The sequence below is a fragment of the Nothobranchius furzeri genome, chromosome 2, assembly GCF_043380555.1.
Source record: "Nothobranchius furzeri strain GRZ-AD chromosome 2, NfurGRZ-RIMD1, whole genome shotgun sequence".
NCBI classification, from domain to species: Eukaryota; Metazoa; Chordata; class Actinopteri; order Cyprinodontiformes; family Nothobranchiidae; genus Nothobranchius; species Nothobranchius furzeri.
In genome coordinates this window covers 15,299,297-15,370,015 of record NC_091742.1, presented here as the reverse complement: position 1 = coordinate 15,370,015, position 70,719 = coordinate 15,299,297, and the positions used below count along the sequence as shown (strand labels likewise).

The 70,719-nt window shown below is 46.2% G+C and overlaps 3 protein-coding genes across 10 annotated transcripts in view; 1 reads left to right on the top strand and 2 right to left on the bottom strand.

Moving 5' to 3' along the window:
• Positions 1-6,636, bottom strand: part of LOC139066340 (photoreceptor outer segment membrane glycoprotein 2-like) — a 7,544-nt gene extending 908 nt beyond the window's left edge. Inside the window, exons 1-2 of the mRNA XM_070548813.1 lie at positions 5,575-6,636; positions 821-1,067 (exon numbers count right to left, since the gene is read on the bottom strand). Coding sequence (XP_070404914.1) covers positions 821-1,067; positions 5,575-6,155 — 828 coding nt within the window. The 5' untranslated portion in view covers positions 6,156-6,636. The remainder of the gene's footprint in view (positions 1-820; positions 1,068-5,574) is intronic.
• Positions 6,637-26,839: 20,203 nt separating this feature from the next.
• cdc42bpb (CDC42 binding protein kinase beta (DMPK-like)) lies at positions 26,840-57,605 on the top strand. 8 transcript variants are annotated; one of them, XM_070548806.1, is made up of 40 exons: positions 26,840-27,221; positions 29,061-29,152; positions 35,793-35,876; positions 35,946-36,041; positions 36,131-36,279; positions 36,637-36,730; positions 37,536-37,736; positions 37,978-38,226; positions 38,306-38,534; positions 38,613-38,720; positions 41,759-41,892; positions 41,982-42,224; positions 44,078-44,188; positions 44,295-44,533; positions 44,610-44,715; positions 44,790-44,872; positions 44,957-45,062; positions 45,340-45,399; positions 47,903-48,051; positions 48,120-48,217; positions 48,292-48,371; positions 48,476-48,520; positions 48,815-48,889; positions 48,970-49,041; positions 49,187-49,292; positions 49,727-49,863; positions 50,029-50,168; positions 50,239-50,320; positions 50,399-50,615; positions 50,775-50,837; positions 51,269-51,513; positions 51,594-51,948; positions 52,123-52,220; positions 52,343-52,427; positions 52,495-52,612; positions 52,986-53,103; positions 53,242-53,472; positions 56,943-57,048; positions 57,130-57,191; positions 57,275-57,605. In XM_070548806.1, exons 1-40 carry the CDS (start codon positions 27,053-27,055, stop codon positions 57,395-57,397), a joined length of 5,358 nt encoding a protein of 1,785 aa, XP_070404907.1. In that variant the 5' UTR covers positions 26,840-27,052; the 3' UTR covers positions 57,398-57,605. The 8 variants fall into 8 exon arrangements, with proteins under 8 accessions (XP_070404907.1, XP_070404906.1, XP_070404911.1 ...); XM_070548805.1 differs by having other exon boundaries at positions 48,289-48,371; XM_070548810.1 differs by lacking the exon at positions 45,340-45,399.
• A 9,661-nt stretch (positions 57,606-67,266) lies between these two features.
• Positions 67,267-70,719, bottom strand: part of gpr132b (G protein-coupled receptor 132b) — a 7,927-nt gene continuing 4,474 nt past the window's right edge. Inside the window, exon 3 of the mRNA XM_070548804.1 lies at positions 67,267-68,581. Coding sequence (XP_070404905.1) covers positions 67,439-68,512 — 1,074 coding nt within the window. The 5' untranslated portion in view covers positions 68,513-68,581 and the 3' untranslated portion in view covers positions 67,267-67,438. The remainder of the gene's footprint in view (positions 68,582-70,719) is intronic.

The window sequence follows — 70,719 nt, the reverse complement described above, 5'->3', positions numbered from 1 at the left end:
TCGTTATGTCTTTAATTTTGATTTAAAAAAAATTCTGCACATCCTAACATTTTCCAAACCCAGTTGTGAGACCCCCAGGTGCATTGTGGGTAGAGCAAACATCAGGAGGGAGAATACATTTATAGCTCTGTTATATTTAAAGGTGTGGGACACTGAAACCCCCTTTTTAATGATTATTTCTGATTCTAATGGGTCACTCTGAGTTTAACATCCAGGCTGAGCATGAAATAGTCTCCTACACCTATCTCCTGCAGTAGCTTCTGATAGAAAACAGACGGTGAAACTCTAGGATTAGAAAATCCTGACAGATCTACATCACACTGTCACTAACATTCATGGACTCACCCATCTGACTCATGACAGGGAAGGCTGTTGTTGGTTTAGCGTCCAGGGAACAACAGAGAACGTCTCAGCTAGTAGAAGCTAACCATTAGCATTAGCAACTCCACCACACAGCAGAACTCCTCCAGGCTTGTGTTATTTGTGGAGGTAAAATGTCAACGTTGCAGAGCAACCAGTCAGTGGTAGGGTTGTGCTGCTGTTAGCCAATCAGAGGAGAGATGTCCAGATATCAGGAAATGAGACTCCAGATCCTGTCGTCCTCCCGCTGAAACAGGCGCATCTGAACCTCCCCACACCCATTCCTACTGAAGACCACTGCAAATGTATCCATTAAAAAAGTGAACCACACCTTTAAAGGCTAGAGAACAGAGGATGTGCTTCCTGAAACCATCTGATGCTGAGATGTCTTAGGTTAACCAGCCTCTGGTCCCATTAGCTGAATCTCACTGGCAGCGGCTGAAGCGATGACTGTTCCTACCTCAAAGAGCCAGATGAGCAGAACCGTGAGGCCGATGGACTGCATGACGCCTGTGTAGTGGTCCAGCAGGGCCTGTCCGCAGCCTCTCCTCCACAGGTTCAGCGGCTGTCTCTGATGGTCGTAGCTGAAGTCGGACGAGGCGCTGCTGAGCCGGTGCTGGACGCAGGGCCGAGGGGAGATTGTGCTGCAGCAGCTGAAGGGAACGCTGTCCATCAGATACTTTCCCTCCACGTTACTCCTCAGGCGGCTGCAGGAAGGAGCAGGCCAGGACTCAGCAAATCTCTGAAACTGTGATGGTTTGGGATCTATGACTGGAAATGTTCGTTTTTGTTTAACCGAGTCGTTTCCCTCCTCAGTGACAGACTGGTTACTGTGGGACGATCTGAACCTAAGTCCCTGCTTTTAAATCCTTTGATCCTACCGTTTTTCCAGACTTACTTGTTGTGAACCGGTTACCTCGATCCGAGAATCGTCTGTTTACCATCTTCAGAAACATCCTCGCTAAACTCAGAGTGTTAAGATCTGTGAGGTACGACGGTTTAGTCATAAACAACAAAACTGCCTTTAGATTTTCCACCATCAACCTAAAACCACTCGATTCTGAAGGAATCTGCTGCAGGTTGGACCAAGAATCTTCACTAAAGAGTCCCAAATCTAGTCAAGTCTCAAAACAAGTCTCCAGTCTTTTTACTTAACAAGCAACTGACCCTGATCAGAAAATGACCTCCGGTGTTAAATTTCTCAATAAGTATAATTGTATTTATGTATTTTCTTCTTGTGTAAGATATCAAGTCAGCAGGCTCAGGTCTAGTCTAGTCACGAGTCACTAGAGTTACCATCTTGGTCCAGTCAAGTCTTTTGTGATTCTTTTATATTACTATGCTTAGTATGAGGATTGCTGTAAAGACTCTGACACTAGTCAGTGACTCGATGCGACCTGCTGGGTTCCTTACATAGGAAACTTTTTACCGATTGGCTTCATGAACAGGGGTCTCATTCATCAAACATTGCATAGAATCCTTACTAAAACCGTACTCAAGCTCAGCAAACAAAAAAGTACTTACGCCAAGTAGGTTTGTGATCTATAATAATAATAATAATAATAATGCATTGAACTTGTATAGCGCTTTTCTAGTCACTCAAAGACGCTTTCACACACTCACATTCACACACTGCCAGTGATGGTAAGCTACTTGTAGCCACAGCCGCCCTGGGGAGGTCTGACAGAGGCGAGGCTGCCATTTGGCGCCGTTGGCCCCTCTGACCACCACTAACACAGGCAAGTTGGGGGAAGTGTCTTGCCCAAGGACTCAACAGCAGGATACCCCTGGCGGGAGCTGGAATCAAACCCATGACCCTCCGATCATGAGGCAACCCGCTCTACCACCTGAGCTACTGCTGTCCCATCTATCACACATGGAGTACGCACAGCTGCACGTAATCTCCGCTTCGTAAATCACACTCTCACTACAAATGTTCTCAGGTGTTTCTGGATCATATCCCGCCCTCGCCACACCCACTTTCTGCCATAAATGGTCAGTGCAAAGCGCCTTGTGGATCTCATGCATGTACATGAGCCGGCTCGTTGCAGCGCTCCACCGTTAACGATGACGGAGAAATGAAAGGAAGTGCTTTTGCAAAACAAATAAGAGAAAATCCACGGGGTGGCACAGCGCTGCTGAAGCCGTCAATGCTGTGAGTTCTTCGGAGAGGTCTGTGGCGGATATTAAAATATGGTCCGATCTGAAGGTGGAGGCAAAAAATAAAGATGTTTTCCGACCACCAGTGTCTGCCACTGGCGGAGGCCCTGGCACCTGTGATCTCCCACCGCTCGCCGTTAGGACCTCAGCAGTACTCGGACCGGCGAGCGCGTGGCATCGTACCGGAGAAGGAGGGAGACACTGACCATGCAGAGGAGACTGGTAACGTTTAAGCCTTTTAGTAATGTAGATCAATGTGTCCGTCAGTAAAATATAAAACAAAACCAAATCTCATTTCCCCCTGTGACTCTGGACGAATCGTCCAACGAGGCATCCCGGGCGGCAATCAGGGCCAGATTAAGACTTTGTTGTACCCTGGGCAACAATATTCAAGGGCTCCATCATCACGACCCAAGGATCACCATAATGTGGTCACATACAGAATATTTTACTGTAATATGCAGTAAATATACTCAATACTTGAATGCCCAACGTCACGTAACCCGCTCAGGGTAACCTTTGACCCACCTTGTGTGGACTGACCAATGAGGAGAGGGTCTTAACTTGAGGCCCTCTCTTCATTGGTCAGTCTGCATGAGACTGACTCTGATCTGACGTTCAAAGTCATAGGCAGCGAAGCGTCTCTGTGCAGCGCAAAAGCCCGGGTGGACAGTTTGTTTAATATAGGGTGACCATATTTCCATTTCCAAACAAGAGGACAGGGGATCTGTGCCTATGACGTCACACTATGGCAACGCCACACAAACCATGTTGGGACCCATTTTTTGTAAGAACTAAATTAATATCAGATTCTGCCAATAAAAGGGCTCCAAAACAATTCATATGTGAATATTTAGCATATTTATTGCAAAATCTCATTTTTCTGCTTTAGTGCTGCAACAAGATTGTTTTAGTAATAAATTATTATACCTTTTGTTTTACTACAGCATCGGTACGCTTCCTGTGCACAGATTATTAAGGATGCTTGTTTCAGCTGTGAGATTAGACGATAGGGTCAATGAAAAAATAAGTTGTCACACACTCCATGGAAACTTCCAGAGAATCCACAAATAGTGGCTTTCAAATGATTTTGTTACTTTTTGCAAGTTTAGAAAAGCAGCAGATGAGACAGCATGTCTGATAATTTAGTTTTTCATCTGATAATATTAGAACATGTCAGTAATGTCTGAGGGGCTTTTATAAACACTGTATAACTAACACTACTGGAGAGGGTATGAATTACACAGAGGCTTCTGGGGAGCCCAGTTGGGGGGGGGGGGGGGGGGTCTGTTTTGCCTTGCCCCCAAAATGCCTTGAAACGGCCCTGGGTGCATGACTGAGCTTTGAAGGTGATCTGAACTGTATCAGATGTATAAATATTACATGTGTATAACTTATTGTTTTATACAGGTAAAAATGTGTAGTGGAGATAAATCTACCTACATTTTACTTTTCAACACTTTGTTTTGTTTTCTTGTTTTTATTTAACTATTTCCTGTCCTGTCTGTCTCTCATCTTCCTGCATCTCCTCTAAACTCTCCAGAAAATCTGCTGCCTGGATTCTTACTTCTTCACCTCATCAGTTACTTATGAGCAGATCAAAGGGATCTCCTGACCGCAAAGCGGAGAGCGCGTTTCGATGTGTCAGTGAGGTGAAATCACCGCAGCACAGGTGATGAGCTCCGCAGTAGCAGAGCGCTTCAGGCACAAATAAGACAGAAAGTAGAGAACATGTGCGGACATGAACGATCGTGTGTTAATGATAGTTTTTTTGGTTGCGCCACTTTGAGAATGGACCGTGCGCTGGACGCAGCAGCCTGGAGCTCACTAACGATCGGTGCTCTGCCGCTCTCTGTGCTCTCGGCTCAAAAGAACCCCGGTACGCTGAGAGTTCATAAATGATGTAAAATAGGTAGAAACGTTTTTCCGGCTCTCCCTGGATGTGTAGGATATCCAGCTGCCCTATAATTCGATCACTGCTCCTGGATGAAAAACCGGACATTTTCATCAATACAAGAACCCCCCGGACACCCCGGACAGAGAGTGAAACGTGGACATGTCCAGGAAAAAGAGGACATATGGTCACCCTAGATAAAGCAGGAGATTACAGGTACAGATTTTGCTCATGCCCTTGCTACCCTGGGCCTGGGCCCTTTAGAGTTCTTGGACCCCTGGGCAATTGCCCAGTTGCCCATATGGTTAATCCGGCCTTGGCGGCGACCAAAGATGTGGCTGCAGGGTCGGCTTGTCCCACCAGCGTGCCTCGGGCGCACCTGGAAGTGGCCGGGTGCTAACTGACGCTGTCCTGCAGGCACAGAGGGACGTGATTGGTGCGGTGAACAAAGTGCGAGAAGAACTGCACAGAATATGTGACGTCCTGCTGAAATTTCAGGAACGCGTAAAGATTTGGCAAGAAAATAAAAGATGAAAATCATGCCTTCTGTGTTGGTTCTACAAATGATGTGTGGCAGGGTGGAGCGACGAGTGCCCGGGCGGGATTCAATCCCCAGACTCCCGGGTGAGAGTCACACTCGCTAGTCAGTTAGCCAAAGAGACGTCCCCTTTGACCAAGTAGCCGGGGCGCATGATCAATCGTGTCGCAGTGACAGGACGCTCAGACTGTCACAGACACATGACGTTCTGTTTCATTCCTATTCTGCGCTTCAGGCTGTGTGTGTGTGTGTGTGTGCGTGTTCGCGTGCGTGCGCTGGAATTCTTAATTTTATCCCTCTCAGCAGCAGTGCTGCAGGTGCTCTCCATGTCCAGAAAGTGTGTAAGCCAGGTCCTTAGTCCACTTAAAGTTACGTACATTTTTCTGCTAAGTTTTCTTTTATAAATCCCAAAGTTTTCATGGAAAGTTGCTTATGCAGTTTTCCGACCCCGTTTTGTGCGTAAGCAGGCTTGATAAATGAGGCCCCTGGACTTTACTGGGATGTTTACTGTGTGAAGAGCCTTGAGACGACTCTTGTGGTGAAACTACATTAGGTCTAAAGTCACCAGAACTGAGCGTAGTCGGTAACTCTGGACCAAAGCGTCCAACAGGGTTCCACTTACTCCACCACAGCACCGTCGGTCATGTCCAGGTAGCGGCCGCTGATCCACTGGACCTGGAACCAGTCCCGATAGCCGCTGATCCCACAGCACTGGAACTGGATCTGCAGCAGGTCCAGAGTTCTCTTCAGGTAGCAGCGGCCCGGCGTGTCCGTGTCCTTGTAGAAGCGCATGGCGTTCCTCAGGCCCTGGTACAGGGACTCCTCCAGCTGACCGCGTATGCTGTAGCACAGGAGCGCCCCTGCCAGGACGCAGGCGGTGAAGAAGAAGGTACAGACGATGTACGGCATCATCACCAGCTTCCAGCGTAGGAACTTGTTGGTGTCAGCGCAGTCCAGGCAGATCTTACTGCCGAGGTAGTTGATGCCACAGGCGGCCAGTCCCGTGGTGATGAGCATGTGCGGCACATAGAGGATCCCCTGCTCTGACATCACTTCTTGCCATTTCTGAATCTCCACTTTGAGGAAAATGCCGAGGCCAAAGAGAATCGCCCCCGTCACTACGGAGATCCAGTTGAGCAGCCAGAGGACCTCTGCCAGCTTCTCCCTCTCGGCCTTGGTGAAGGTGACCTTACCGACGGCCATGTCGGCACTTTGGTCTTTGAGCTTCTTACGTCCAGGAGGAGGTGGACATGGTCAAAAACTAGAAGGCTTCATGCGATAACACAGAGTACTGCCAGCAGGTCCTGCACCGAGAACGTCTTCGGTGTGGAAAACATGACGTGCACTTGGAGACTAAAGTCTGAATCTCTTTGTTCCAGGAAGCGACCTCAGGAGCTCATTTCACCCGTTTCTCTAATCTTGCTGTTTTATTGTGAAGCGACCGTGGATGAGCTGAAAGGCGCTTTTAAATCAAATCTTATTCCTGTTGAAAGCATCAGCTCCTCTCGTCAGCTTGACCTTAGCTCAGAGTGGTTTGCTGCCTCTTTAAAAGCACTTTGGCTTCTGCTCAGCTCGAAAGTTCATTTTTAAGGCTGCAGCTTATTCTCTGTTACAAACCAGGTACTCGTATGAAGGCACTAATAAAACAAAGTGTTTACTTTCCCGTTTGTGTTCCAGGTCCGTTTTAGCTACAGATCTGTGCCGAGGCCCTTCGTTCTGCACCCACAGGAACATCCTTCACCTTCAGACCCTCCAACATTGCCACTCTGAAATCCAGTGTCTGACTTTGCCTTATAAAAAGGCTCCGGGACTAAAAACTTAAGGCAGATCTCCTGCATCAGGTCCACGGTGATCCCAGACACTTGGTATAAACGAAAGCTGCAGGTCAGAGGAGGAAGAGGAGCATCGGACGGTGCCAGCAGGGTGTTATAAGGAGCTTAATGAGGTATTTCAGTTGCTCCACAACTCCAAAGACAGAATCATCATGTGTTCACTGCTGAGAAGGGAAAAAAAAATCTAGTTTTACTTAACCGGAGCTGATGTCATGAAACAAACAAATGTGTGAAAGAATCATGGCCTCAGAAACTTTCTAACAAAAACAGACAGGTTAGTTTGGACAGACGTCTGTAAGACGAGCTGCAGAACACCTGAAACTTCCTGCTACACCCGTGTCTCTAACATCCGTCTTCAACTGAAACAGAACATGGTTCTAAACCAGACTAAAGAGCCTCACCTCAGGTTTCCTCTCCGTGTTCCTTCCAGTGGGTCATCCTCAGTCAGGACGAGCTCCGCCACAGTTTCAGTCATAAAGCAAACGCTGCATTTCTGAAGCACCGTCCTGTGCTGGTAATCTCCTTACTGCTAAGCAGTTTGCTGTAAGCTTTAAAACCTCCAGCTCAGACTGGAGGGGAGGCAGGGGGTTACTGGGAGAAACCGGCCGTTTTATACCTGGGCATCAGTTCAGGTGGTCCTATGAGACAGTGCTGAAAACGGATTAGTCTATAAATTTGACTCAGCTAGCTCCACCTGAGTTAGAAATCATGAGAAAAATAAAGGCATTGAATTTTAAAGCATAAATAAATTAAATTACATTTCTTGGTGTGATCTTGATCTACAAATGCATTAACCACATGAAATATCTAATTTTGCTTAGCTCAAATTCAAAACCTGTTCAGAATAATAAGCGTCATATAAATATTACATTGTTCATATTTGAGTTGGTATGTATTAATGTAAGTAGATATATAAAATGATGTTTGCAAAGGTAAGTTACGGGTAGATAGGAAACAAACAGGATATGATTCTTTCTATTAAATTAGGAAGAGAGTTGTACTTATTGAAAAATAAAATATAAACGATGTAAATATTAAAATTATTGAAATATGAAATAAATGCAGTACATTTCATTTGATAATGCTTTTATTGTTTTTCAGCATTAAAGTGTATTACGTTATAAAAATACTTTGTTTAAATTGCTCTTCCATGTCTTCTTCTGTGACATTATTGTATTTTTCCCTTTTAAAACTAATCTGGTGTTCAAGATTAAGTTAATGATGAATGTTGATGACGTAAAAAATTTCCAACGCAAATGCGGTCGGCCTGAATCTGAGGGATTGTCTGCAGCGATGCCCTTGAAATTTCAGAGGGCATGATTTGTGACACTCTGGGCTTTCCGTACAAGTGATGGGAATTCCGGCTCATTTTAGAGAGCCGGCTCTTTCGGCTCCCAAGTGGCTCCTCAGATTTTCTGTTGTGTAGAGTACATTTATAACCAAAATAATGCAACGCTACATGTAAAATGATTTGCTAATGTAAAAAATGCAATATATCAAATATCAATAATTTCTATGGATTTAATTGTTGAACACTTTAAGAAATCTCCACTTTCTGACTGCTGGCGCTCATTTTCTCACCGTCTTCATCGCACTCTCCTCTCTCTCGCCTTTTTCCTCCTCCTCATTCCCTCTCGTGCTACTTACCACATGGCCAGATTTATGGTGTTTTTTCCTCCTGAAGGAAGGATTTTAAGCTCCATGAACTTACAGACATTTTCCCTCTGTTATTCTCCGTGTCTGTTTCGATGACGTCACTTCCGTGAAGCGCATTTGTAGTCCCGGCCATACCTTCACACAAAACCTAAAATAGCGTTTCTCCCTGTCTGTAAATAAGCACTTTCTTGGTATCAAGATGCATCTTTAAAATTCACGGACATCATATGTGAAATCCATGGTGGAATTAGAAGATAGCATTTTTAGCTCCGTTGACTTGCATTCATTTTTTTGTTCTTCCGGGGACCCATGGTCCGGAAGTAGATGGGCGTGACTTAGGCTCCCTATAGTGAAAATTGTCTCCTCCCTTTCCGGTTGGCTCATGGGCTCTTTTAGCCCTGCTAAAAGCTATTTTTGAATCTGTTTTGCCTTACGTCTGCATTCCTTCGTGGGGGTTTGTTGCTAGCTGCTCAAGGCTACCAGGGTGTCAGATTCAGATAACAAGAATTTGTTTGGGTCAGGCTGAGATAATTTTCTTCTCTGCCTTCAGTCTTTAAACTGACCATTCCAGTCCTTCAGTGAAGCCAATTTTGGGTTTTTAAACCTGTCCATACCGTCCGGTGACTCTCTCCGAGATGACATCCATTCTGCGCACTAATACCGGTATCGCAGCTAGAACATTGTCCAGCTTACGATTCACCTCGAGTAACGTCCCAGTCTGAGAAGTCTCCACACGGACGGTGCTTTCCGTGGGTGCGGGGTCGCCCTCCAATCGCTCCCGTCTTCCCAAATTTCCAGAAAACCAGATATCCTCCCCCTCCAATCAGGAAAAATCCAGTGATCATCAGGCCAAATATCCACACGTCTTCAACATCCTCAATGGACAGCTGGCTGAGGCATATGATCTTCCACTCCTTCCAGGAATCCAGCATATACCCCACCGGGTGTGTCCCCTGTGGACATGTGGGAGCCCCCTGCTCCGTTCTCATCGTTGAAAAAATCGTATCAATCGCGTTGAATGACCAATTTATCAAATCCATGTTAGTAAAAAATAGAGTTTTCCAGAAGAAATGCAGAGAAGCCCTCTGTGGGCAGACAGGACAAAGAGCCTTGGGAAAAAAAGATAAGGGAGCGAAAAGAGAAGCGTCTGTACTCCTCGAGTGCCTGGAAGAAAAAAAGAAAAAAAAGAAAAAATCACGTGGACATCAGGGGCAGAGGAGCAATGTGGTTTTCATTCTGGCCGTGGAACACTGGACCAGCTCTATACCCTAAGGGGGGTCCTGTATGGTGCGTGGGAGTTCACCCAACCAATCTACATGTGTTTTGTGGATTGGGAGAAGGTGTTCAACCGCATCCCACGGGGGGCTACTCTGGGAGTATTGGACACCAGGCCCTTTAATACGGGCTGTTAGCTCGCTGTATGACCGGTGCCAGAGCTTGGTCCTCATTTCCAGCAGTAAGTCGGGCTCATTCCCAGTGAGAGTTGGACTCCGCCAAGGCTGCCCTTTGTCACTGATTCTGTTCATAACCTTTATGGACAGGATTTCTAGGCACAGCCCAGGTGTGGAGGGCATCCGTTTTGGTGGCCTGAGATTGAGTCTGCTTTTTGCAGATGATGTGGTCCTGTTGGCTTCATCAGAACGTGATCTCCAGTTTTCACTGGAGTGGTTCACAGCTGAGTGTGAAACAGCTGGGATGAGAATCAGCTCCTCTAAAATCGAGACCATGGTCTTGAGTCAGAAAAGGGTAGAATACCTTCTCTGGGTCAGGGATGAGTTCTTGCTGCAAGTGTAAGAGTTTAAGTATCTTGGGGTCTTGTTCATGAATGAGGGAAAGAGAACGCAAGATCAACTGGCAGATTGGTGCTGCGTCTGCACTGTGGGCATTGTACCAATCTGTCGTGGTGAAGAGAGAGCTGAAACGGAAGCCAAAACTTTCGATTTACTGGTCAGTCTACGTTCCAACCCTCACCCATGGTCACAAGCTTTGGGTAGTGACCAAAAGAATGAGATTGCAGATTCAAGTGGCCCTGAAAGATAGGGTGAGAAGCTTGGTCATCCGGGAGGGGCTTAGAGTAGACCTGCTGCTCCTCCACATCGAGAGGAGCCAGTTGAAATTACTCGGGCATCTAGTTAGGATGCCTCCTGGAAGCCTCCCTGGTGAGGTTTTCCGGTCACGTCCAACCGTGAGAGTACCTAAAGGAAGACCCAGGACAAGCTGGAGGGACAATGCCTCACAGCTGGCCATGTTACGCCTTAGGATTTCCCCGGAGGAGTTGGCCCAAGCGAGGTTAGGATAAGGAAATTTGGGCCTCCCTGCTTAGGCTACTGCCCCTGCGACTCGAACCCGGATAAGCAGCCAAAAATAGATGGATCAATGGATGTTTTGTCTTCCACATGTGGTTAAAACAAATCTGTAATAGGTTGCATATTTTATTCTTGCTGTGTGTGCTCGTGGAAGATGTGCCAATCTTTCTGTTTTCCTTCAGGCTGTTTGTAACTGAGCCAAAAGATTGTATTTCAGTGGAACTACAAATCCGTTACCCCAGAGCTGTTAAGCCGCAAGTTCATCAGAAGCGGAAAGACAAGCTTGTAAAGGTATTTTTTGTTTGACTGCAGAGTGTTTTTTTCTTTCTAACACAACAGTCATTCAACCATTATTGCTAAAAAAAATTATTTTTTCTGCAGAAAGTAATGTTTATTGATGCTATCTGTTTAGCTGCAGCATCTAGGGATCCTTGCCCAGTGATCGCCAACACCAGGACGACGATGCTGGTGCAGTACTGTCCCTCCTGATGCCACCTCATCCTCTCTGGTGGGTCAAAGGGGTTCTACTTCACAGCCCCTGGTGGTCCCGGCAGAGCCGCCGCAGCACAGGGTGACCAGAGCAATGCTGCCTATCACAAAGGCCCCTGCTCTGCCACCCTGCCTGAAGCTGCAGCTTTCATCTGAGGTTCGGCCCGTAGTCCAGCCGTCTCCAGTTGCTCCGCCCAAGGTCCAGTCTCCTGTGGACTTTCTTCCTCCTGAGTTCCAGTCTCTTGTGTCCCTGTCTCTTGGCTTCCTGTCCAAGGTGTCCCTGCCTCCTCCTGAGTTTCAGTCTCTGGTAGTCCCGCCACTTCCTTTGTTCCAGTCTCCTGGTTCTCCACCTCTTGTGTTCCTGTCTCATGTGTTCTCGCCTCCTGAGTTCCAGTTTCCTGTATCTTCTCCTCCTGATTTCCAGTCTCCTGTGTCTCTACCTTTTGTGTTCCAGTTTCTTATGTTTCCTGCTCCTGGGTTCCATTCTCCTGTGTCTCTTCCACCTACGTTCCAGTGTCCTGTATCTCTGCCTTATAGGATCTTGTCCTCTATGTTCCTGCCTCCCCCGGAGTTCCTGTCTCCGCCTCCTGTCATCCGTGCCTCATCCTCCTGTGATCCCACTTCTGCCAGGGGCCTTTCGTCCACTGCTTCTGTGCTGCAATCCCCCACGGGCCCTCTGTCTACTGGCTCTTTAGCGCCAGCATCCACAGGCCTGCCTTCTCCCGAGTTCCTTGCCGCAGGCCTCCGAGGGTCTGCCGTCTCTTGTGCCCCAGTTGCAAAACTCCCAGGCTTTCCGAGGCTTCTTTGTGACAGTTTTTCTGGACTTGAACTTGTATGTTTTTTTTCCCCTGTTGGTTCCCTCCTGCCTGCCTGTTTTTGCCCCACATTTTCATATTGTTTAAGCAGTATGTGGCAGTAATGAGTCAAAGTCCCATTAGTTGTCACACACACTGATGTGTGTGCAACATTTGTTCTCCTGCATTTGGGGGAGCGGTGAGCTGCAGACACAGCTGCGCTCGGGAACTATTTGGTGGTTCAACCCCCCAATCCAACCCCTTAATGCTGTGTCAAGTAGGGAGGCGTTGGGTGCCATTTTTCAGGAATCTCCCAGTTTCAGGGCGGACACTCTACCACGTAGCTACTGAGCTGGTTATGAGTGATGCACAGTCCTTCCACAGCACAGACATTACATCTTGCAGGCTTTCTTTTTGTTTTTGCACTGGAGGGCTGTATGCATGGACGTAATTTTCACTTTAGAAGTGGGGGGGACACGGGGGGGGGGGGGGGGGTCTTTACAGTATGCTCTAATGTGAAACGGGCTTCAACACAAAAGGTTGTTTTCTGCTTGGTCCTAGACCTCAACCATTGTCAATTTAATATAGCATAATATTGTTTTTGGATGGTAAAAAGTGCAGGGGTCAACTCTTGACTTTGGAAAAAGTGGGGGGGGGGGACATATCCCCCCCCCCCCCCCCAAAAAAAAAAATTACGTCCATGGCTGTATGTGCCACGAAGGAAACTAATATTCCAGCTCCAAGAGACTGTGAAACTTGATGTTTGCAACCACAGTCACCCAGAATGGCAAATACTGCTATCTTGGCTGTGATTTTTTTGTTGTTAGTTTTAATATACAATATGTTTGAAATTATTTATATATGTATACCGTAATTTCCGAACTATAGAGCGCACCTCAATATAAGCCGCACCGGGCCAAAAGCCGCAGATATCTACTGAATTGAAAACGTAGTTTAACTGAACGTAACTGAACTGATCAGTGTCAAACAAAACAGAAAAGTTATTGATTAGTTTATTCATCGTCCTCCTGCGCACTGAAACCACTGAAATCATCATCTTCTTCAGTGTCGGAGTTGAACAGCCTCAGAAGAGCTTGGTCACATACCTTTTCTGTGGCGATGTCAGTGTTGCTCTCCGTGTTGCTGTCCTCATCCCGGGGTGAAGCTGGGAAAACAAGCAGCGCCGTCTTACTGTGAAAAAAAATCCTCCCGGGCGCTTTCCGTAGCGCTCCTTTAACCATTCCTTCATTAGACTTTCCAGCATCCATCCTTTCTGGTTGACTAAAGCCACACCTCTTTATAAGCCGCATGGTTCAAAGCGTGGGAAAAAGTAGCGGCTTATAGTCCGGAAAATACGGTATATATATATAAATATATATAAAATTTATTTATCTATTTATTTATTTATTTATTTATTTTTTATTCCACAGAATTCAGATTTTTTGAAAATCACATGATCAGGCCCAATTTCCAATCTCATGATCAGATTGGAGTGCAAATACGTGCAAATTCATTTAAGGAGCAGTGATGAGTTGAGTTTACTGTTCTGATGGTTGTTTGAGAGGGTCTGGTGTTTCTGCAGAACCTGTAGGATGGAAGGGGTTAAAAGAGTTGCTGACCAGGGTTATAGAGGGATCCTTGATGATCAGTTCTGTTCTGATGTCCTGTGTTGAGATTTTTCGTAAGTTCAGCATTGATTCTTTGATTTGTAGGTGTTTGATTACATTTATTCATTTGTTTGTTTATTTCTTGCTGTGCGTCATGTTAAATGTCTGCGGCTCATGTCTGTTCAGATTTGTCTTCTGTTGTGCTGAGTCTGATGATGGCTAAGAGACAATTGCAGAGCTAAACAGAACAAATTAAGTAAGAATATCCAGACAATACATTTATTAGGTAATTTCTGAGACCCTCATTGAGGTCTAATGATAAGCCTGCTCCTGCAGTTATCTGTTTCTGGAAGCTTTTTTGTCAGTGAACAGTGCTGAAAAAAATTCTCCACATTTTGTTATGGATTAAATTCATTATTTTTAGAGATAAGATTGAGGTTTTTTGAGATACGAAAACACTGAAATATCATGTGCATCCTGTCTCCATTAATCATCCTTGAGATGTTTCTGAAGCTTAACTGAAGTCTAAGAATGAAATAAGGCTGTAACATAAGAAAATGTGGAAAAAGTTATGTGCGGTGAAAGCTGTCCGGATGCACTGTAGCAATGCGGTTAATCAGCCTGACAGGCATGTTTTTGCTCTGTGGAAATAAACCTGAGCATCAGAACAAAACACACACATGCACCAAGAGAACATTCTAACTCTGAGCAGAAAGGACTGTTTGTGAGAAAAGCTGCTATAACAAAACACCTACAAAGACTTTATTTTAGTTGCTTTTTGTTATCTGTTATGCCGTAAAATGGGTTAAATAATTAGAAGAAACCTTTACATAAAAATATGAAAAACCAAATAATGGACAAACAGCTGAATTTTTGACTGCAGGTGCTTTTACTGACTTTTCTTTGAACTTCTCAGAAAGAATCTGACATGTTTTCTCGTATGTTTATTTATTTTAACTTGTTTTCTTTCAGAAACGTTCAGCCCTCTTCTGACTGGTTACTCTAAACAGCCTTAAGAAAAAATCAGCATTCCTGGAACGACATTTCATAAAACATTAAATCTAGTTTAAAGCAACATTAAAACCTGACAGATAATTGTTTTCCCAACAAAGCAGGTAACTCCATGATCTGTTGGATCAGGGGTGCACATATGGTCACGTGTGCTGCTGCAGGAGTTACACGCCAACAAAGAGCGGCAGAAATGAGAGGACTTTAAAATGTCTATTGTTTTTTTCTCAGCACATATCTAGGGAAATGTTGTGTTCCATTTTAACGTTTCCTTGGAAGATTAATGACAATAGCTGTAAACAGAAATATAATTTTTTTTCTAAAGCTGATATTTATGACTGTATCAGCTGCCAGAGCTCACAAGGCTTCTACCTTCCTCTAGTGGTCACTGTAGGTAACTGACTGTTATGCCCTTTTGCTCCCTGGGTAGTTCTCGGTAGATGCTGGTCTATCCATTATCCACCACCACCACCACCCCACCCCCCTCCCCTCCCCACCACACACACACACACACACACACACACACACACACACACACACACACACACACACACACACACACACACACACACACACACACACACACACACACACACACATAAACTGTATGTAAAAGGGCCTTATGAATAAAGTATCAATCAATCAATCAATCAATCAATTCAATTGAATTCAAAGATACTTTATTAATCCCAGAGGTAAATTAGAGTTTCAGTACACACAATTCAGAGATCAGACATGCATAGGCAAAGACACATGTCAAGAATTGGTGACTGTGGTCATTCGCAACCCTGAGTCACGCTACCTTAATAGAGATCAGAGGGTTACATGAGGGTTGGTTCAGGTGGAGGGGAAAAAAAGCACTTCAGAGTTACCCTCCACAGGGAGGCCAGCTTTGCTATGCAAAAAAACCCTCAGACAGAAATGCAACAGACTTCAGACATTACACAACATAAGTGTCCACTAGGTGGGGTGGTGGGTTTGGGACTCTCCACACGTCAGTGCCTGCAGCCACGATAAGCAGCGCACGTCACCTCAGTCTGGACAGGGGAGGGAGGTTGTTTGGGTTTGGAGGGCACAGTAACCCCTGGAACGATTTGGCAGCCTTCACAGCCCGCAGTCCCGCCCAGGCTGGGATAGGGAGACAGAGTTGCCATAGAGATGGCAGCATTCCACATTTCTTCTGAGGGGGGAGTATTCGTTGCAGCCTCGCAGGCTCGAGGGCATCAGGTTCAGATTAGAAATTGTTTTGGGACCAGACAGAGATAATTTCCTCTCTATCTTAAAGTTCCGTTGGTCCTCAACCTCTCAAAATCCCAATAATGGCCTAAATTAATCTATCCCAATCCGTGCTGATTCGCCCACTAGCTCCTTGATGGCATCCATCTTTTGTGCCAACGCATGACCCTCAGCCAAAGTTCCAAGCTTTCGACTCATCTCGACAATTATGTGAGTCTGTGAATTCACAGTGCGGTGTAATCCATTCCTGAGCTCGGGGAGAGCTACAATATTCCTCGACAGCTCATTAATTTTCCGGTAAGCCAGGAAGCCTCCTGGGCCAAAGAGCAGGAAACCTGACACCAACACCACGAATATCCAGACGTCTTCAGAATCCTCTACAGACAGCTGAGGCAAATCAGGTTCCACTGTTTCCAGGAGTCCATGATATCCCCAGCTGGCTCTGTCCTAGAGGGGCATCCGGGAGCCCCTTCTCCCATTCTCATCGTTGAAAAAATTTTGTCAATCGTGTTAAGTGACCAACTAACCAGGTCCATTTTAGTAATTTCAGTTTCCAGAAAAAAATGCAGAAGCAGCCGTACACCCAGAGACAGACAAAGAGTCTTGGGATAAGATTGGGAGGAGAGGAGGAAAAAAAAGCGTCTGTACTCTCCAAGACTTTATTTATAAAGCAGCTTCCGCAACCCTGGGAAGCCCAAGGCGCTGAACACGGTACATAAGAAATATGAAACACGTTGAATAAATTGATGATAAAAGCAATTCAAATAGTGCAAAAGAGGTAAAAACATTCAATTAGAAAACAAATGGGTAAAACAAGGGATAAAGAGACCAATGAAAGCAGGGAATCAAAATCAACATAAATGAAGGCCAAACTCAAACACCTTCAGGGAATACCAAGTGGAGGAGGTGGGTTTTTAGGCGACTCTTAAAGACTGGCAGAGATGAGGATAGCCTGACTGAGGGTGACAGCTGGTTCCAGATTGACAGGGCTAGGACTGAGAAAGCCCGGTCCCCACGAGTACAACACCTAGAACGAGGGACAGCGAGCAGGCGTTGGTCAGGGGAGCGCAGAGCGCATGATGGAGAATGTCTGTTCAGGAGCATGGCTAGTTAGGGGGGAGCACTACCCTGGAAGAAATTGTAAACAAAGATGAGGAGTTTAAAGTGTGAACGATAACAGACTGGAAGCCAGTGCAGGGAGGCCAGAACTGGACTGATGTGGTCCCGTTTCCTGGTCCCAGTCAAAAACCTGGCTGCGCTGTTCTGCACAACCTGTAGGCGGTGCAGTGATGATTGACCCAGGCCTGCATATAGAGAGTTGCAGTAATCAAGCCTAGAAATTACAAAAGCTTGGAGTACCCACTCCAGGTGGCCTCTCGACAGCATAGGCTTGATTTTTGCAAGGCGTCTCAGATGAAAGAAACTGGACCGGATCACAGAGTTGATGTGAGCATCAAATTTAAGTCCAGCGTCAATTTCACCCATGGTGACAACAGGTTTTCAGTAGGGAGAAAGAGGGCCAAGATAAACATAACGACCCACAGCCCTGCTGTTGGGGTGAAAAACAATTAGCTCTGTCTTTCCCTCATTCAGATGCAGAACGTTGGCCATTAGCCAAGATTTCACCTCGTTAAGACAGGACACAAAGGACTGGATAGAGTGACCTTTCTCTTGACACAATGGAGAGTAAATCTGGCAATCGTCAGCATAGAGATGGAATGATAGGCCATGTTTACGAAAAATTGACCCCAGAGGAAGCAAATAAATGGCAAACAAAAGAGGACCAAGGATCGATCCCTGCAGGACCCCCCAGCGGAGCCCCTCCCAAGAAGAAAAAACATCACCTAGTTTAACACAGAATGTCCTGTTGTGGAGAAACGATCTAAACCAATCCAGAGCAGACCCTTTGATCCCAACCCATCGTTCCAAGCGATCAAGTAGAATCGCGTGGTCAACTGTGTCAAAGGCTGCCGTCAGATCTAACAACAGAAGCACCACAGATGTACCCTGATCTAGTGATAAATAGATGTCATTTAAGACCCTCAGTAGAGCCGACTGTGCTATGTCCAGACCTGAACCCCGATTGGAAAACCTCAAACAGATCAGAGTCAGCTAAATGTGAGACCAGCTGCTGATAAACAACTTTCTCAAGCAGTTTCGATGTAAAAAGCAGGGTAGAGATAGGCCTGTAATTTTCGGTCACAGAGACATCAGCACCAGGTTTCTTCAGGGTCGGCCGAACAACTGCTGCTTTCAAAGCAGCTGGGACCACACCTGTGCTCCCATTGATAATCTGACCAAGTGATGGGCCAAGACACGGAAAGGCAGCCTTTCAGAGACGATACGGCAGAACATCAAGGGGAGAGCCAGATGGCTTCTGTCTTGCAACAAGCTTACTCAGCTCAGGATAAGAAACAGTATTGAGGGAGCTCAGGGTGGGTGGTGATGGAAGAACTGGAACAGGGTCAATAGAGTTACCAGAAATAGCTGCTCTAATGCCCGATACTTTGTGAACAAAGAATTTGTGAAAATCTTCAGAGTTTCCAGCAGCTGTAGGGGACATGGAGCTAGGCTCCTGATACACCAGAACAGAGTTTAGTGTTTTGTAGAGAATCTTGGGATTCTTGGAGTTTGTTTCAATTATGTCTGCAAAATAGGCCGTTCTGGCAGCCCTCACAGCATCCTGATAAGCAACCAGTGATGCTCTGAACAACTCACACGAGACCTGTAGGCCATCCTTTTTCCACTTTCTCTCAGAGGATCTACACGCCCGCCTACAAGCCCATGTGACATCAGAGAGCCAAGGCTCCCTCCTAGGCCTAGACTTGCAAAGCTTGAGAGGGGCAACCACGTCCAGGACCGGATTACAAAGTAAATCAAAGTGTTGTGAGTAATGATCAATGTTAGATGGATCTGGGTTAAGGGACTTTAACCTTAAAGTGCATGTCAAGTGTGCCTCAGAGTCTTACCCCACCCACGTATCAATTTTAAAAACTGCAACATTAGTAGGCGTTGCCTGGAGGACTGAGAGGGCGGAGCCGTGGCAGTGACGAAACGATGGCCAACTAGACGATGCTAGCTCCCTTCACTCTGAGCAGTCATTAGAAGTGGAGGCCGTTTCTCCCCCTCATTACACAGACACTCGAGAAGAAAGGGACCAAGTCTATTTGGAGGAGACAAGCAGACCTGAGCCTTATTGTTTTGAGCTTGTGAGTTGCCTGAAATTACCGGAACCGACCCAACAGAACCATCTTTGAATGGTAAGTAGCCGTTAGCCATAGCATTGGATTAGCTGCAAGGTTTGACTCCACGGCCCTAGAGCTAGTATTCAGCATGTTTTAAAGGTTTATCTGCTTCAACACACCTGGTTTTAATCAGCAGCAAATAGCTGAGCTGCTTAACAGCTAATCTAACCCGTTAAAGCAGGAAAACCACTGAAACGTGCTGGATAGGAGCTCTGGGCTCAAGTTACAGTCTGCTGCATAAAGTTATGAAACTACCCCATGAGAAAATTATTCTGTAATGTGTTCAGCCCACTAAAACTGCCCTGATTTCATTATTTATTTACTGATACTAGCTGCTCTTGGTTGCAGGTGGTCCTCTGGTGTCTGCAGCTGGTCTCTGGTGTCGTCAGGATCAGGAGCTTCCAGAAGAATGTGCCTTTCAATGACTCTTTCCACCTTATTTGTTATATTAATTAAATAAATCTCAATTTATATATTTCCTGTTTTTGTTCATGTCCATAAATACTTAAACATGCTTGAAATTAAAACGAGCTTTTAACAGTGAGGTGCTAGTTTAATTCATCACAATAGAGCTAGTTAAACATGCGACAATGTGATAATTCAATTAATGTAATTTATAAATATCCATTAAAATATCAAAACTGGAATCAAAATGAGATATTTGGCAGCACAAAAAACTTGTCAAACACAATATTTATTATAATAATTGTAGGCAGACAGGAGACAGAGCTGATGGAGGTTCTCAGTCATCGAAGGATGGCTGAAGGCTTTCCAGGAACAGGAGATGTGGTGTTGTCTCTTCTCTCTCTATTCTGCCAGATGAGCTGATAGGTTACAGGTGTGTGAGGACATCCTCATGCTGTCATAACCAGATGACAGGAGTTATCAGGTGATCAGCCAGGCTAATGAGATGCAGAAAGAAAACAAATCCAGGACAGTGTACAGTAATAAAAATAATACGTGGTGTTGCTCACCTTATGTGCTCTTATAGAGTTATTAATGTGTGCCTGCCTCATGGTGTAGAGTCCATATTTTTCTGAGTGTCCTGCAATAATGCAGGTTATTAGTTAATTTACTTTTGATAGCAAAAACAAAATATTTAATGTAAAAGTTATTTACCAGGTGAATCAGCTCACACGTCACCACCAAGTGTCACAGGGCCAGAATCAGTAGCCTCCTTCATGATGTCATGATGTAATCACATACTTATTTAATTGTTAATATCTTAAAAATTCAGAAATGTTTTAATTTTTTTTTACCATGAACAGTTCACTGAGCTTGCACTGTCACTGAGGTGGAAGCTGGAATCAACAGCAGACACCTCACATCTTGGTCTTTTCAGGAGGTGTGGATGCTGCTCTGGGACCTTCTGGAAGATGAATTTCTGTCATGGTCCCTGTGTCACAAGACACTGAGGCTGTGAGCTCTATAAAAAACAAAGAAGCAGCACATTTATAAACGTTTAAAAGAGCATAAAATCACGTGTAACAATCTGTAAAACAAATTAAAACTAGAAGGTAATAAAATGTTTACATAGAAGATTATTAAAAATAATTCACCTTTGCTACGGGTAACACTTCATGTCAGCCTGGACAAGTGCATTCTTGCAGACTACTAAATCAGTCTGACAGCCAGTGTCTTGGGTAGATTTAGCCTGAAAAAAAAAATAGAAGCACACTGATGTTTATAAAGTCAGATAATATACAAAAGAAACTGTCCCATATAGGCGCTTTATAACATTCCTAGTGTGTGATGTTATTATAACGTAAAAGTCAGTCACATATGATGTGGAGAGCCTGAAATGCGACCTCCTGAACAGAATTCCTTACAGAACCAGGTCACGCTGTGCTGGATTTCACTCTGTAATGCTGTCTGTCAACTAGTGCTGCGTCAGTTAGAGTCACTGTTGCAGAATTACCGACTGACACAAAAACAACCCGAATTTTCTCTGAGCCTGACAGTCATGTGGACCGTTTTGTCGGCCAGGGCTTCGAGATATGTTCCGATTCGCCGCTGATTCTAACCTTACATCCCGTTCCACATTTTGTGAACTTGACAAATCAGCCCGAAGGCAGTGCAGGCTGATATTAGCTAATTGGAGTGAACCACGTCTCTCAAACTTTGCATTTAGGTAGGAAATTGTCTTTAGAAGATGTTAAAACGTTTATTTAGCTTACTCACCTCAGACTGGAGCCCGTCATGGTGGGGGAGCAGAGTCGGTGGGCTGCATCTAAATTGCGGAAGAGCCACGGTGGGCACAGCCTCCCTCTTCAAACGGAGACGTGCAGAATCGCAGGTAAATTGCTGGTTGCAAACTACAGCACCAGGCGGGAGCTGAATGTTTTCCAGACACTGATTGCGCGCAACCACTGGCGCCTAATTTCTAAGTCCAGCGGAAAGGAGTGCAACCCGACAGAGCCACCGAACCCACTGCACTACACCTTCTCACCATGCTAACACAATATGGAGCACTAAACCCGAACTACTTTCCTAATAACACTAACAGCCAAACACTAACTAAACTACACTATCCAACAGCCAAGCTAACACTAAAGGCTACGCTCAAGACTAGGATATGCTAATGCTATATGCTAATGCTGAATTACGGCTAGCCTCCTACACTCGCTTGTAAATCCAACTCCCAACTCGCCACAAGGCGTGGCCGAGATGCTCGTTGCTTTATAACTTTGACACAGAGCTGCTACATAGTACTCTACTGGTTTACGTAGTATCTTACTCTTTAGCCATTGGCTAAAATTTATTCAGAATGAGTCAAATTCTATGTTTTAAGCTGAAGGTGGAGCTATACTGTGGTATTTAGGCAGAATTTTTAATTTTTAAAGAAAATGCACCAAAATGCTAAAATAATGAATGCACACCTTTAAAACACTATTAGACACTCATTTATACAGTTCATCAGCAAAAAAATGTTAATTTAGACATTACTTGCTCTTTAAAGACATACAGTCCACGAACTTTGCAACAGTTTGTGCATCCAGGGCTCTGAACCTAGTAGCTGGAGCTTCATACACGGACAGAACATGGCAACGTAACTTCACAGATTATTGGAGAGTGGTCAGAGAACACAGGAGGTAAAGTCACAAGGTTCATGACAGGGAGACCAAAAGAGAGAACCAGGTCAAGGGTGTGACCCCTGGCATGAGTTGGGGACAATACCCATTGAGTTAAATTGAATGAATCTAGCAAATTCAAAAAGTCTTTAGCAAGCACATTGTCAGGACAGCAGATATGGATGTTAAAATCCCCAAGAAATAGGACATAGTCATATTTTAGGATACAGTGCCACAAGATCATAGAAATCATTAAGAAAGCTAGAGTCAGTCTTTAGAGGGCGATAAATCAGTGCAACAAGCAGGCGGAGGGAGATGCGCAGTTCAAATGGGCACAGTTCAAAGGAAGAAAATGACATGGAGGGTGTAAGCTGTTTACAATGAAAGCTGGATTTAAAAACAACAACCAGCCCACCACCTCTGCCCCACGATCAAACAGGAGCAGCCAGGTGGTACCAGCTCCAGCAGGGCGCTTGAGTCACCAAACGGGATCCAGGACTCGCAGATGCACAGAAAACTCAAATCATGTTGAATAAAAAAATCCAGAAGAATAAAAGTTTTGTTCTGCACAGACCTGGCATTGACCAGACCAAACCGCGCACGGGCACCGTCTTCACTCAGAGCCCGTAATCAAGCACAGATTTTCCAAGCAAACCCCACTCTGGCGAGGTCCTCGAGCCGAGTGGAAGCCGGAGTACCCGGAGATAACCCACGCTTGCACAGGGAGAACATGCAAACTCCATGCAGAAAGATCCCAGGCTGAGAAGCGAACCCAGGACCTTCTTGCTGCAAGGCAACAGCTCTAACCTCTGTGCCACTACGCAGCCCCTGTAAGCATTTTTTAAATACTCAAATTTAATAAATATTCTAAATTTTTAATTACAAGTATTTCAATAAAGTCTTAATTTATAATTAAAAGTCATTCAAAATATCAAACAAATGTAAATAGAAAATATTTATACAATTAATATATAAGTAATTATATAAATATATATAATTTAATTTGACTTCAGGCGTGACCTAATTTATATTATTTTATTATCAAACCGAGATGGAGATAATCTCACATCCAGCAGTGCATGTGTTTTTTTAGTTTTTTTTTGGGGGGGGGGGGGGGGGGGGTTAACTCCTGTCAATCACATACTGATGTCATATATTTGGAGCGTTTCCGGTGCAGGAGGGCGGGGCATACATGTTCCACCAGGATAGCACAGATAGGTGATGTTAGCGAACAAGAGAAGAGCTCCACTTCCGAGTGCCACACATCTGACTTCAAAATAAAAGCATGCAACTAAGTCCATTTTAATCTAAAAAAATGAACACTGTGTTCACTTTTAGTTATTTAGTAAATTGGTCGTGTTTACCGAGTTCTGTTTTTGATTATGCCAGTTTATAAACGACATATAAATGACTTATAGCTTGTCACAAACAATAGATGGTCATCATGGAACTGATGGAACTGAAACAACATCTCGCGGAAAGGTTTTAAGTTCATGTATTTTTGTTGTCAAAAGCCTTAGTAGAACTTTAAAAAACTTACAATATAAACAGCATTTTCAAAACTGAAAATATTCTAATGTAAACCATTAATATTTTCAACATTGGTTAATGAACATGTTTTGAGTAACACGTTAATTCTAAGCAGAGAAAACATTTAATATTTTCAAGCTTGTCATTGATTTAAAAGCGAAAGATTGCTCATTTTGTTTTATTTCATTCTCATTATGGAGTTTATTCTTCTATTATTCTGTGATCAGATGGGATTCTAGAGGCGACAAGAAGGTTTGTGGTCCAACAACATCCCCAAATAAAATACCACGCACATTGTAGGGCAAAAAGTACTTTTGCTCAGCCCAAATTAATGTTGCGCTTTGATTTTGTGATATTCCAAATCACACTTGAAAGTTTTTTTAGTTTGTTTCATAAGATCAATAGTTTACAAGAATCCAAGAAAGAGAAAGAAGATTCTTTGTTGAATTTTGCTAAATCCGTAGATTGTTTTGGATCTCCGACTCTAACCATCATTTCATCATCTGTGGCAGGGAGGTGTTCAAACCTTTTACCATGATGGCTGCCAGATCCTTAAAGTTGATTGTAATTTCTAAGCTGTACTGGACAATAAAAGGCCTGTATTAGTAAAAATCTGAATATAAAACTGTTGTTGATCTACATCAGCCACCTGCTGGAGAAACAAATTTCTTCCATTAAAGCTGCAATGGCCAATTTGGAAAACAAATTACCTTAAAATTATTTTTCATGCCTCCTAACAACGTTCTGATATCGTGAAGCTATAAATATGCTGTGGAGATTAAAAAAAATGGAAAATAATTAGGAAAGTGGTTCTCTCGCATTTGTATTCAAACCTCCACCAATAACATGTTTCGGACCAAAAGCAACTGTTGGACCATCCGGCTGTCAGTCTTGCCGAACCGCCATACTTCCCTGGGTCTTCCACTCATCACACACTCACGTATTCAGCAGCAGAACACCACTGGTGTGAGGTTCCCCTCTCAGTAACATCAGAGAAGGAGAAACAGCCAGCTGCTACCACTTCAGCTTTAGGACAAACTACGAGAGTCCCAAAAAGAAAAACACCATTTGAAGTAATGAACAACAATAGATGTTTGGATCTAGAAAGGGTGGCTGGTGTTTAGCACAATCTCGTTTCTTCCTGCATTGCGGGTTTCCAGTTCTGGCAGAAGCGTCTCAGGGAAGATACCTGAGGGGAGGGGTGAGTCTTCCATGACAATGCTGCGTTCAAAACCTGGTTTGTTTGCAGATTCGCCAAACAGCTTTAAATACAATTGTGGGCTGCACAAAATCATTGTTACTTCTGCATCTTAATTATATTAGTTTTACAATTTTTTAGCTTAATTTTTCTAAATGACTTTTATCATTACTCTTGCCCCTTGTTGTTTGTTCGCATGTTGTGCTGTGCTTCTTTTATTGTAGCTGTACAATTCCTTATTTTCTACCTATGAGTTTCAAATATCGGATACTTGACTAGTCTCACCCCAAGGGCAACGATTGGCCCTGGGCTTCACTTTGGACATGCCTGGTGTATGGGATCTTAGATACCCTTTATAGGGAGCCTATCTCCTCTCCTTCCGATCTCAGAACGGAGCTATAAAGGTAACTTTCTGGTCTGCTTTGCCTGACGCCCTGAATCACACATATGTTGAACTTCCATCTATCCATTTTCATCTGCTTATCCAGAGTCGGGGCGCGGGGGGAGTAGCCTTAAGCTTGGTTTATGCTTGACGCATTCACTTTCCGCTTGGTGATGCGGCTCGCAGATGGAACGCGCTTCACAACTTGCAGCGTTTATGGTTCATGCAGCTCGTCTCTGCGGTGAGCCAATATCCTCCCAAACTGAACGGGGCAGCATGGAGCTCTACAGCATGCATCCAACACTACACCATAGTAGAAGTAAAAATTACTGTTGTTTACAACATGGCATTCCAGCGTTTTTAACAGCGTCCTCGTCTTTTCCAACAGTGCGAGCTATTTCTCTCTAAGAATTATCAACAACATGTTGATCACGGTGATCTTTGAGAGCTGAATCACACAAATGTCTGTATTTACGAACCTCTGCCATACTAGTTCTTGCCAGTCTGCCATGTTTTTCCATGTCCGACCGTTCGCGTGGTTAGAAAATTTCCTAGGTGTGCGGTGCGGAAATTTTGGGCCATGCGGAGGCGCGGTGGAGGGGCGTGGTTGTTAAAATGACGCAATTTTGCCGCGCGGAGCTGTGCGGACGCGTCAAGCATAAACCAACCTTAAGTCGGGATGCCCAGACTTCCCCAGCCACTTAGACCAGCTCTTCCTGGGGAAACCCAAGGCATTCCCTTGCCAGGTGAGACATAGTCCCTCACATGTCTTTGTTTAGGCCTCCTCCCGGTTGGATGTGCCTGGAAACCCTCGCCAGGAAGGCGTCCTGACCAGTTGTCCGAGCCATCTCAACCGGCTCCTCTCGATGTGGAGGAGCAGCAAATCTACTCTGATCCCCTCCCGGATGACTCCTCCCGGTTGGACGTGCCCAGAAACCCTCACCAGTGAGGCGTACAGGAGGCATCCTAACTAAATGCCCAAGCCACCTCTACTAGCTCCTCTTGATGTGGAGGAGTGTAGAAATCCTGTCCATAAAAGTTATGAATAGGTTCAGTTCTGCCAGTCCAGTGGAACTAGATTTATCATAAAAAAGTCATAATATTTTTCTGTGTTTTATTAATTTGTGCATTTTATTACATTCATTTAAATGAATATTGAGATCCCACACAAACTGGACCGCTCGAGAATTTTATTGTGAAGTTCCCATAACCGGAAGCGAAAGAAATATGTTTCGTTTGTTCTGGATGATCCGACCTGGATTCAGCCATATTCCCACTGCTCAGCCACACCGGCAGGCGCTTCAAACTGTTCAAAAATCGTCTCTAGTTCTCCGAAACACTACCCCCCGGTACCGACCGACATTTTGAGTCCAGCCGAGCCGGTTTCGGAGCTTATCGGACCTGTCTCTGGGCTGGTAAACCGACCTGCGGACATGAAGCCACGGCAGTCAGCCTGAGAGTCGACGCTCCTCCCGACGTCCCGATTTCTGAGAGGAAAGTCCAGATTTAGCGGATTAAAGCCGATGTTGAGGGCGGAGAGACACGGGCCTACAGGCTGTTCGGAGCGACGGTAACCAGCGGAGACGCCCAGACTCACCGACATCCCGGCGACTCAAAATGTCGGGAATGTTTTCCCGGAGCTAACGCGCTAGCTGCTGGTAGCGGACAGGGCAGGAAGCGGAGGCGCAGAGGGCCGGGCTGTGGTGAGAGTTTCTACGGGAGCGCGGATCGTCCCTCCCGGCCAGGATGTCTGCTCAGGAGCGTCTGAAGCGGCTGGAGGAGCTCCTGCTGGGGCAGAAGGAAGCGGGATGTCTGAGCGTGGAGGCGCTTCTCGACCTGCTGCTGTGTCTCTTCACCGAGTGCAGCAACTCTCCGTTAAAGAGGGAGAAGCACATCACAGACTTCCTGGAATGGGGTAAGAACCAGAACCAGGTGTTCCATCAAACAACCACACATACGTGAATCATGGACCTCCATGGAAACATCAGCTGCTCCTCAGAGATGTCACCAAGGACAGTTTGATGCTTCTTCTGATACAGGATGCTCTGCTTCCGGATGCAGCCTGGCAGGGTTTAGTACCCCTCCTGGTGGAATCTCTTAGATGTCCTAAAACCTCCAAGGGCTTTCCCCATGAGGTTTTCTTAGAACCAGTCCCAAAGATGGGCATCAGGAGAAGGATGGTTCCCAGATCCTCCCTCCGTCATGGGTGTGATCCTGTGAGAAAGGAGGGATTCAGCACAGAAACCGCAGCGGTTTACAACTCCGTTCCCAATGATATATTTAAGTGTGTTCAGACCACAGATGGTTTAAATGGTTGGAGATGTTCCTTTAGTGAGGATCCAGGCTCCTCAAGGCGTCCAGGAGGGAGAATGCTGCTGGGATCAGGGTTTTCAGATGCGGATGAAAGATCCGTTTGGGTTGCTAAAGGATTTTTTAGGGTGAATCCAACGATTCCTGAACGACTCTTCTCTGGCTCAGAGAAAAAGTCTAGATTTCAGTAAAGGTTTGTGGTCTCAGGTGAACCTGGAGGTCTGGGGATTAAAGGTTCTCCAGGATGAAGGTGTTGGATCGGTTTGTGCGTGTAACTAAAACACAAAGTACCTGTTTTTAGTGCAGATGAGTGGAAACGGCAGCTGCTCAGTGGCCCAGTTTGGCCCACATTGTCCTGGTTCAGCCTGTCCCTGTTTAAGAGTCTGTCCTGATTTGTGTGACCTGGATCCAGCAGCTACTTAAGTCTCAGATGTTTCTGTCTCTGATGGTCAGACGGATGCGTCTCTGGTAGAGGGATGAACTCGAACCAAACATTTGTTGTGTTAATTCATGAGCTGATGGTTGTTGGACAAAGAAACAGGAGTCCTCCACATTGCATTCTGGGTAGTTTGGAGCTGTGCTGAGAAGCATATCTCACATTAATTTCTCGTTGTTACCTGAGAAAACCAAGTTCTACCTGGAGATCAGTTCTGATCTTTCCTGGTTTGGTCAGCTGAAAGGCAGCGTTTTACGGTTAGTGTGAACGACCACCTGACATTAGACACATTCAGTGTTAAAACAAGCGTCGGAGGCTTAAAAGTCACAGAAAACCAGCTGATGATTTCTGATCTGCATCTGTGGTTTGTGTTCGATTAGCATTTGGACTTTTAGGATGATTGCTGATTTTTCCAGAACCTTCAGCGATGTCGTCATTTCAGACGCAGAAACGGACTCAACTCTGAGCATTTCGATGCTGTTTCTGTTTGATTTAATTTGAACAAGCGTTTTCTCAGGAAAGAATCTGTGAAAAGGGTGGTACATCTCATAAACACTGCAGATTATGTCACCGTCAGACGTTACCATGGCGATCCACCTTAAGAGAACTGAAACTCTGTTTGGTGCAACTTTCCCTTCAAACCCAGTGGTCCTGATGGGAGTAAACCAGGAACTGAAACTTTTCCTGCTTTTAAACTGGATCTGGATCTAGACTCAAACTGAACCGGGTCTGGTTCTGCTGCTGAATAGTCTTTGGGTGTCAGGTCTCCATCAGAATAATGGTCCAGAGGTTGCACCTGGTTTCAGGTTCAATTCTGCTTCTATCTGTGGAGGAGGGAAGCTGCTGCTGCTCTGATGTTCTGGTTCCCCCTCCACTTTGTGTGACCCAGATAAATCTGATTCCCGATCAGATGAATTAAAGATGAGTGAGGGGCTGCGGGGTCCTAGTGCCCCCACTCCTTAGCAGGAAGGATCTGTTCTCTGAACGTTTGTGTTTGTGTGTCTGCAGCCAAGCCCTTCACCACCAGAGTGAAGGACATGCGGCTGCACAGGGACGACTTTGAGATGCTGAAGGTGATCGGCCGAGGAGCCTTCGGCGAGGTAAGACCCCACCCATGCTTCTCCACCTCTTCACCGAGTTACTAATGCTTGAAAGTGTCAGCTGAAACAGGTTCCCGTTCTCTCCTGTTTTTATATGTTTACTTTTCAAAACTCTAATTTTCTTAATCTAAAAATGATTATTCTAAAGAATAAATATTGGGAAAAAAAATTTGTCTGAAAGAAGAAAATTTGCTTCTTTTGTAGAAACAGGAACTCAATTTTAGGCCTTTTTTATTTCTTGCGGGTGTTTAGTTATTAAAAGTGACCCACTGAAAAACTTTACCCTAGACTCAAACACAAAAGCCCGGCTGAGCCCCTCTGACATTGACAATAAAATGGACCCTCCCTCTTTTTTTTTTGCATGTTGGATAAAGTATTCCCTAAAAATTCCAGCTGCTGGTGTCATTTCCTTCAAGAGAATAAAACTCCTGATCCCAGCTTGTAGGGATGTGTTGCAGGAATGAGGAGAATTCCCAGCACACTCCAAACATTGTTGAGACTAACTTAACTGCATTCTCTTTATTGAGCAGCTGACAGAACAATGAGCCGAGCGACGGGTGACAAGGATGTGAAAATGACGGAGACAGGAAGCACCAAGGCATCCTGTTGCTAATTATGTATCGATGCACTGTGAACACGTCTCTGTGGACATAAAAGGACATCTGAGCTCAGAGCAGACGTTCCTAATCAATCAGCTGGGCATTTGAAAACGTTCCTTTTACACTTGGTCTAAACTTCCTGAATGGCCTCAGTTCAGAGAATTGGCTTTTCAGGATTAATGAGCTAACTGCTAGTCTGTGTGCAGCCTAAGTCAAGTGTGTTTTATATTATGACATAAAACTAAAAACATCATTAATTAAAATTTTCCCATCAGTTTATATCATAGTGTACATATAGTTGTAATTTTCATCAGTAGTGATTAGGGTTGTCACGGTAACCGGTGTAGCGGTAAACCCCGGTAAAAAAGTTGACAGTAATAATAACCATCTTGTTTTTAAAAGAAATATATTATCTTGGTGGATTACCGTGGCTGCGGTGTAGGTGCGGTGACCCTTACCAGCCACCGTATCATCTGCTGAAGTTGCCGGCAGCACATGCGCACTTTGTTGTTTACAACCAAAACTTTCTTGAAGCTAAAGCTGAAATAATGGCCAAAGGAGGAGACGGCAGCACTCAGGACATTTATCATCCCTCAAAGAAGACAAAGTCTGAAGTACGGGCATCTTTTGGATATTTGAAGAATGTCGAGGGACAGTTGATGGAAGACTGCTATCCTGTTTGCGGCACGTGCAGAAAAAGTGTCTGTGAAAGGCAGCAACGCTTCAAATCTCATGACACATCTGCGTGACCATCACCCACATCTCTACAGTCAACGCAAGGCAAGCTAACGTTAGCGTTTTAGCTCAAATGCGTGATCCGAGGATTTGGGTTGAGGGAGAATGCAACGAGTCGCTATATAAAGCAGCCGCAGCGCCGCTACCTGCATATAAACCGTGTCGCGGACACCCCCATGTTGAAATGACGCTATGCATTACGGGGCTCCCAGGGGCAGATAAGAGTTGGTCTCTCTCCGACAATAATTATGAATTGATGACATTTTCCCACATCTGCAAATCTCACTGGAAGGACACAAACCGAGGGCAATATTTTCCTGTTATACGGTTTATTACTCAAGTAAGGGTAAAAAAGTATCTGATTAGAAGGCTACTTGAGTATCATCTGATCTAATATTTTTAAATGATGACATCAAACAGACAGGAAATAAGAAGTTATGGGCAAATATTGGTATTTTAAAGACTAAAGGGGAAAAATGTAAACAAATAAACAACATAATTACAAAATAACTAATTTTAGGCAAAATTTAGACACAAACTGAGGACAATATTTTCTGACATACAGGGTTTATTTAATTGTGTGAAAATGTAGCATGTTTAAAAAAATACTGCGATAATACCGAAAACCGTGGTAATTTTGGTCACAATAACCGTGAGGTTAAATTTTCACACCGTGACAACCCTAGTAGTGATAAATAAACCACAATCCAACATGGACGCTGGCACGAGTCTGACATCGTGGAAGGAGAGATGGGACTGTTGTAGACGGGAACGAGCGTCAGTTTGCTCCAAATGGAAGAACCAAAACCAAGGAGGAGGACTAATTTGTTGCTTTGTGGATAAAAGCTATGAAACAACGCGTCGCCTCGCTTTAATGAGAGACTGTTTATTTATGTTTATGTTTATTTATTTAGCAGACGCTTTTATCCAAAGCGACTTACAATTTATAACCTATAGGGCATGTTGTGACCTGTGGGGGAAACCGGAGTACCCGGAGGAGACTGGGTTGTAGCTTCCTGTGTGTGGCGTTGACGGAGGCGACGGGGTGTGTTACAGCGAGCTGAGGTGAAGAGGTCTGCTGGAGGCCTTCAGCAGTTACACGTTGAACTCTAAACACACACTTTAGAGCAGAGCGGTCCCTGAACAACGTTCAGTGTGGGAGAAACGTTCATGTTGTTGTTGACGTCTTTTAGCACCCGTTAGCTTCACTCTAGCCACACTTCCACCAGAAGACGGGTCAGAATGTACAGAAAATGTGCCGCATCGTGATGAGGATGTTATCGGCTGAGACTGCAGGCCGTCCGTACTAACCCTGACCTTGACCCTGAATGCAGCAGAAGTGCTCATTTAGCTGATTTTGTTTTGCTAATGAAATCAGAACTCCATGTCAACAACCAGAGGCCCTTCAGGAAGCAGGCCAAAGAGGAGTTGTTTACCGTTACCTAAAGTTCATTTTAAACGGCTCCTAAAGTATCCCAGGTTCCTCCTCCAGAGGCTCCGAGTTGTTTGTCTGGTCGGTCATTCAGTAACTCACCTGCTGTCTGATTACGGCTGAAGCCAAAGTCCACGCCGCCAGACTCGTCTCACTGACTGAAAACAACTGTAAATCACTTTTAGCGTCTTTGTTTCATTCAGTATTCAGACTTCTGTGTCGCTCACAGAAAACAAGTCCAGAAGAACACAGCGACCGCTGATCTGAGGTCTGGCGGCTCTCCCGGAACACGTTAAGTTAAAAGTAAACCGGGATGCTATTCTTCGGTCTGTGGCATTAATCGTAGTAAAATATAAACCGTGTGAAAATCAGAATCCTGCAGCTGCGAACCGCTGCTGTGGCCTGTTATTTATTCTCTTCAGCAGCAGATCTCGGATCAGATCAGGGACGGACCCGGGAGCTCGGCTGGGTTTGAACTGGAAATGTTAACCTTCACAGAAACACATCTACACCAGTAAAACTTTTACTCCTTCAAAATAAGAGTTTTGCTTAATGTTTTCCAACAGATTTGTGACGTTTTAAATTTCTCCTGCTTTGGTCTCGTTAGCATTAAACATTTTTATTGTGGTTATTTTTAAATGCAGCCTCTAGATTCTCACTTGCAGCTAGAAGAATCCCTCATTGTTGTTTTTTCAGGCTCAAACATTCAGAGACAGAAACCGCGCTGCAAGAAAGTGCTTGTCCCCGCTTCCCCGTGTCTTAGCTTGCACGAAGTTTCTGGTGGTTTTTAGCTGGAGGAGAACGAAAGTAGCCATGTTCTAGGCAGGACCAGCTTCCTCTAGGTGTGCTTAGAGTGGACACATTTATACAAGTTTCTCCTCAAACAGGATCAGATCCAACAGGATGCCAGAGTTTCCGGGACTTCCTGTGCACGCTGAAGCTGCAGCTTTTCCTTATCGGCTGCAGGCTATTCTGCATGGGAACGTTCACCCCGGGAACGTCACCAAAGCCTTTCTCAGACAGGAGCATCGCTGTGCTGAACACCCTGTTGTGTAACTGTGGCAGCTGTGTACTGTTGCTGAGTGTGCGTGTGTGTGTGCACGCGCATTGCTCGCATACCAGAGGAAAGGTGTGTCTGAGCCACACCTGTCAGCCGCCTCAGGATTTAAACACACGTACAGGTTGGTGTTGTTGGACTTGTGAGGACTCAGGTTGGTCCTCACAAACACACAAATCCACCTCCAACACACATCAGAGCACCTCGCTGCAGGAGTGTACAGACAGGTATTCCAGGTGTGGTCGGTTTACCAGAACCTGTCCACGTCACGGCTCTGTGCTGACCTGCGGCGGTGCGCGTTTGCCTGTTAGCGATATATTTTACGAACCACTGGATAGAGCTGATGAAACTTCGTTGAAGTTTGAAACTGATCATCTTTTGTTTTCAGTCTGATTGAAGATGGCCGCCTGATTAAGGAACCGTATTAAACAGAAAATCGTCTTTAGCCGAGTCGTTTTACAGATATTAGACCAAAATGTGACCAGGAAGCAGCTGAGAGTCGGCCTGAGTTTGGGCTGATTGCACAACGTGGTGACGCTCCACCACATGAGATCTGACCCACACGCGTCTGTCATGCTTGGACGTGTGATGATGGCGTGCATTCCTCCGGGCGATGCTAGAGCTCTAATTGGTACATATTTTTGAAAGCAGAGCAGCATTCTGCTTGCAGACGGTAGGAACCACGATCAGACTAAAACCGAACAACAGACAGAGAAACAGTCTGGTCTGAGGTTAGAGTGGCTCATCGTGTGGAGCTGCAACACCTCCTGGGATTAAACGTGTGGGGTTGAGTTTATGCCCAGCTACAATAACATCAGACCTATTGGGAAAGTAGGTGTGTGTTGCTGGGTGGGGTCACACTTCCTCAGCGTTAGTTCAGTTACTGCAGCTAGGAAAAAATTAGTTTATATCCCATAAATGCTCTCTTTAGGAGTTTGTCATGTCCAAGTCCCGACCCGTCTCGTCTGTTAAACACCTGAAGAGAGGCTGGTAGGAGGACACGGTCTCTAAAAACCACTGAAACCACACAGCCGCGTGAGAGGCTAATGGTTATATGACCTTTGATGAGGCTTCATTTAGAGGTCCTACACACACACACACACACACACACACACACACACACACACACACACACACACACACACACACACACACACACACACACACACACACACACACACACACATCATACCACTGAAAATTATGGAGCTCATTGCTCTTGACTAAAGTACGTGAGATTCGTTCAGGTTGATAAACAACAAACTTCATTCAGCAGCTTCTTTAAGTTTTATTTTGTGGGTCAGAAGTTACTGATTGTATTTAAGTCTTTTCTGCTGTGACAGCCAGGAGTTGATATCGGTCCTGCTGTGGTTGTTTAGGGTTAGATGGCTGCATAAAAGCAAGGAGTGAGTTTCCGACTCATTAGCTGACAAACACAGAGGAAGGCAGCTTTAAAGGCTCGGCACACGGGAGGCGACATCGCCTCTCCTCCATTCATTTTCAGTGAGACATTCATGACAAAGCGATAATCACGGGTCTCTCTCCTACTAAGCGAAACGCGAAAAACGTGCATGTGAAATTTTGTGCTCGTGCACGTGTCGTGCACAGGCGACCCAGCGATGCGATCTCAGAAAATATTTTCAACTTTTCATCGCTGTCGCTCGGACGAGGACCAATCAACGAAGGTTTCATTCACTGACCAATGAGCGGACAGGATGCTCCGTACACCTCCGAGCAAACGTGGAGGAGAAGTTGATACTTGCTGTGACGGATTTCCCAGAACCGTACAATATTTCACAAAATACTCACGACTCAGGGTTGCGAATGACCACAGTCACCAATTCTTTTCATGTGTCTTGCCCATGTATGTCTGATCTCTGAATTGTGTGTACTGAAACTCTAATTTCCCTCTGGGATTAGTAAAGTATCTTTGATTGATTGATTGATTGATTGAAAAAGGCCGAATTATGATTATGATAACTCTAACTCTAGCAGCACCTTGTGAAACATCATATCTACCGCTTTTTGAACTCTGAACCGCTTAAATAACCTTAATTCCCTCCAACCTGACACAGCCAAGCAAAACAACGAAAGATTCGATTTCGCCATGGAACAGAACGCGTAGACGGCTTTGCCGCTGGCCGTGGGTCGCCTCCTGTGTGTCGAGCCCATAAAGATCGTTTTGAACATTGAAAGGAGAACTGTTCCGTTTTGTGACTGTCTCTGAAGCTGCTTCTGGAGATGGATCTGATGTTGGCGACTACATTAGCATCAACTGGTTACAAAGGTTTGTTTGAGGTTAGCGTTAGCTCCTGGAGCTCCTGCAGGTTCTGCGCATTAGAGAACCTCCACCTCCAAGTCACCATCATCTAGAGCCGTCTTCGTCTCTAAGGTGGAAGCTCATCTCCTCGCTGTGGTGAGATTGGAGGAGGGAACTCAAAAGTGCTGGAGGCGACTTTAAACAGCAGGAACGGCGTGACTGAGATGCGGTGGTTCTGGTTAGAACCCGATAACCGACCCAGTCAAGGCGACTGAACCTCGCAGCACATCAGAGAACAGGAGTTTATTAATAATTCAGTCAAGTAGAAAACCAGGAGCAGATCAATAATAGGATGAAGTTGTCATTATTGATTTAGTCTTCGTCTCCTGCTGGTCCAGCTCAGACGTCGGGTTGTGGCTTTTAGTCTCTTATCTTATTTGTTTATTTGGCTTCGGGGGGACAAACACATCTGGAGGAGTAACAGCATCCTCAGGGTGTGTGTTCCAGGTGTTGTCTGATGCTCCACATGTTTGACTGCTGCCCCTCCCTCCTCTCAGGTCGCCGTGGTGAAGATGAAAAACACTGAGCGGGTTTACGCCATGAAGATCCTGAATAAGTGGGAGATGCTGAAGAGAGCCGAGGTGGGCGTGGCCTTCATCCTTGCCGCGCAGCTGTGATGTTGGCGTGTTGTTGATATGTTCTGTGTGCAGACGGCGTGTTTCCGTGAGGAGCGTGACGTCCTGGTGAAGGGGGACAGCCAGTGGATCACCACACTGCACTACGCCTTCCAGGACGACAACTTCCTGGTTGGTATCACTCTTACAGCCCGCCTCCCCCTCAGCCCTCACGCTGGCGTGTAAACATCACACGTACCTGTGTACCTGTCCTCCTGCAGTACCTGGTGATGGACTACTATGTGGGCGGAGATCTGCTGACGCTGCTCAGTAAGTTTGAGGACCGTCTTCCTGAAGACATGTCCAGGTTCTACGTGGCAGAGATGGTGCTGGCTATCCACTCCATCCACCAGCAGCGTTACATCCACAGGTGGGTTCAGGTGTGTGTGTGTGTGTGTGTGTGTGTGTGTGTTTGTGTGTGTGTGTGTGTGTGTGTGTTTGTGTGTTTGTTTGTTTGTTTGTTTGTTTGTTTATGGGGGCGGGGCATAGTGACAGCAGTACACAAACTGGTTCCATCAGTCGTGGCCAGAAACAGGAAGTGTGCTGTTCCTGACAGCAGTGTCTTCTGGGAGATGTAGTTGCATCCTGCTCAGCCTTGGACTTTCCTTCCTGGAGCAGCTGGATGTGTGTCGAGCAGCGTTTTAGAACTCTGTAGAACGTGATGGATCCGATTGTTCGCTCTGAGCTCAGAGTTTTCTCCGTCTGAATGTGTGTTTGTGCTCCGCAGGGACATCAAACCAGACAACGTTCTTCTGGACGTCAATGGGCACATTCGGCTCGCCGACTTCGGCTCGTGCCTGCGCATGATGGAGGATGGCACGGTAAGACGCACAGATGCACGTTCTGAACAACACCCAGCGTCCGGCCCGCAGCCATCTGCACGCGGAGCTGAAGTTGGTTTTTACCTCGCCTCCCCTGATCAGACCTCCTCCGAGGTTCTCTGTGAAACTAAAGTCTGTTTTTATTTCCTGTCCGACCTGGGTCAGATTGTTTAGGTGTCATGTCTCCTCTTGGCTGCTGATTTTAGTTCCCTCCTCAGCTTTTATCTGATTCATCTTATGGTTTCCTCAGCATCTTTTCTTTTTGGTCTTAAAACACCTCAAATCAACCGGGTTTATTACATTTGTCTGCTCTAGTTCTGTCTGGGGAGTCTTAACTGGTTAAACTACGAAGCCCATAATGCAGCGGGGCACCAGCAGACAGAAACGGCTTGTTCTGCTCCTGAAGCTTGTTGGTTTTAGTCGTTCAAGTAAATAATGTTTTATTAAGGTTTGGTCTGAAGACAAATTTCCAAAGATGGCCGAACTTGTCAGCAGCAGGTTAATGAGCACCATACGAGTTTGTTTAACGCCCAGCAACACAACCGCTTTAGGCCTTTAGTTTTTATACCGACTAATATTAATATTAATAAACTAGCGTTTAAAACTGGAATTCTCTCCCCTTTTGTCCTCGTATCTCCAGTTCTTCCTGCAATGAGTCCTGAGAAATGATGGTCCGTGAAGGAGATGCGTCCTTCAAACTTAAGACAGTTTAAGTTTGAGGGTTTTGGTTTTTTATATTTAAGTAAAACGGTGTTAAAAACGGGTTCTTGTATTTAGCTCGGAGTTCCTCCTGTTTTGGCTCCAGGTCCAGTCCTCGGTGGCGGTCGGCACTCCGGACTACATTTCCCCTGAGATCCTGCAGGCCATGGAGGACGGGATGGGCCGCTACGGCCCGGAGTGCGACTGGTGGTCTCTGGGGGTCTGCATGTACGAGATGCTGTACGGAGAGACGCCGTTCTACGCCGAGTCGCTGGTGGAGACGTACGGCAAGATCATGAACCACGAGGTCAGAAACTCTCACGCCGCCGCAGTTCTTATGTAATCTGATTACTCTGTGCTGAAGTGCTGCCTCATGTTCAGCAGGTCTGCTGCAGTTTCCAGGTTAAATGTTTGTCTCCAGACTCTCGTCCTACTTCCTTTCTTCTAAATCTGGAAGTGTCCCTCAGTGGACGGTCGTCTCACTCTGCTTTCCATTCCTGTCTCTTTACCCCCCCCCCCCCCCAATCCTAATCCTGCTTTGTTTCCAGGATCGTTTCCAGTTCCCCTCCCATGTGAGCGACGTCTCCGACGATGCCAAGGACCTGATCCAGCGGCTGCTCTGCTCCAGGGACCGTCGGCTCGGGCTGAACGGGATTTCGGATTTTAAGAGCCACCCGTTCTTCACTGGGATTGACTGGGACAACATCCGGTCCCTGGAGGCTCCGTATATCCCTGACGTGTCCTCTCCCACAGACACGTCCAACTTTGACGTGGACGATGACGTGCTGAAGAACCTGGTGAGAGCTGGACCCAGAACAGGAACCGGAACCATTTATGAGGGTTTGGATCACGGCCCCGTGTTGTTTCTCCCTTCAGGACATCGGACCTCCGGTTTCTCACACCAGCTTCACCGGGCAGCACCTCCCCTTCGTCGGCTTCACCTTCACCACCGACAGCTGCTTCTCGGACCGCAGCGCCATCTGCCGCACGGCTCTGGAGGTCCGACAGGAGACGGGAGGAGGTGGAGGGCAGGAGGTGGAAGCATTTGAGAAAAGGATCCGGCGTCTGGAGCAGGAGAAACAGGAGCTGAACCGCAAACTACAAGGTGAGATCAACGACACCCTCACATTCAGAAGGTGCATCATTCCTGCAGCACTCCTCCCAAACCTCCTTGTTCCTGCAGAGTCCACGCAGGCCCTGCAGGCTCCGACCCGAGGAGGAACCCTGGCTCGAGACAAAGAAATCAAAAAGCTGAATGAGGAGATCGAACGGCTGAAGAAGAAGCTGGCAGGTCAGTCGGTCCCTCTCCATCACCAGCATCAGTGACTTCAGCCCAGGCACAGCAGGGTCACTAGTCTCTCCTGATTTCAGCTGTTTATGCCCGCTCTCCTTCTGCTGAGCCGCTGCAGTCGTTTTCATCTCTGATTCTTTGATATGAGTTAAAGTTATAATGAGTAAAATCCGCTCAGTGATGCAGCTCTGGAAGCTGCAGGAGTGGTTTTGACCAGCTCAGTGGCCTCGCGGTTAGGGCTGGGGTAAACCATTATTCTGACTTTGATTATTTTGACTTCTGATTATTTTATCGAATAGTCAACTATTCTAATGACTATTTAGACGATTAATTGAATGATTATTTTTCTATTGCACAGTTAACAAAAACCAAAAAATCTCTAATAAATTCCTCAAAAAAGTGATAAGTTGTTACTGTAAGAGAATAAACACTACAGGCCTTCCATTTTGTACAACACTGCTTTTATTGTGTTGGTTGGTTATGTTCTGGTGACGTGTAGAACTTGGGAGAGCAGGCTGCTGCCTGAGAGGTGGTTGGAGACGGAGTGTCTCCATGCTGCTTTGTTTTGGTCACTTATGTGCGTGAGGCGAGTGATGTTACGACTCTTCCTGGGGAGTTTGGCTCGTGTGCAAAAAGGAAGGGACAACAACGGGATTTAAAAGTTAAAATGATGATCAGGTTTATTTACAACAACAAAACATAAATCTTTCCATCCACAGGCTGGGAATAATAAAACTAATTCTGCCTGTGGGGAATTAAAACAAAGTACAAATAAGTAGGGATGTCCCACTGGGCAAAGATTACAGGGTTCTGGACCAAAATAAGAATCTCCAAACTCTAAATAGCGCAGTTAAACCAAACTCAAGGTGATATTTTACACTAAACCGAAAACCCACAACACTCTAAATGTAATAAAAGGGAGATCTACACCACAAAAAAGATGAACTCTAAACCAAAACGTAACAGCTTATCCAAACGCAAGAAGCTGTTAGCGAAAATTCCATTCCATTTATTTGATAAAGCACATTTAAAAACGGCATGTGAGCTGACCAAAGTGCTGTACAGGGATAATAACATATAAGGTTAAAAGAATAAAACAGCTAGAGTACAGCACAAAGAACCAAACAAGAGAAGTCAGTAAAAGACTTGTGGAAATAAACCATCGATAAAATAGCTAGGCAGTAACAGCAAGGGAATAAAAGTAAGTCTTTAAGTGAGACTTCAAAACCACAATGGAGGGGCAGAGTCTGATATCCAACGGGAGATCATTCCAGTGTTTAGGAGCGCAGACAGAGAAAGCTCATTCACCACGGGTTTTGCAGCGTAGATGGGGAATCTGTAGTAGGTGTAGGTCACCTGAACGGAGAGTCCTGCCCAGCATATAAGGAGTGAGTAACTCGGAAATGTAAGATGGTGCTAAGCCATTTAAGGCCTTAAAAACAAACAATAAAAATTTAAAACGTATACGATAGTGCACAGGAAGCCAGTGAAGTCTTGCTGAAATTGGAGTGATGTGCTGCCGACGGCCCGTATTAGTCAGAAATCTTGCTGTCGCATTCAGCTGAAGGCGGGATAATGCGGCTTTTGAAATGCCAAACAGAATTGCGTTGGAGTAGTCCAACCTTGAGGTGATAAAAGCGTGAATGGTTGTCTCGAGGTGGCGCCGATTCAGAATGGGTTTTAGTTTGGAAAGACGTCTCAGCTGATAAGCATGATTTAACCATGTGATTAACATGAGGGTCCATTTTTAGAGCCGCATCCATTTTAATTCCGAGATTAACAATTGTTTGACTAATTTTAAAAGGAAGAGCAGAAGAATCAGGAGCGGAGGAAGACGAGTAAAAACAATAAACTCGATCTTAAAATCATTCAGCAGCAGAAAATTTGCTGCCAGCCAGTCTTTAACCTCACTCAGGCAATCTAGGAGCGGCTGGATGGAGGTAAAAGTCTTCAAGGGAACATAAATCTGGCAGTCGTTCGCATAAAGATGAAAGTTGATGTTGAACTTCCTAAAGATCAGTCCCAGTGGAAGAATATAAATGCTAAATAAAAGGGGGCCGAGAATAGACCCCTGTGGCACGCCCCAAGGAAGAGCAGCGGAGGGAGATGAACAATCGTCCATCCTAACTCTAATAGACCTGTTGTAGAAATAGGAGCGGAACCAGTCAAGCACAGATCCCTTAATACCGACCAAATTCTCAAGGCGGGACAATAAAATGTCATGGTCATCCGTGTCAAATGCAGCTGAAAATGCTAACAGTAGCTTTACCAACGTTAAGTTCAAGTTACCAAGTTTAAATAAACCAAAATACCCAGCAGCAAACAGACCAGCATGGAGGGGAGACTGCTACCACCAAAACAGCTCTCCTAATGTCTGAAAGAAGCTCCTTTATGAAGGGAGAAACTCTACCAGTGATTTTCCACATCTGCGGTAGAGACGATGCAGCGCATTTGACCCCGGAAGTTGTTGTCCGTTGCCGAGAGACGAAGGCGGGCAAAACAGGAAAGGAATCTAGTAGCGGACTGACGTTGTTCCGGGTCTTCGGTATTTGGTGGAGATGTTAGTGAAGGCGGGGAAGAGGGCGAACTAGAGGGAAAACAGGCAGATTCCTCCTCTGTTTACAAACTCCTGGAGATGCAACAAGTGGGCGCGGTGCGTTGACTACCGAATCTGACGTCGACGAATTTTTAGAATCGAGCCGTCGACGTCATCGAGGCTTCGCTACAGCTCTACTAGTGGTAGAGTGTCCGCCCTGGGACTGGAAGATCCGGATTCGATTCCCGGTCGGGTCGTACCAAAGACTTTAAAAAATGGGACCCAGCTTCTCCCAGTTTGACACTCAGCTTTAAGGGGTTGGATTGGGGTTAAACCACCAGATCGTTCCAGAGCACAGCCACCGCCGCAGCTCACCGCTCCCCTCCATGGAGACGGGTCAAATGCAGAGATGAATTTTGCCAGTGTGTGATGATGACTGTGGGACTTTAACCTGCAGCTTTGGTTTACATTCATGCTGGGACAATGCATTTTTGTGTGGCAGACTCTGATAGGCTCGAGCACCAGCTGGAGGAGGCGGTCACACTCAGGCAGGACTACGAGAGCTCCGCCTCCAAACTAAAGACCTTGGAGAAGCAGGTGAAGACCCTCAGACACGAGAAGGAGGAGATCCACAAGGTAAATGTTAGAAACCGAGCTTTTGGGTTTGTAGACGATCATAAACAACAGAGCTAAACTCTGATTCATTCACATTTTCCTCTGAGCAGCAGGTCTCCGACTCTCTGGAGCGCCTCAGGAGTCAGACCAAGGAGCTGAAGGAGGTCCACGCCCAGAGGAAGATCGCCGTTCAGGAGTTCTCCGAGCTGTCGGAGAGAATGGCAGAGCTCCGCTCCTCCAAGATGCGCCTGTCTCGTCAGCTCCGAGACAAAGAGGAGGAGATGGACACACAGCTGCAGAAGATGGACGCCTTGAGACAGGAGATCCGTAAGACTGAGAAGAACCGTAAGGAGGTGAGGAGGAGGAGGATCCGCCTCGACATCATTCTTAGATTTAGAAAGTCTTTTCCTGAGAGTGTTAGGTTTCACCACTAGAGGGCGTCAGACCCCACCAGACAGGCTTTTATTTTTGCAGCAATTGGTGTTTGGAGAACCATTTCTAGTTCTGTTTAACAGCATAACATCATCATGTTTTATTTAGACCTTATTAGATGTGTTATGTTTTAATTTGTGATGAAACTGCTGAAATCAGGGTTAACGTAACATAAATAAAGAGTTGTGGAACTAATAACTGAGAACGCAGTGCAGCCTCGGGCGGTGGCGCTACGAAACGGTGAACATAACTCAGACCTCCAGCAGAGGAACAACACGGAACATCTCAGCAGGCCATGAGAAAGTCCAGTACTGGGTGTCAGAACTCTGGACCTCTGTGGGACTGAGTGAAAACATTCGGAAGGTACCGATATCAGAAATGAAGTGTTAGGATGTCCCAACGTACCCCCGCAAGTCACGCGACTGATCCCGAGTCACATGAGTGGAGGAGACGGGTCTCCTTTCAACAGCACGTCTCTGCAGTTCGCGGCTGAAAATGCTAACAAACTCAAATGTTTTGGTGCGTTTTGGTACCCCTACTGCACGCTGGAAGCGAAGCGGCGGAGAAACGGCACCGCTTCAAATAAAATCCAATAGAGTCTGTGGAGTGTCACAAACCTAGGGATGGGTACCTTTGACATTTGAATCGATCCGGTACTAATTCCCGGTACCTACGAATCGATACCGGTACTTAACGGTACCAATTTTCGATACTTTTGAGTGTTTATTATTTTAATTCTCTTTTATAATTAAATATATATTTTTCTCAATTTATAACAATATTTGATAAATATCACGATAAATAACATACAACTGTTTGTATTTTAACATCGTCCTTGTAGTTTTATAAGCTGATAATTAAACTGAAGCAAACATCTTTACTGTGAACTAAATTTACTGTGTATCTTCATTCCTTTTGCCATCCTTTTTCATTTGATTTTTCCTACTGGGAAGTTAGAATTTCCGAGGAGAAAGCGAACGCACCATTAGCTGATAACGGTGGCAATGGAAGCTAACATATCAAGCTAACGTTATCTTTAACAGTTTATTTAGCTGCTGGAGCAGATTAAAACGATGATGCCTAACACTTAGATCGTTGTCACTGGTTTCATCTTCACCCAATCACCCGTCGCATTTAGTAAAGTGAAGCCAAACTTTAGAGCGCGTTCATGTTCATCTAGTCGGAAATTCGGAGTTCCGAGGTGAAAGCGAACGCACCATTAGCGAAACGGAAGCTAACATATCAAGCTAACGTTATCTTAAACATTTTATTTACCTACCGGAGAAGATTAAGATGAGGATGTCTCACTTAGATCGCTGTCGCTGGTTTCATCATCACCCAGTTACCCATCACATTTAGTGAAGTGGACCCAAGTTTTAGCGTGCGTTCTTTCTACCGTGCTGCTCTGTTTACAACTAGCTCGCAGGGACCGGCGACATAACGCTCTTGCGCATGCGCTACTGTCTTGGCAAGTTCTCGTTATGAAGGACGGGTACCGAAACGAGGCACCGTTTGAAATGACGTGAATCGGTGCTCGGTCGGTACTGTGGAATTCGGTCGGTACCTTAAAAAGTACCGAATTCGGTACTCATCCCTACACAAACCAGCCGCAACGCGGCAATTTTCAGACCCGTCCCAGAAGCGGTGCGCTGCTAAAGATGGGTTTGGGCAGAAAAGTGATGAAATCCCAATTTTTTTTATATCTTTTTAATATTCTGGCTGCCGTTATTTAATGTTCTTTCACAATAAGAGCTTTGCTATTTGTGACCATCAGCTGGAGGCTCAGTTGGATGAGACGAAGGCTGAAGCGTCGAAGGAGAGGAAGCTGAGGGAAAACTGTGAGGATTACTCCAAGCAGCTGGAGTTGGAGTTGCAGAGCCTGAAGGTGAGAAGCTCCATTCTCACCTGTCCTTCTGCACCAAGATGGACCTTTAAGAACCTGAGCAGTTGCTCCAAGGTCAACAGTAACACAATGCTCATCTACACCTCAGTCTCAGCAGGGCAGAGGGGCAGCAGCAGCCGGAGGGGCGGAGTCTCAGCAGGAGCTGTCTCGTCTGAAGGCGGAGCTAGATAAGAAGGTCCTGTTTTACGAGGAAGAGCTGCTGCGGAAGGACTCAGCCCACTCCAGTGAGATCAAAGTCCTCCGCAAAGACCTGCAAGAGTCTGAGGGAGCATGGCTTGCCACCAACAAGGAGCTGCAGGACAAGCTGGACAAAGCCAAGAAAGACAGGTGAGTCCTGCCCTGGTGCCGAGGTGCGATCTGGGTCTGTAGGTGAGAGCTGAGCCAGGTGTGTTTGTGTCTGCAGACAAATGGAGGTGGACGAAGCTGTAGCTGCTCTGAAGGAGAAATACGAACGAGAGAAAAACCTGCTGACAGAAGAAAACCGAAAACTGACGGTTGAAGTGAACAAGGTGGGCGGGGTCTCAGAGACGATATCATAAATGTGCAAATCTGCATCATCGTCTAATAATGTCTTCCTGTCCAGTTGGGCGCATTAGTGGACAACCTGACTGCTCAGAACGAGAGTGTGACTCACTGGGAAGCTCAGATCGCAGAGATCATCCAGTGGTGAGTCCCCTTTCCAGCCTGCATTACAACATGTGGCCACTCGGGGGAGCTGTAGGTGTAAAGTTACCTGTCTGCTGCCTTCAGGGTCAGTGATGAGAAGGATGCTCGAGGCTACCTGCAGGCTCTGGCCACCAAGATGACGGAGGAGCTGGAAACCCTACGCAGCTCCAGCCTGGGGACCAGGCCTCTGGTGAGGAACACAGTAGCGGCTCTGGTGAACACCTGGTCGCCTCACCGTACCTGTTTACCTGTTGTCTTTGGTCACTGTTGGTCCACCTGCTCAGGTGTGTGAACAGCCTTCAGCCAGGTTATGTTACCTCGTGTGTGTGTGTGTGTGTGTGTGTGTGTGTGTGTGTGTGTGTGTGTGTGTGTGTGTGTGTGTGTGTGTGTGTGTGTGTGTGTGTGTGTGTGTGTGTGTGTGTGTGTGTGTGTGTGTGTGTGTGTGTGTTTCTCTAACCCGCTCTCAGCCTGAGTCGGGACTGGCCACGCCTCCTAAGAAACCCTGGCCTCCTATTGGAGACAGGAGGGTGAGTTTGTCTCTCCTCACCCAGCCAGTGGGAGTCGCTGCTCCTCGCCTGCAGGAGTCCAGAAGCTTGCATGGCAGTTTGCATGTGATCCACGGTTCTTTCTGCTAGGAACCATCAGATCCTGACTTCTGGATTCCTCATGCATTTCACATAGATCCTGTGATCTTAACAAGGACCAGGAGGTCTTCAGGGTCCTTTTTCAGATGTTGGGGAGTTTTTTTAGAAGATAGTGTTGAGTCGGATGTTAAACTCGTTGAAGACCTCAGACAGTTTTTAAACGTACAGTGGGGCAAAAACGTATTTAGTCAGCCACCGATTGTGCAAGTTCTCCCACTTCAAATGATGACAGAGGTCAGTAATTTACATCATAGGTACACTTCAACTGTGAGAGACAGAATGTGAAAAAAAAATCCATGAATTCACATGGCAGGATTTTTAAAGAATTTATTTGTAAATCAGGGTGGAAAATAAGTATTTGGTCACTTCAAACAGGGGAAATCTCTGGCTTTCACAGACCTGTAACGTCTTCTTTAAGAAGCTTTTCTGTCCTCCACTCGTTACCTGTAATAATGGCACCTGGTTTAACTCATTATCTGTATAAAAGACACCTGTCCACAGCCTCAAACAGTCAGAGTCCAAACTCCACTATGGCCAAGACCAAAGAGCTTTCGAAGGACACCAGGAAAAGAATTGTAGACCTGCACCAGACTGGGAAGAGTGAATCTACAATAGGCAAGCAGCTTGGTGTGAAAAAATCAACTGTGGGAGCAATTACCAGAAAATGGAAGACATACAAGACCACTGATAATCTCCCTTGATCTGGGGCTCCACTCAAGATCTCATCCCGTGGGGTCGAAATGATCATGAGAACGGTGAGCAAGAATCCCAGAACCACACGGGGGGACCTGGTGAATGACCTGCAGAGAGCTGGGACCACAGTAACAAAGGTCACCATCAGTAACACACTACAACGGCAGGGAACCAAATCCTACAGTACCAGACGTGTTCCGCTGCTGAAGACAGTGCATGTCCAGGCCCGTCTGAAGTTTGCCAGAGAGCACATGGATGATACAACAGAGGATTGGGAGAATGTCATGAGGTCAGATGAAACCAAAGTAGAACTTTTTGGTATAAACTCAACTCGTCGTGTTTGGAGGAAGAACAATACTGAGTTGCATCCCAAGAACACCATACCTACTGTGAAGCATGGGGGTGGGAACATCATGCTTTGGGGCTGTTTTTCTGCTAAGGGGACAGGACGACTGATCCGTGTTAAGGACAGAATGAATGGGGTCATGTTGTATCGTGAGATTCTGAGCCAAAACCTCCTTCCATCAGTGAGAGCTTTGAAGATGAAACGTGGCTGGGTCTTCCAACACGAAAATGATCCCAAACACACCGCCCGGGCAACAAAGGAGTGGCTCCGTAAGAAGCATTTGAAAGTCCTGGAGTGGCCTAGCCAGTCTCCAGACCTCAACCCCATAGAAAATCTGTGGAGGGAGTTGAAAGTCCGTGTTGCTCGGCGACAGCCCCAAAACATCACTGCTCTTGAGAAGATCTACATGGAGGAATGGGCCAAAATACCAGCTACTGTGTGTGCAAACCTGGTAAAGACCTATAGTAATCGTTTGACCTCTGTTATTGCCAACAAAGGTTATGTTACAAAGTATTGAGTTGAATTTTTGTTATTGACCAAATACTTATTTTCCACCCTGATTTACAAATAAATTCTTTAAAAATCCTGCCATGTGAATTCATGGATTTTTTTTTCACATTCTGTCTCCCACAGTTGAAGTGTACCTATGTTGAAAATTACTGACCTCTGTCATCATTTTAAGTGGGAGAACTTGCACAATCGGTGGCTGACTAAATACTTTTTTGCCCCACTGTATCTAGTTGGACATCAGATCCAGAATTTTGGCTTTGTCTCTGATCCTGGATGTCTAGAGATGCTCTCTGGTTGTTCCCCGTCTTCTGCAGGTGAGACGGGGATTTTCAGGACATTTTGGACACCACCTCATGGATTCTAATTACACTGAGTCTCACTAAGAGTCTGGCTGAAAGAGGAGCTGTTCCCTTTATGACGGATATGCTGTTGGAGACGCTGGGATTGTGTTACAAGTGTGTTTAGTGTCCAGCATGGTCGCCTTTAGAGCTGTGGCGTCCCATTGGGCTGCTAGCCTGACCGTTTTAGATGATTTTCTGCATCGAAACACCTGGATAGAAGTGATGAAAGGGCTTCTGCAGAACTTCAGAAATTCTGGAGAGGAGATTCAGCCGTCCTCTCAGGTGTGTCGGAGCAGAAAAACCTGCAAAATCACAGAACCGGGTTCTAAAACGCCATCAGATGGAAACTTCGCACCTCATGCTTTGGCTGCTCTGATTGGCTGACTGGAATGTGGCTGCAGGAGGGGCACGGTGCCATCATTTGTTGCCATGGTAACCCCAGTTAAGACTTTGAAGTGAAACTTCAGGATGTTGACCTCCCACCCCTCTGGCGCAGGACCCGCTGTGGAAGCTCCGCCGCAGTCAGAAGCTGGACATGTCGGCACGCTTGGAGCTGCAGTCGGCCCTGGACGCCGAGCTCAAAGCCAAGCAGCTGGTCCAGGAAGAGCTGCGTAAAGTCAAGGCTGCCAACATCAACCTGGAAAGGTCAGAGGTCACACACAGACTCACAGTGCCCTCATTGGGTCTGTCCTCACCTGCCTGTCTGTCTGCAGTAAGCTGAAGGAGTCTGAGGAGAGGAGACGGGAGACAGTGGAGCAGATGAACAATCTGAATAAGGAGATGGAGGAGAGCCACTCTCGCTCTGATAAAGGTGAGACTCGCCTGCAGCAGGTCACCTCAGGTCAGCCCAAACCCGCTTCTGTTCAAGCTTTTGTCTCTCAGCAGGTCGGAAGTTTCCAGACTTCCAGGACTCTATATTTGATTACTTCAACACACCTTCTCTGGCTCCAGACCTCACCTTCAGGGTGAGTCACCTGACCCCGCCCCCCAACACATTAACCAATCATAGTCAGGAGCACAAGCCACGCAGGTCCTAAAAATATTGCTTGTTTCTCTTTGTAACATGGAGGCATCACTTTCCTCCGCCTCCTCGCTGCTCGCCCTTTGGGAAGAAGTAAGTTTACCCGTTAGCTTACCCAGAATCCCCAACGTACCCGCACCTGTCCTGAAATCCTCCGTCAGTCCTCTGGCTGTCACTTCTAACCTCAGACCTACCTGCTAGGTGGAAGACACGCCCACATTCAGTAGCTCCACCCACGTGATTAAACGCCACCCACACAAAGTGCTTCCATAGCTGTCGTTCTCTCTCACAGTAGTACTAAATACTACAGTAGGACTTCAGTACTCAGTAGAAGTACTACGGTAGTACAACAGAATCCGTTAAACTGTGATGTTTTTATTCTTCCAGCCGGTAGACGTAGACACCACCCCTGAGAGATCTGGGACCACGCCCTCCTCACCTTCCTTTACCTCTGAGAACGAGGTCAGACCCCCCCCCCCCAACATGCTCACATCGAGACCTGCCTCTGTTTCCCACACTCACCTGCTTGTGTTTGCCGACAGGATGGGAAAACTCCATCAATCCCTGCCAGCCCCTCCCCCACCCCACCGAGCTCAGGGCTGACTGCACCAAAGGTAACTCACCGCCTACACAGGTGTCCTGTTGCCTGCCAGGACCGTTATTTTCTCTGAGCTCAGGATAAAATCTGATCTTTAGGCTTCGTGTTTGTTTTATAAACGTTATAGAAGAAGCTCGTGTTGACCCGGTTTTTTATTGTAGCCCAAAGCTCATCAGCTGAGCATCAAAACGTTCTCCAGTCCTACTTTGTGTTCGCACTGCACCTCCCTGATGGTGGGCATCTGTCGGCAGGGATACGGCTGTGAAGGTACACACACACACACACACACACACACACACACACACACACACACACACACACACACACACACACGCTGATGATGTCAGCGTCCTCTCCTCCGACTCAGCAGCAGGATTGTTCTGAATGTTCTCCGATGTTTTGAACACTTTAGCTCCTCCCACAGCTGGTTCCTCTCGTGGCTGGCGGCCACTGGCGAGCTGCGTTTACGACTCTGTTTCCTCATGATTCACAGCCATTTCCTCGCTTGTTGCAAGGCATTTTAACTTTTTTTTTAAACAAGTTGTATAAATTTCTCCTGAAAAACGTCTTAAAGTCATTAAACATCTGGAACTCGAGTCAGAAAGTACTTTGGGAGGAGTCGGAACAAAATCCAGACATGAGTGTAAAATTCAAATGGAGCCTCTGATCAGGATCTGACCTCCCTCTGGCTCTGTCCTCAGTCTGCTCCTTCATCTGTCACATCTCCTGCAAAGACCGCGCCCCCCTGGTCTGTCCAATCCCAGCAGAGCAGGCCAAGAGGCCGCAGGGCATCGACGTCCAGCGGGGCATCGGCACGGCGTACAAGGGCTACGTCAGGGTGAGGTGGCACTTTTCTACTTTTCTGGGATTAGGAGGAAAGACTCCAGAGTTCTGAGCCGCTCGGCTGGTGTTTAACAGAAAAGAGTAGAAAGTGAATGTTTGTTATTTGTTAGTAAACAAAATGTATTTAGACTCTGCGGTGCTTCCGGCTGTCTCTGATCAGATCCCGAAGCCCAGCGGCGTGAAAAAGGGCTGGCAGCGGGCCTTCGCCGTGGTCTCCGATTGTAAACTGTTCCTGTACGACATTCCGGAGGCCAAGTCTACCCAGCCGGGAGTGGTGGCCAGCCTGGTCCTCGACCTCAGGTAAACGCCGTTACAGGTGGGGGTCTTATTGTTTTGCTGTTTTTAACTTTGATCGTTTGTTCCGTTGCAGGGATGAGGAGCTGTCCGTCAGCTCCGTGCTGGAGTCGGATGTGATTCACGCCACCAAGAAGGACATCCCCTGCATCTTTAGGGTAGGAAACCCCACCTCGTGGATCCTTGCTGTGCGACCTCTGACCTCTTTCCTGTTCTAATTGCTTGTGTGTGTGTAGGTGACATCTTCCCAGCTGATCCCACAGTTCTCCTCCGTGTCCCTGCTGGTTTTGGCGGAGAGCGAAGCCGAGAAGAAGAAGTGGGTTCGGATCCTGGAGAGTCTTCAGTCCCTCCTGACCAAGAACCAGTTGAAGAGCCAGCAGGTCCACGTGCTGCACGAGGCCTACGACGCCTCGCTGCCCATCATCAAGACCACACAGTGCGCCACCGTGCTCGGTCAGTAGCATCCGCTCTGGGAGCGTTTTTGTTGTATCCCGGGAAGGTTTTAAACTCCACGTTAATGTGGGTTTGATGAGGTTTGGTTCAGTTAAACTTTAAACTGTCACCGTTCAACGGCGGCGGGACAGCTTTGAAATGAGAGTGATTTGTTTGCAGATCGAGAACGGATCGCCCTGGGAACAGAAGATGGGTTGTTTGTGGTGGAGGTCACCAGAGACGGTGAGTCAGCGCTTTAGAGCCATAAAAGCTCATTTTTATTCAGATCTGATGCAAATCTCTGGTCAGAGATTAAGATTAAAGGTGTGGATCGCTGTAAACCCAAGTTTTAATGATTATTTCTGATTCTAACGGGTCACTCTGAGTGCTTCATGTAGGCTGAACACGAAAATAGTCTCCTACACCTATCTCCTGCAGTAGCTTCTGATAGAAAACAGACGGTGAAACTCTAGGATTAGAAAATCCTGACAGATCTACATCACACTGTCACTAACGTTCATGGACTCACCCATCTGGACTCACGACGGGGAAGTTGTTGTTGGTTTAGCGTCCAGGAAACGGCAGAGAACGTCTCAACTAGTAGAAGCTAACTGTTAGCATTAGCAACTCCACCACACAGCAGAAGAACTGAATGATCTCTGGTCTCATTGCAGTCATCGTCAGAGCCGCCGACAGCAAGAAGGTTTATCAGATCGAACTCATTCCCAGAGAGAACATCATCGCCCTCATCTGTGGTCGGAACCGCCAGGTCCACCTTCACCCCTGGGGGGTTCTGGAGGGCTCTGAGTCCTCCTTTGACAGCAGCAAGCTGGGAGAAACCAAAAATTGCCAGGTCATGACCACGGGCGTGCTCCGGCCTGGAGGCCCCGCCTGCCTTCTGGCTGCTGTTAAACGCCAGGTCAGAGGCCTGGCCACTCACCTGCAGCACACCTGGGGTCCTAGACTGGTTCTAATGCCGCGCTTCTGTCTGCCCCCCAGGTTCAGTGCTATGAGATCTCCCGGGCGAAGCCGTACCAGAAGAAGCTGTGGGAGGTGCAGGCTCCAGACACGGTGCAGTGGTTAGGGATGCTCCGGGACCGGCTGTGTGTCGGATACTCGTCCGGCTTCGCTCTGCTGGCGCTGCAGGGGGAGTCGTCCCCCATCAGCCTGGTGAGCCCGGCCGACCCGTCTCTCACCTTCCTGGCCCAGCAGCCCATGGACGCCCTCCATGCCCAGGCGGTCGGCGCCAACGAGGTTCTGCTGTGCTTCAGCAAGCTCGGCATCTACGTGAACGGACAGGGGCGCCGGTCCCGGACCCAGGAGCTGATGTGGCCTGCCACGCCACTCGCCTGCTGTAGGTTACCTGAGCAGCACACACGCGCACACACTAACACACACGCACACACTAACACACACACGCGCGCACACTAACGCACACACAAAGGCGCACACACGAACACACACACACACACGCACAAACACACATACGCACACACACACACGACTGATATAGTTCCTCTCTCACCAGGCTCTAACTCATCCCACCTGACGGTCTACAGCGAATACGGGGTTGATGTCTTCGACCTTCACACCTCAGAGTGGGTCCAGACCGTCCCGCTCCGCAAGGTAACCAATCACAGCCCAGAACCCGCTGGGGCCGGACCTCAGCAGGTCACCTGTTGGGTCGACTCCCTTCCTGTTACCCTCTTTTGTTCTGACTTCCTGAAAATCAAAGTTTTCTTCCTCAGATCAGACCTCTTAATGCTGAAGGAACGTTAAACCTCCTGAGTTCAGAACCTCCTCGTCTGATTTACTTCAGCAACACCTCCTCAGGTGAGTTTGACATCAAGCCACCTGCACCCCTGCCCGACGCCACCAGCTGACATGCTTTTCCCTCCAGAGGGCGACCTCACCATCCCAGAGACTATGGACAACAGCAAGAAGCTGATGGTTCGAACACGAAGCAAAAGGAAATTCCTCTTCAAGGTTTCTGAGGAGGAACGTCTCCAGCAGATCAGGTACCCGAGGTTCCACTGGAGAACAAACTCATCCAGGTGTCCAGATCTGACCAGTGAGGAACGTCTAGAGAACAAGGCTGAAAGTGTTGTTTCAGATGGTTCTGGACCTGGACCTGGACCTGGACCTGGTCCTGGTCCTGGTTCTTGACCTGGTCCTGGTTCTGGTTCTGGTCCTGGCTCTGGTCCTGGTTCTAGACCTGGTCCTGGCTCTGGTTCTGGTCCTCCTGCTTCTAGACCTGGTTCTGGTCCTGGTTCTGGCTCTAGACCTTGTCCTAGTCCTGGTTCTGGTCCTGGTCCTGGCTCTGGCTCTGGTCCGGGTTCTGGTTCTGGTCCTGGTTCTGGTCGTTATCGCTGACCTCTGATGTGTCTCCAGGGAGAAGCTGCGGGATCCAGAACTCCGGTCCAAGATGATTTCTAATCCCACAAACTTCAACCACGTGGCTCACATGGGACCAGGAGACGGGATGCAGGTCCTGATGGACCTCCCTCTGGTAACTCCTCCCCTCCACTCCTCCTCCTCCTCCAGCCGGCATGTTCTCCTCCCTCACCTCCTCCCTGAACAGCTCTGTTCATCACACTGACTCCTCCTCTCTTCTCTCCTTCCTCACCCCTCTTCCTTGATTGTTCAGGTTGGTGATCTCACCTCCCTCTCCCCCTCCCCGTCTCCCTCTCCCTCCTCTTCCTCCTCCCGTCACACCCTCATTTCTCCCCCCTCCAACTTTGAGCACATCTATCACATGACGTCGGCATCGGCCGGCGCCTTCTTGCAGAAAGAGGCCTCCTCTTCCTCCTCCTCCCAGCAGAGCCTCCTGCAGCCTTCCTCCTCCTCCTCTTCTCCCTCCATCTCCTCTCTGGGAAGGGTAGGCCAGCTGCTCTCTTTCTCCTCCTCCTTCCACCCCCCTCCCCTCCCTCAGTGGTGGAAGCTGCAGCAGCTCACATGATGGTCAAATATCAGACCTTCAGGAAAAAAAACCAAAAACCTGGAATTCCAACAAATTCCAGCAGCATCCAGATGGATTCCGTAGTCTGCTGCAACATCCACCCGCTTCCCTCACAGAGGCTGTTTGGGGCTATTATGGGATGTTTCCTGGGTGTTAACCCTCAGAAACTCTTTCAGTTATTAAAACTGTTTTGTTTTTAAAACTTTCTGAGATTTCAGTGAGTTTGGGAAAAGAAACCTCCTTTATTCCCTCGTTTCTTCAGGTTTTTGTGCAGAAATACAGTTTTTAACAACATTTAGAAACATTAATGTTCTTCTGATTTAACAGGAACACAAACATTTGTTATAGAGGCTGTGTTCAGGTTCTGCAGCAGCAACTCCTCCCAACTTCTGTTTAGGATGAAGACCTTAATGTTTCTCGCTGGGACAGCAGCAGCTCAGGAGTAATCATTGTCCAGTAATCGGAAGGTTGCAGGTTCGATCCCGGCTCGGGACACAGAATTCTGCTGTTCAATTCAAGTTTATTTATTTTGGACAAGTGAAGACTTTTAACTTCATTCTGTGGACTTCCTGAGAGTAATGAATTACAGTAATCCAGTCTTGATGTAATAAATGCATGAACTAGTTTTTCAGCATCACTCCTGGAAAGGATGCTTCTGATCTTAGCAATATTCCGAAGGTGGAAAAAGGAAATCCTACAAACCCGTTTAACGTGGGATTTGAATGACATGTCCTGGTCAAAGATAACACCAAGGTTCCTTACTTTGTTCTCGGAGATTAATGTAATGCCGTTCAGGTCAGGTGATTGGCTAAGCAATTTCCGTTTCTGAATTTCAGGTCCAAAGATGAGAACTTCAGTCTTGTCTTGGTTTAAAAGCAGAAAGTTTTGAGTCATCCGTTTTTTTATGTCCTCAAGACAAGCCTGTAATCTAACTAACCGATTAGGTTCATCAGGGTTAATGGATAGATATAACTGAGTATCGTCAGCATAACAGTGGAAGTTTATCCCATGCTGTCTAAAGATTTCGCACGCGTCTGGCTGCAGACATTAGCTGGCGTCTTTGCCGTGACCGGAAATGACGTAACTGGAAAAAGAAGACATCGGGTCATTACCTTTGCCGAAAGTAGTTTGGATTTGACAAGAAAAACCATACCGTGTCGTTTTTCTCTTCGATACGTATATAAACATATACATATCTAAGAGAAAAATTATACGGTGGGTCATTACCTTAACCAGAAGTCATTACTTTCACAGGAAGTAGTTTTTTAAACAAAACTTACTGGAAAAAGCTTTTTATTTCGGATTTTTTTTTTCTCTTCAAATCTGGACTGGCAAACTTAAATAACGTCGTCGTTATATATATATATATATGTGTATATATATATATATATATATATATATATATATATATATATATATATGTGTATATATATATATATATATATATATATATATATATATATATATACTGTATGTCCAATTTTAGAATCTTAATTTGTTATACCTAAACATTACCTTGATTTCACCATCTAAAATCACTGCCTGGGTTCCATTTTGGTTTCCATTTTTCAAAGCCTCGATTGTCCTGTAATTTAGATAAAAATGCATCTTATTAGCAAATGAAGAATACAAGCACATGTAAGGAGTTTTGTCAGTGTCACTTGAAGAAGTCCGATATTCATTTTAGATCTATATTTAAGGCCTCTACCTCCTGAATGATTTGCAGCTACATGTGCTTAAATCCGGTAATATTTACATAAACCATACCCGGTCAAAGCAGTCAGTCGAAAAAAATATTATTTTTTTTTATGAGGTTAGGATTATTCTGAAACAGAATCAGAAGGAGGGAGGCAATAATTAGAGAAGCGGCTACTATTTCAAAGTTATTGTACCTGTTGCAGGACACCTGATTTGTGCAACCACAGTTGAATGACCCAGCACACCACACACAATAACTGAAAAATATTTAGAGATATTGAAAGCTAAGCGTGTCCAGAAAAAAAGTATATATTTTTTGGGTGCACAGGACCAGATCCAGTGTGGGCCAGATGCTGAAAAAATAAATTCATAAATCTGTCTTTTTGAAGTTTCACAAATCAGAGAAAGGTTTCACAAATCACAAACTATATTTTATGCATTCTGCTACGAGCCCAGAATGATCTAAAACAGGTTTGAAGAGTGTATGTGTTGTAGTTTTTGAGCTAGAGCAGATTAAAAATGGTCAGAGTAGAGAAAAATTGAGTGTATTAGCCCTTTAGCCATTTCCCGAATCGGAAGCTAACTTTAGCCTCGTATGAAAACTAGTGATTGAAACCACTTACAAATTTCTGAAAATCTACACTTTTTAATTAAAAACAGGGTATTAATAACGTTTCAGTCAAGTCAATATTAGAAATCGTGGTATTTATATCATATCTAAATTATATATAAAGTTAATATTACTTTAACTGTTTTAACAAACAGGGAGACCAGAAAAATCAGATAGCTAAGTTAAAGCTAAGCTACAATTGCTGATTGCTTTATTCATGTAGCTTTTGTGTTAGCTTGTGAACTCCCTGCATTAGTTTTAAGACTGCGTGTTAATATTGATACAATTTGCTATGAAACACGGTGCCTTTGCAATAATTCTCTGGTAGGATGCTATAGTGCCTACATTTAAGAACTAAGAACGGTTACAACAATTAGTTAATTTCATCCTTACCTTTCCTCTTTGAAACCCGCCGAGTATGGTTGAAACAGAAGCGGCCGCCCAAAAAGACCAACTTCCGGCCGAGGTCTTTCGCTCGTCGATTTTCCGGTAAAAGTAATGACACGCCATCTTGTTCTCGCTAGAAAGTTATTCTGGTGACACGCCAGCTGATGTCTGCAGCCAGGTCCTACTCAATGATTTTACCAATTGGGAGCATATATATATATATATATATATATATATATATATATATATATATATATATATATATATATATATATATAGTAAAAAGAATTGGTCCAAGCACTGAACCCTGTGGTACTCCTACTGCTGTTGACTCCTTGAAGACACTTAACCCACCTTGCCCCTGTCGGTGCGCCCCAGGGCAGCTGTGGCTACATCGTAGCTCATCCTCACCAGCGTGTGAATGGATTCATCGTTTAAAAGACCATCAGGCCATTTACTCTGGTTTGTCTCCAGCTGGTCTGCTCCCAGTAAGGTACTGGTGTGGTGAAAGTGTGGATGTTGTGAAAGGCCCATCATTCAGCGTTTACAGGAAAGGCCGAGGAAATGAGTCCAAAAGTCTTCAGAATTGCAAGTTTGGAAAAATCTCGTCTCTAAACAGGAAGTTGTGTCAGAAACGTGATGGACTCTCTGCAGCTAGAGATGATGTCATCCTCTTCCTGTGTGTGTTGTTCAGAGTGTGATGTCCTCTCAGGATGATCCCATCAAAGATAAGCCCCGCCCACTCTCCAGTATCTCCCGGCAGCACAGGAGCAAGTCTCACATCACCCGCACAGCCTCAGGTAAGCACACACTCCTCCGGGTTGGACAGGTGTTCTGAGCTTTACTGACAGGTAGTGTCATCTCTGTGCTTATTGGATCAGACTTTGGGGGAGGAGCTTCAATTCGCAGCACCTATGACCCGGATCAGGACATGGACCGAGAGGTACCAATAGAATCCCATAGACCCGATCAGTGATGCTTACAGGTGACACTGACTCTCTCTCTCTCTCTCCTTTTCTCGTCCAGCCGGACTCGGACTCCACCAAGCACTCCACCCCCTCCAACAGCTCCAACCCCAGTGGCCCCCCCAGCCCCAACTCCCCCCACCGCAGCCAGCTCACCCTTGACGGTCTGGACTCTGAGCCCTAAGCCCGGCCCTCTGGACACTTAAAGCCTCGCCCCCTCAGACCTGGGGGGGGGGGCTGTTTGAACAAATCAGGCAGAGAACTGAGAGTTTAACTTTTCCTTGGAGGATTTTATTGTGGTGGATTGACTGTGAAGATCCTGCTGCTTTTATTGTGATGGATTTTACCTGCTGGGAAGCCCCGCCCCATCGCCATACTTTTAATGCACCCCGCTCCCCCTCCTTCTAATGGCCGCTCTTTTATCCAGACTGGGACCAGTTACTTCCTGCTCTTCCTCTCCTGTATTATCTTTCCGTTAAGCTTCAGCGCATTAGCCGTGGAGCTAACTGAGGCTACTTCCTGACAGACAGGAAGTCTCGGAGGACAAAAAAGAAACAAACACTGTATTAATTATTTTAAAGTTTTGTTAAAAGTTGCACATCATCATCATCGTTGTTGTAGAAGAAAAATATTCTTTAAATTTGTCAGTGATGATTTTTGCTCCTGCCCCCTCATCACCTGTATTCTGACTCCGCCTCCTGCTCTGATGGGGGCAGGTGAGGGGCCCCTGAACACTACTGCTTTTGTTTTCTTCCAGAATCACAATTGAAAGAATCTTTGTAATGATAAACTGTTAGCAGCCAAAAACCACAATAAACAAACCTGAAGAGAAGCCGAGTGTCGGTGTCGCACCAGGAAACACCTGTACAGGTAAACCGCCACACCTGTATGCAGATCACCCACTCGGGCAGGTGCTGTCAGTCACTACTGCAGCGCAGCCCGCTCCATTCACCAGGCAGTGCCTCCTTTTGCCGTATTTTTCAAACAGGAAGTGTGGGTTGAATAGGGGGTGACTTGCTCTTTAATCGGGTTGTTTAAAAGACAAAAATCCAGATTCCTCAGCAGCCTTTTCCTTTAACTTAGTTTCAGGAGAGTCGCTGTAGAGGCTCTTTTGGTGCGTCTGATTTACCTCGGAACTGGGAATGACTCGAGTCAACCGTGTTCTGGTTGCCGTAGTTGGAAACGTCGGGACTCCAGTATGGCTGCTGTCTTGTTGGTTTTCAGCGAACACGGATGACAAAAAGACGCGTAAAGTTCATCTTCAGAAAGGATTTAAATAGAAGCGTTTAGCTGCAAGCGCTACGTGTAACATTGATTTTTAAAGCACTCGTGTGTGTTTTGTAAAATTAACACATTTCAATCAAAACTTCCTGACTTTAATTTTTCCTTCTCTGAAGTCGGGAATTCCGAGTTCCGAGGACAAATCCAACTCACCATTAGAATTTAAAATCACATTTACCGTGCTGAACAGAGTCTAATGTACAGAAACCTGCTTCTGTCAGTATTACAGCTGCACAATATATCGCAAATATATCATTATCGCGATATCAGCATGCGCAATATGCATATCGCAAAGAACAGATAAATATCGTAATTAATGGTCAGCTCAAATGTTTGCTACACATAACGCATTCTGTCAGTCAGATGGAAGGATGATGTTTTTTTTAACAAATAAAATAGAGCTCTTCACCCATTTGGCCAATCAGGTGGGTTCTCATAGGTTAGAGTCCCGCCCCCGAGGCGGATGGCACCTAATTTAGATGGTTAGCAAACACCTGAGTTAGCTTTGTTCTGCTCTTTCTGCTGATTCTGCTTTTCCCGTGATCCACTGATTGCCTTTTCTTCCTCACATCTTATTTCTTTTTGATCATTTTTGTTCTTGAGTTAAGTTTTTATTAATCGCCAGTAATATTGTCATCGCAATATTAATCACTATTATCGCATATTGCAGGTTTTCCAAATATCGTGCAGCTCTAGTCAGTATGAACACGTCATGAGCTCAGAAACATATTCCTAAGTTTGCATGTCCCAACACACTTTAAATTCAGGAATTTATAAATGTTGGTGCCAATAATGCAAACTGCAGAACAACCTTAGCCTAGAGATGCTGCTATTGCTAGCCTGAGCTACTGCTAACATCCTTGTAGCACGTTCTGGGAATAGCCAGACTTTGAATGAATTCCTGATGTATCCATAGCTTGCCAGCTTACTTATCTAGATACAGAAGAGTTACTAGCTTCCAAGTCAAGGCCAGTGGGGTGAACTGGCCAATCAGCATGCAGCTTGTTTTATATTCGTGTCCTGGCTGAGTGGGCGGGACAAACAAGTTTAAGTTCATTTGGTGGGAGGGTATAGAACCGTTTTTGTTTGGCCTGTTCGGTTCGGTCCACTTGCGTACCGTTTCCGGTTGATTTTTTTCCATTAAATGAATTTTTATTTGCGTGATTTAAGTGCAGCAGATAAAAGTTCCTGGGCGAGTTTCCATACGGACGCTGTATCGCGTGAGCGGCGTGACACATGTTAAATGGCATGGTTAATGGCCTGTATTTGATATAGCGCCTTCTAGAGTCCTGGAACCCCCCAAGGCGCTTAACAACACAACCAGTCATGATGGCTGTGCGCACCCGATCTCTGTTAAAAAAAAATGTTATCTGCAAATTCTAATCAAGGCCTTTCAGAGCGGATCAAACCAGCTGGCTGTCACTGCTGCTGGACCCCGTAGAGAAGCTGAACCCTCTCTCTTCTCCCACTGTGCAGGCAGCAGCAGCTAAAATGTAAATAAACACGTCTGCTGAACTTCCCGCTGGGACAACTGATGTAAAGTTTTCATCCTACAACAAAAACACGGCACGGAGGAAGTTCGTTATTTAATACGAGTTATAAAGGAGAACCTCTGGGCGGTGTGAGGGGAGTTTTAAGGCTCGTTTTAGAAATAAAAACAGGAGCATCAACAGTCAAACACGTGTCTGTATGATCGTGACGCTCATAGCTGCACTAATAACCTGTGAAATAATTAAAGATGCTAGATCAGCACCTGTGATGGCACCTGCTTCTGCTCACTATAGGAGCCGCTTCAGACATGAAATAAATATTATATACCAGCAATTCATCAAACCCAGCTCTTAAAAGCACCAAACTGTATATGATGTACCGTTCGTTACACCCCTAGTTTCCACCGATGTTCTACAGTAAGTCTTTAAAATAGTACCAGCGTTTTTATTACCTGTAACGTTTATTTGCTGACTTATCTCTACTTCCCTGATGAATTTCTCAGGTTCACATTTGTCCAAACCTTTCCTTCCTCTGATTCTGGTTTCTTTTTCCTGTTTTTACCATAAAATCATTTATTTCTGTGATGTTTTATATTGGTTTTAAACTTTATTCCTCATACATTAAGTACCCACTACAAAGGAGGAGCATCACTGCTGAACAAATCTGATCCAAAACAGCGCTGATCAGTTTCTGCTAGCTGTTGCCGTGGTGACTCTGTGACCTCATCAGTGAGCTCGGAGGCCCTCCACCAAATCTCATGCTGTTTTTGTCGCATCTAATTCATCTCAAAACTGATTTCAGGTCAGTCATCAATAATTCATTTGGCCATCAGTTGTGTCTGGCAGGTGCGTTAATGATTAATAAGGCTGTCTCTGTTATGGCTGTGGACGTCAGCCAATCAGAGCATCTGATCGAGTGAAGAGCAACAGTACCACCAATGGGAGCAGAGCAGGAATGGGGTCAGAAATGGCACCGTTTTCTGGACTTGTAGAACATCAGAGGGAAAAAGGTCAAAGTCATCAATCATGAAGAAGGTTTTAGGACATAAAAAGTTCTGGGGTTTCAAATATAGAGAGGCAGAGTGAAAAAAATATTTTGTGCTTTGTAGATTTTATTTATGTGTGTTTGTGTGTGTGTGTGGTTTGACCTGATTAGACTCGTCACCTGATGTTTGAAATTTGCACTTTTGTCGTGAACTTAATTCGACCTTTCAACCTGCAGTCTGGTCCTGTTGGACCTGACTGCAGCCTTTGACACTGTTGACCATCACCTGCTACTGGAGAGGCTGAGAGACTGGGTAGGCCTATCAGGATCTGCTCTGGAGTGGTTCTCCTCTTATCTTTCTGAGTGCTCCTTTTCTGTGGCCGTCTCCAAGTTTAGGTCCTCCACCACCTCCTTTACCCATGGTGTCCCACAAGGTTCTGTGCTGGGACCTCTGCTCTTCCTCCTCTATCTGCTTCCTCTTCAGCACATCCTGAGCTCCTTCAAAGGAATCTCCTACCATCTTTATGCAGATGACATCCAACTGTACATCTCCTTTAAGCCCCATGAGATGTTGAAGCTGCAGCTGTTACACACCTGCTTAGACTCTATCAAAACCTGGATGGCTGGGAACTTTCTACAGCTGAATGAAGATAAGACTGAGATCCTCATTTGTGCCCCAGACAAGCTGGTTCCCAAAGTCAGAGACTCTCTTGGTCAGCTTGCTTCTCACACCAAACCTTCCGTAAGGAATCTTGGTGTGACCTTTGACCCAGCTCTCACCCTGGATTCTCATTTCAGTTCTCTTATTCGCTCTTCCTTCTTCCATCTCAGGAACATTGCCAAGCTGAGTCCCATTCTGTCCCGCTCCTCACACTTAGACTACTGTAACTCTCTTCACGTGTCTGAACAGAACCTCCCTGAACCGTCTACAGGTGGTTCAGAATGCCTGTGCTCGGCTTCTGACCAAGTCCTCCAAACACACCCACATCACCCCGCTTCTCTTCCAACTTCATTGGCTGCCAGTCAACTTCAGGGTTCATTTCAAGATCCTGGTTCTGGTCTATAGGGCCTTACATGGACAAGCACCATCTTACATTGGTGATCTTCTTAAGCCGGGCGTACACTGTGCGACTTTTTCACTTTTTTGAGCCGATTTTCCAGTCGTGCGAGAATCCATGACATCGGGGCGAGTTTTGCGCCAAGCAGTCGTGTAGTGTACAGGGGGTTACGAGAGGCGATTAACACCACGTGACCAGCTTTCGATCATTAGTCGTGAGGTCGCACGGACTTCTGGCGTGTTTAAAATTTCGCTCGTCCATCTTGAGGGTATTGCACTGTTGAAGCGGCGCTGCGAGTAGCTGCGACCCAAAAAGTATCAGAACCGCTCACGGCGCATGCGCAATCCTGCATCAACGCCGCTCGCTATTTCCCTAATGACACACGCTGTTCGTTTTTGTTTCTACACGTTTTTTTACTCACAAAGATTGTCAAGAAAGCGTGTTTGTCGTGTTCATGTCAAATTAAACTGATCACAAAACACAGATTTACTTTCTTTATTTCGTTTTCCTCATCCAACCCCCATAAATCCCTGTGTGTCCTCCTGCAGCACTCCCGAAGGACAACAGGCAAAACAAGACAAAAAAGTCTGACGTGTTGAGTAAAAACTGCTATTTTTAGCATATTTTTAGGGCCGACGTATTGCTACCAGACGTACAGTGTGAGCAGTCAGGTCGCATCCGAGAACTGGGTCGTGCAGTGTGAGCACAGGACTCGTGAGATCTGCTCTGCGAGGAAGTCGTACAGTATGAGCTGAAGCTGAGTGCTACGAGTGAAAAAGTCGCACAGTGTACGCCCGGCTTTAGTCCCTACACCCCCAGCAGGTCCCTGAGGTCCAGTGATCAAAACCTACTGGTTGTGCAGCACACCAGGCTAAAGACCAAAGGTGACAGATCATTTGCTGCTGTGGCCTCCAGACTCTGGAACTCTCTCCCCCTGAGCCTGAGATCAGTGGACTCAGTGGTCTCCTTTAAACTTACCTGTTCAGGCTTTGGTGTGACCTTCATCACCACTCTCTTTATTCTGCTCTTCCCACCTATTCCACCTTCCTCAGGATCCACTGATTTCCCTCTTTCCTATTCACTCTCTTTCTTTACATTTTCTTAATCACAATTGTCTATTTTTTGCTCATTTAAAATATATTTTTAACTTTTTCTAAATTCTTTTTTATATTTTTACAATTTTTGTTTTTGTGAAGCACCTTGTGATTTTTATCTTGAGGCGCTATAGAAATGATCTTTTCTTCTTTTTCACTTCCTGTTGAGAAACATACAACACACACACATTTATCTTTCAGGTGTGTGTGTGTGTGTGTGTGTGTGTGTGTGTGTGTGTGTGTGTGTGTGTGTGTGTGTGTGTGTGTGTGTGTGTGTGTGTGTGTGTGTGTGTGTGTGTGTGTGTGTGTGTGTGTTGAACAAAGCCAGAGTTCTCAGCTGTGAGATTGTTTATGAGAAAAGTTAGAACTGTCACCGTAGGTTGTCATGGTGACAGACAGCGGTGGCTGAGAGCGAAGTCTGAATTTGACAAACAGGAAACGTTTGATTGTTCTTACAGAAAAGCGATCAGTCGAAGGTTTCTGAAACATCACGTTGATCTGATTTCAAAGAAAATGAGGCTGCGGTTCTCAGGAATGTTACTACTGCTGATGTCGGCTGACCTCGGGTCAGAGGTCACAGAAACATGCTTCAGGCGCAGATGAAACAACTTCATCATCCACCTTTATTTATAAAGCACATTTAAACGGCGACAACGCCAACCAAAGTGCTGTACACGACAATACGTCACCAAACTAGATACAGCAACATAAAATAGATAAAACAAATAAAAACTACAATAAATTAACAGGAAAGCACAAGGGTTAAACAGTCTCAGCCGTGAAGGCCATGGAATAAAAATATGTCTTCAAACGTACTTTAAAAGTGGGAAGGGAGGGGGCAAGTCAGACCGTCAGGGGGAGTTGGTCCCGAAGTTTAGGCGCACAACTGAAAAAGCCTGTTCGCCACGGGCCATATAGTGGGCAGGAGGGACAAGCAGAAGGTGCTGGTCAGAGGACCTCAGGGTTTGCGCTGGGACTCAAAAGATGTGCCAAATAGGAGGGGGCCATTTCATGAATGGATGTGTAAACCAACAGAAGAATTTTGAACTTAATACGAAACCGAACTGGAAGCCAGTGTTAATTTGCCAAAACGGGTGATATGCCGCCGTCGGTCTATGCCCGTAAGAAACCTTGCGGCTGCATTCTGAACTAATTGGAGGCGTACCACTGAAGAGGAGGGAATACCATATAAGAGAGAGTTGGCATAGTCCAGACGTGACGTTAAAAAGGCATGAACAACTAACTGAAGAGCCGGTGAAGATGAAAGAAACACAACTGCCTGATTTATCTGTGCATCCATTAAAAAAAAAAGGCGTCCAGAGTGACCCCCAAATTTGTAATTGTTGGCTTCACCAAAACTGACAAAGACAGGGGCAGAGATGGCTCCACAGCAGAGGGGGAGCAGGGGGCAAAGAGAATAGCCTCAAGTTTGGAGCTGTTAAGATAGAGAAAATTAGCCGAGAGCCAAGACCTGACTTCACTCAGTCAGTGGTTGCACAGGGTCAGCAGATTTTAGGGCCATATAAAGCTGACAATCGTCAGCGTAGAGATGAAAATTTACCCGGAATTTTCTAAAAATGGCTGCCAAAGGTAAAAAATATAGATTAAAAAGAAGTGTACCTAAAACGGACCCCTGGGGAACCCCACAAAAAAGAGGTGCCACTCTAGAGGCGCAATTCCCCAGGGCAACATTAAAACATCCGCCATTGAAATAAGAGCAGAACCACTCTAAAGCTGTTCCACGAATGCCAATTAACTGCTCCAGTCGCTGTAAGAGGATTGCGTGGTTGACAGTGTCAAAGGCGGCAGATTTGTCTAAAAGCAACAACATCAACACGTGAGAACCAGAATAAGAGGCAAGCACAATATCGTTAAAAACACGAATAGGAGCAGTCTCAGTGCTGTGGTGAGGACGAAAACCAGACATAAAAACATCTAAAACATTGTTGGATGTAATGAAATTAAAAATCTGGATAAAAACCATCTTCTCCAACAATTTGGAGAGGAAAGAGAGCTTAGATATAGGGCGATAATTGTTCAAATCGTTAGAGTCCAAGCCTTGCTTTTTTAGAACAGGCTGGACCACCGCATGCTTAAACTCATGGGGAACAATCCCCACCCTAAGGCTTGCATTAAGGATCTCCAGGATCGGATGAGTAATTACTGGGAAGACTTCCTTCAGGAAGCGAGGGGGCGTAAAATCACAAGGAGAAGGGGGGGGGGGGGGGGGGAACGCTCTAAGGAATTTAATGGAGAACAAACAGGGTGAGAGGGAGGCAGAATCTGAGCCCTAATTGTGGTAACTTAAGAGATAAAATAATGCAAAAATTGGGTGCACCTTTCCTCAGACGTCTTAAGCAGAGGAACGTTGGGTGACAAAAGTGCATTAACAGTGGAGTAGAGGACTCGCTGGTTACCCGAATATTCAGTAACAATAGCAGCAAAATAGTCAAAACGGGCCTTCCGAACGGCGCGTTGGTAATTCCTCCAGGCCTCACGGAGAAGCTGGAAGGAAGCCGGAGATTTAACCTTAATCCACCGCCGCTCACATCTCCTACATTCCCGTCTAGCAGTACGGGTATGAAGGTTGAGCCGAGGGTCAGAGCGACAGTGGGAACGTCGCGATCTTAGAGGGGCAATCTGATCGAGTACGGAAGTGCAGGAGGCAGAAAAGAGGGATAAGAGGAACTCAGGATCAGAAGAATTCTCATAGGAAAACAAAGAATCTTAAAATAAAGCAGAAAACTCAACAATTGAGGAAGGGGTAATGCAGCGAGCACGGCAAATCCCCACCCGCCTAGGAGAGACAGGCCAGGCCACATCCACAGAAAACAAAACAGGAACATGATCAGACAGAGAAAAAGCATCAGGTCGGACCTCCGTTACATTAACACCAAAAGAAAAAACTAAATCCAATATGTGAGACCCCCCATGAGTGGGAAAGTCAACCGACTGAGTCAGTCCACAAGAGTCAATTAAATTACAAAAATCAACCACCAGGAACTTCTCAGAACAACAGACATGAATATTAAAACTTCCAAGTATAAGCAAATGATCATACTTAAGGAGGACATCAACAAGAAAGTCTGAAAATTGGGAGAAGAAAGAAGAAGAATTTGCCTTAGGGGGCCTACATAATAAAACACAAAGTGTTGGAGGAGACAATCCCAGTTCAAAGGTGGACAGTTCGAATAAGTCACAATTTCCCAGGTAGGAGGTAGGCCGAACTCAAACTGAAATGTTAGTTAGCAAGAAGAGGGTGGAGCTTAAACCTTGTACTGCAGCCAGCCTATAGGGGCACACTAGTTCAGCCTCTGGGCCGAGGCCACGCGTCTGGTTACTGTTATGCTGATGGGATTTTATTCTAGTCTGAATGAGGAAGGCGTGAGGCGCTTCCGCTCTTCTCTCTCTTTTTAGGAGGAGTTGTAAAACATTTGACTCCACTTTTCCCTCACAGGTCCGCTTTATCTGTTGTTCATTGATGTTGTAAAATGGTGACATTCTTGTTTTGAACATCAAACTAAACATTTTATTTTGTAACAAATCAGGTCATGAATAACAGCAATGTCAGTTTTTCAGTGTTCAGCTGTTTTTTCATAAATGAACAAAAACTTCCAAAAACTACAAAATTTAACACAAAACCTTTAAAGTATTTATTATGATTATTTTTCCAAACAATGCAACACAAAACTCTCAAAATGAATGAAGCTAAAGATGTTTTAAATAAAATAACGATTGGTAACAGACTGGGGTAATGGTTGGTTCAAGTATGTGGTGCAAGCCCTGTAATGAATCTGTATATTTCCAGTAGAACAGACGGTTTTTGCAATAATCAGATTTTTATTTTACATCCAGAAAAGCACATTTTAGATCAGATATTACAGAAAACAGGTATGGCTTGCCATCAGAGTTAAAAATACGCCTCTCCTTAATTAGGCCGTCGTTTTTGAAGTCGGGCGAGAAGGCTCGCCGTCTAATGTGCGTCCAAGCGAGCGACGTGTGGAGACCCCAGGTCTATATGTTCATCAGGGTCTTTAACAATAGGAAACAGAAGTTGGGATTAGAACGTCTTTCTGTGTTTTTCTTTACTTTTTTTATTTAGCTAAATAAAATGAACATGACTGAAAAGCACAAGAAGTCTTTTTCCACCCTTCACTTTTGTCTAGGTCCGGTTCTGGTTTCCTTACTGCCCTGTGCACAAACCTTTTGGACCTGAGCGAGTCTGAACCCACCAGACTCTCAGAGGAACCAGCAGCTTGGGGCAGACCACTAGCATCTGGGCTCAACGGCCCGTTTCTGCTGGATGTCGTTGGTCCTTCAGGTCTTTGCTGGTGTTTTGGCCACCTGTCTCTCAGCCTCAGTCCCGACACACGGTCCTAAAGACTTGTCAGATGGCTGGATCTGGTTCTGGCTGCTGCTGGATGGCGGGCGATGCCTTCCCCAGCTGCAGATCTGTGTGAGGCCCTGGCGCAGCTCCTTACGGATGTTGTTGCTGGATAGAACATAGAGGATGGGATTGACGGCGCTGTTGATGGTGGACAGGCCGAGGGAGATGGTGTAGGGGGTGTACATGGTCTTCTCAAACAGACATAAGGTGCCGTCCTGCGGGGGGACCCGGAACATGATGGCCCGGGCCAACAGGATCAGATGATACGGAGCAAAGCAGACCAGGAAAAGCAGAACCACAGCGATGGTCAGCCACTGGACTCGCCTTTTCTGTCCGCGCTGCAGACCGGTGCTGTGCTGCACGCTGGCCAGGATGCTGCGGTTGGTCACCGCCAGCAGCAGCAGCGGCAGCAGGAAGCCGATGATGAAGCGGGCGAAGTTGAAGCCCATCACTGTGGTGCTGCTCCGATTGGGCTCAAAGCAGCGCCCTGAGCTTTCTGTCACAGCGCCCTCCCTCATGGTGAACACAGCGGTGTGAACCACAGCCACCATCACAACGATGGTGACCGTGGTGAGCACAGCGTAGCGCTGGCGCCTCATACCGCGCGCCTCCAGGCAGTATGCCACCGCCATATAGCGGTCCAACGATATGCAGCAGAGCAGGAAGATGCTGACGTACATGTTGGTGAAGAAGATGTAGCCCGTCAGTTTGCAGGCTGCAGAGCTCCACTGCCACAGGTGACCTCTGTAGATGTAGTCCGTCCACAGGGGCAGCGTGCACAGGTAGGTGAGGTCACACAGAGACAGGCTCCACAGGTAAACCCCAAGCACGTTTTTCCTTCTCACCTGCAGCCAGGTGAGGAAGACCGTCAGCAGGTTAGCAGGAAGTCCGATGATCAGAACAGAGATGTAGACGATCATGAGCGGCAGACGGCCGTCGGCAAACGGCGCTTCGCAGTCCTGAGAACTCTGGTTCAAAGAGCCCGCCTCCGTGACCGGCAGCATGGCACCCAATCAGATCCAAGGGGCGGGATCAGCAGGGACGGAGATCCAATCAGATCAAGGAAGCGGTGTCTGCAGAGAAAAGGTAGTTAAGAGGTTATTTAATTTTTACCTGCTGTGTTTTCATCATGATTGATCTTATTTGATGTTCCAGGTTTTTTTTTTTTTATAAATAAGAATAATCTGTTATTTTTCAGATTCTTGTGACGAACTCACCAGAAGATTCTAGATGACAAATGAAGATGAGTCATACTCAGTAAGTTGATGGTGACCAAAAAGTAGCTTGGGATATTTTTTAATTCACTGTTAGCATCATTAGCTCAACGTTAGCTTCTAGCCTTCTTCGCCCGATTTCTCGTCTCATTTTCTTCCGCTTATCCGGGTCCAGGCAGCATCCCAACTAGGGAGTTCCAGACCGTCCTCTCCCCGGCCCCCTTCATCAGCTCCTCCAGCAGGAGCCCAAGGCGTTCCTGGGCCAGTTCAGATACGTACTTTCTCTAGCGTGTCCTGGGTCGACCAGGGTGCCTCCTGCCAGCAGGACATGTCTGAGACACCTCCTTGGGGAGGCGTCCAGGAGGCATCCTAACAAGATGCCCAAACCACATAAATTGACTCCTCTCGATATGGAGGAGCAGCGGCTCTACTCAGAGTCTCCCCCGAATGACCGAGCTCTGCACCCTGACCCTAAGACAGAGCCCAGACACCCCACGGAGAAAACTCATTTCGGCCGCTTGGATCCGCCATCTTGTTCTTTCGGGCATGACCCAAAGCACATGACCATAGATGAGGACTGGGCGGTAGATCCACTGGTAAATGGATAGCCGTGCTTTCCGGCTCAGCTCCTTCTTCACCACAACAGACCGGCCCCAATCTGCCTGTCGATCTCCCGGTCCCTCCTTCCCTCCCTCGTGAACAAGAACGTGTCCCCAGAGGCACCCTGTGGGGGGCGCTCCAGGAGTATGGGGTGGATGGTCTTTTGCTAAGGGCCCTTCAGTCCCCGTACCAGAGGAGTGTGAGATGGTCCACATAGCCAGCAGAAAGTCGGACCTGTTCCCAGTGAGGGTTGGACTCCACCAGGGCTCCCGGTTATCACTGGCCCTGTTTATAATCTTTATGGACAGGATTTCTAGGTGCAGCTGTGGTGTTGAGGGTGTGGAGTTTGGTGGCGGGAGAATCTCTTCTCTGCCTTATGTGGATGATGTGGTCCTCCTAGTTTCATCGGGCTCTGACCTACAGCTCTTGCTAGGGAGGTTCGCAGCCGAGTGTGAAGCGGCTGGGATGAGGATCAGCACCTCCAAGTCTGAGACCACGGTCCCTGACCAGAAAAGGGCGGCTTGCCAACTCCAGGTCGGGAGAGAGGTCCTACCTCAAGTGGAGGAGCTCAAGTATCTCGGGGTCACCCGATATTAGAGTTAAAAATGTCATGGCTTCTTAAGCCTGGTTTATGCTTCTCCGTCAGCTCCGCAAGGGACAGACACGCACGGATTGATGGAAGCGTTTTGCTCTCATACTTCTCCGTCTCCTGGAGAGTGTTGCAAAGCAGTTGCCCGGCAGGACCACAGAGGGCGTAGCGCTGTTCTGTGGTATCCTGTCATGTATCGGTCCAAGATAGTGTGTTTATATTATGTTTTTTTGTATATGAGAGACTTTTTAACACAGACAAATTTGTCTCTCATCCTCCTCCACCTCTTCATGCGCTCGCCACCTCTAAACCCATGTTTCCTGTCATTTCCGTCCACAAATAAAATGCTTGCTGTGCATCTTTTCACTCCTCCAGTCACGGGAGAATTAAACGATCATGTTTTTAGAGTTTTTTCGCGAGGTATTTTTCAAGCTGCTCCGTGTCTGCCGCTTGTTATCCTCGGCTCTCTTTATGTTTTTGAGGGCGCAATGGCGGCGCTGTAGACAACAGCGGCGTCCTGACCAATCACAAGCTTGCGTTGTCCGTCTCGACTGACGGATGTTTAGAAAAGAGAGCTCGACTCTGTCCGTCCTTGCGGAGCTCTCCGGTGGGCCCGCAAGGACGTTGCGTGTCTCCGCACTGACGCAGACGGAGAAGCATGAATCAGGCTTTAGGAGCACAATGAGAAACTTCTGGGTTGCTCCTTTTTACTGGCTTTGGTTCTTTAAACATTCCTGGAGCCTTTTGCCTGCTAGTGTTGAATTAAAAATACAAAGTCTGCAGCGTCACCTCGACGCAGACTTGGCAA

Bases quoted from the DNA above. Each gene is read 5' to 3' on its own strand.
- cdc42bpb (XM_070548805.1), top strand. From the start codon at position 27,053: ATGTCTGCTCAGGAGCGTCTGAAGCGGCTGGAGGAGCTCCTGCTGGGG. The intron at 44,189-44,294 runs GTGAGAAGCTCC...TCTACACCTCAG, and splicing joins TGGAGTTGCAGAGCCTGAAG to TCTCAGCAGGGCAGAGGGGC. The intron at 48,521-48,814 runs GTAAGTTTACCC...TTATTCTTCCAG, and splicing joins TGCTCGCCCTTTGGGAAGAA to CCGGTAGACGTAGACACCAC.